At 36.3% G+C, this 65,177-nt stretch overlaps 1 protein-coding gene across 1 annotated transcript; it reads left to right on the forward strand.

Annotated features, from left to right (window-relative positions):
• The first annotated feature begins 4,817 nt into the window (after nucleotides 1–4,817).
• Nucleotides 4,818–56,455, forward strand: LOC131431558 (uncharacterized). The gene is made up of 2 exons (XM_058597345.1): nucleotides 4,818–5,096; nucleotides 55,795–56,455. Coding segments are annotated over exons 1-2 (300 nt in total). The 5' UTR covers nucleotides 4,818–5,094; the 3' UTR covers nucleotides 56,093–56,455.
• Nucleotides 56,456–65,177: the final 8,722 nt, after the last annotated feature.

Consider the following 65,177-nt stretch of genomic DNA (forward strand, 5'->3'; position numbering starts at 1 on the left):
GAATTTCATCTGGATCCGACTTCCGGTTCGGGAGCTATGGGGTAAAATGTACAAAATGAACTAAAAACGTGCAATCGTTTTTCTCAGAGACCGTTAATCCAATTTTTTATACTTAAATTCAAATGAAAGGTCTCACGGTGCCATACAGAATTCCTGAAATTAATCCAGATACGACTTCCGGTGTAAGAAGACTCGGATACTGCGTGCGTCCCCCTCCATTTGATCGATTCACCTTGCTCGCTAAGCTTCTCTTTTTTTTGTGTCTGCCGAATCACATTCAAAAACCGTTTTCAAATGTTTGCCGTCCGTTATCCTGATGACATGCCCAGCCGGTCGAAGCTGTCCAATTTCAGCTGTACGTATGATAGGTGGATTTCCAAGCAGCTGTTGAAAACCGTGGTTTATACGCCGTTGATTAATTTCTTGTGGTGACGTATTACTTTTCTTGTATCTTTATCCGCAGTCATGAACGAATTCATGAACCACCACCACAGACTAACAGACAGGACACTCAAATTAGATTCTTCAATCATTTTAACGGTCATTTCGAATATTCCTTTATTTGGGACAGTACTCACATGTGTCATGATGGCGCCACGTTACCCTATCAAAAACATCCTATCTGTCATCTAGACTGTGTTTATTTTTTTCATTTATCAACAGAGTTGCCATTCATACAGAATTACCTGTAATGTATTGATTTGTATACGTCCATGCGAATTTCATGCAGGATACAGATTTAATACATATTGCCAAAACTATATACATAAATGTGCCTACTTCTCATCCTCCAACGCAATACAAAATCGAACCCGTTTTGTTACAATATTTACTTGCTTCTGGTCTGCCGCCACTTAATTTCGGGTGAAAATTACCAACACAATAAAAAATAATCTAGATGAGAAACGTTGAGAAAAATAAATGGTTACCTTCTAACATCGCGAAAAAGTTAAATATATTATCAACGTAATCCAATAATTTATTGTGACGATTCATTTTCAAATATTTTGATGAAATCAGGCATCCCTGCAAGCAGCTGATCGGTGTTGACAAACGAGGGGAAACCAACTAGTAAAAAAACTTTTACGTAACACAAGGGGTGTACAGATAGTAAATAGTTCGCGCAGTACAATATAGGTGGAACTAGTGCATCACGAAAAATTATTTATATAAGAATTTACTCATACTGTCATGTCTGTTAGTCTGTGCCACCACGATATCATCGCCACGCACCATTATTCGAGTTGGAAGGTGCTATATTTTAAAGCCTTTCCCTTTCATACATTTTGTTTCGACGGATATATTGTCAGTCCGATCCCAGTTTGATTCATCCGTCTTTATGAGCTTAGGCCGTTTGATTTTAGCTGTCTTGTTGAGCAATTTCAGGCAACATGACTATTCATACCATGTGATACAGAACGTCGACGAACATTTTACCTTAAAACTGATAGTTTTTTAGATTTTGATGGTTTCGAATTTTCCTTGATTTTGCGCTTGGTATCTAGGAATACTTTTTTCTGCAAAAAAACTATAATTTAGTTGTCCTTTAGAAGTTTTACTAAATATAGTTATTAATTGATTTGAATAAAATAAATGTAAAATGACCTATCAGTTCATAAATAAAAATTTTAAACCGTATATTAAAACCTAAATATTTGTCAATTCATTAGTTCTGATTCATGTTTCTCTCACCGATCCTTCCTCATGAAAATTCTTTCTTAAGCCCTGAGTTTAAGTTGTAGACGCATGGTATTTAGTTCTAAAGGCATGTGATATATGATTTTAGAGCTAAATACCATGCGTCTCCATCGGATGATGACAATTTGATGGGGACGCATGGTTTTCCGAATGATTCATTTTTTCAAAGTCTGATATTATATCCGTCCACATTTTTTTTTAAAATCTGAAAAAATTACAGAGTAATGTACTCATAAATGATTTATTTTTGTTGTAAAATCTAGAGTGGTATCAAAATTGTAAGTGCGATTAAAAAAAAATCGAAAGTTTTCAACCTTTTTTTCACATGAAATACATTTTCGAAAATTTTGAAAAAAAAATCCGAAAGGTTTCCCATAACAGTTTGGCTGAAAAATTCGTATCGTTTAATAGAAACACACATTTTGTTTTGCCAAAATTCGTTTTTATTATTCAACATAATTGCCATCAGAGGCGATACAGCGATTATAGCGATCTTCCAATTTTTCGATACCATTTTTGTAGTACGATTTGTCCTTCACCTCAAAATAGGCCTCAGTTTCAGCGATTACCTCTTCATTGCTTCTAAATTTTTTACCAGCGAGCATTCTCTTGAGGTCTGAGAACAGGAAAAAGGCACTGGGGGCCAAATCTGGAGAATACGGTGGATGAGGGAGCAATTCGAAGGCCAATTCGTTCAATTTCAGCATGGTTTCCATCGACTTACGACACGGTGCATTGTCTTGATGAAACAAAACTTTTTTCTTCTTCAAATGAGGCCGTTTTTTTTTAAATTTCGTCCTTCAAACGCTCTAATAACGCTATATAATAGTCACTGTTGATGGTTTTTCCCTTTTCAAGGTAGTCGATGAAAATTTTACCACTCGAATCCCAAAACACAGACGCCACAACCTTACCGGCCGATTGTTGAGTCTTTCCACGCTTTGGGTTCGGTTCATCGCGTGCAGTCCACTCAGCTGACTGTCGATTGGACTCCGGAGTGAAGTGATGGAGCCATGTTTCGTCCATTGTTATATATCGACGAAAAAAATCGGTTTTATTTCGATATAACAGCTCCAAACACTGCTCAGAATCATCAATTCGTTGTTGTTTTTGATCGATTGTGAGCTCACGCGGCACCCATTTTGCACAAAGCTTTCTCATATCAATATATTCGTGAATAATATGTCCAACACGTTCCTTTGATATCTTTAGGGTGTCAGCTATCTCGATCAACTTCACTTTACGGTCATTGAAAATCATTTTTCACGTTTTCATCGGTAACAGCCTCTTTTGGACGTCCACTGCATTCATCGTTATGACCAGTACGAAATTTTGCAAACCACTTACGAATTGTTGCTTCGCCCGGTGCAGAGTCTGGATAACACTCATCAAGCCATTTTTTGGTATCGGCGGCACTTTTTTTCATCAAAAAGTAGTGTTTCATCAACACACGAAATTCATTTTTTCCATTTTTTTCACATTAACAAAAGTAGCTTCACTCAAAATGCAATATCTCACAAACTAATAATCAGACAGCTGTCAAGTTTATACACGTATCTTTTGAAGGTTGGTACTAACTGAAAATGGTATGGATTTAATTCTAGTGGCGCCCTCTCATAGAAACGATACGAACTTTTCAGCCGATCTGTTAATTCCTAAAATATTCCTGATTTTTTTCAATTTTTTTGCTAAAGCGGTTTTTGAAAAAATTAAATAAAATGAAAATCAGAAGAACCACCCTAACTCCACCAATATGGCAGTTAAAGGGTTAAAATATTGGGAAAATCATCTCCAATATAAACCCTTTCAAATAGCGTATATCAATTTTTTTCTGTTTGGCGGCAGTTTTTTTTCTATGCAAACCCGGCTACACCCTCTATCATTTCATTTGTAATTGGATTTATACAATTTAACAATCCTTCAATTCGGAAACATTTACTTTGAACCTGTAGGGCAACGACGTTTCAGTATTTCAATAGCATATTATTGAAAAATTGGTTTGAATTGACCTATGTTTTCACGAACTATTAACAGCTTGCAATGATGATTCCTCTAGCACAGCGGACCTTGCATTTCATTCAGTGGGGGCTCTAGTTCGATGTATGAAATTAGATTTTTAGAACTGATTTAATAGATTTTTTAGCGAAGGACGGTTATAGCATGATGATTTAGTCAATATTTTTCAGGCAGCTCACCTGGGTTCGATTCCCAACCCCGCACATAGGGTCAGAGAGTTTTTCTGGCTCGAAGAGGCGAATGACTGTAAGGTTAATGCCTCTGTAATCGAAACAACAAATAAGTCGAATTTTTAAATTAGCTAGTTTTCCTGTCCAATATTCTTCAAAACACTAAATCAATAACAAATTATGAGGTTAGTTTATGTGACAGTTTGAATATCATAAAAAAAACAAGTGTCCAAACTTTTGCGCCCTACCCTGTGCAACAACATTCGAGTTCAACCGCCAACATTGAATGACCCTAAGAAAGGTAATTGGAGAACCTTTGTTTGGATACAAATAAATAACCGAAAAGCAGAGTTATACCTACTCGAGTGCCATGGACACACATACGAGTGAGAAGAGTGAAATAAACCTCCTAACTATTATAGCTACGATACAACCCAGAGTAATGAGTCTCTTCACTCACCTTTTGCGCCAAAAATACCACAACGGCTTATGGACGGAGCGCAGCAGTGAGGCGTTAAAAGTTGGGAGGCCTCGCTCACGATTCTACTGGCAGATAGACAGGCAGCCAGACAAACAGACAGACAGACAGGTAATATACTTGTGGTTCAGGTGGCCGATGGCGCTGCAGAAGAAGCAAAAACCACTGCCAAGAAACGGGCGAAAACAAAAACAACACACTGGCGGACTTTGAAAGAAATACAAGGAAATGAGGTAAAAATCATGCTTCTACATTTGCTTACCACCGATGGGTAGTACGATCGGGTGCCAGTCCACCCCACTACGCCACCCACCGCAAGAAGCTGACAGCGACGGAGACGCGGTTCGTCGCTTGTCTGCAGCCCAAAAGCGAGCCGGTCGAATCTCGTGCACCCACTCCACGGGCAGTGTCTCTCCAGTTGCACAGTAGGCAAAGTAGACTCTAGTACCATAAACTCCTCTTGGGCTAGTCGCGGTTTATCAGTTTTCGATTCGCGCTTCGTTACGTTAGACACGCTTGCTTGGATCACGCGCGTGCGAGCAAGAATTCTTTTGCGTCGTCTGTATTTTTCTTTTTTTAATCTGCTTGAACTTTCGCGGGAAGACTCGCCGTTCCACAACCGACTGTGTTATGAAGTTAAACTGTTAAACTAAAGAATCGTTTAACGAACGGTTTCCACTTTAATTGATACCGTCAAGGGTGGAGTGTTTTTTTGTGTTGGTCGCAGGGAAGATGTAAGTAAAGCGCAATGAAAAATAATTAGTGCGTGACAAACTAGGGGACAAGTGAAAATTTGCAATCGGATATTTTGCCAGCCAATTGTGCAAATTAAGCCCGACAAAAAGATGGCTGGATGGATTGCAACAAGCGAGTAAAACGTAAAAATGTGACATTTTTATGCAATAGGGTAATGGTGGGACTGAACCAGTGCAATCGCGGCTAGAAATAAAAGTGAATCTGTGTATCTAATGATGTTGGAAGCGGTGTGCAGTGTGCCAGCTATCTCAAGGGTTTTTTTTCTTCTGCTGCAGCAACAAAAAAAAAGAAAGGAGGAAAATAACTAACAAATTCACATGGTATTTATTTTCCTGTTCTCACAGCCTCAGGACCACGCAATCAGTGGCGGTGTATCTCGTCGAAGTTTAGCGAAGATGATCATGAAACAATAAATCTGCGGAGCACGAGTGTTTGATTCAACGACCGGGTTTTACCCTTACTTTAGTAACTGGATCAACTGCATGTGGGAATTGACTTATGCATAACTTAATAACACATATTTCCTTCAGCACGATATCGTGAATGAGTTTTTACCGAATTTGGTTTCGGCGTTGTGCTGTCAGATATAGGCATTTGGATATTTTTTATATGGGATATAAAGTTTATTTTGTTTTAAATCCGATTCTTTTAAATGAAAAATGAGTGAGTATGTAAAATAGGCTACGTTTCAATGGAGCTAAACTGAGTGTAGTGAGTGAAGTTCCGCTTCGGTATATAAAGGGTGATTTTTTATAAGTTATATGATTTGATTTAAAAAAAAATTAAGGGTTGTGTGCACAACACGACCGATCACGATTACATTAAAAATGAAATAATTCTAAAGTACCCATAATAAATACAAAAATAAAGATGATGATGGATGCACTAAAAGTTTATTACAAATTACAAACTTGCTCTACTTTTAGTGTTTACATTTTTGGCGAATGATCAAAATAACAATTAGATTCTTTCAGAAACAATTGATTCTACTCTATTTCGATGCCTTCAACAAATTTATACATTTGAAAATTTTTGGAAAATATCCTTTAAATGAAAGTCAATTATGATGATTTCAAAGTTACTTAAAAGATCAATTTTGGATACGAACAACCTCAAGATATAAATCTGGACAAATGAAACGATTTTATATCATAATAATATTCAAGACAGAGAACGTACAAACTTAATCATTTCATAAACAAATATTAGAGAAGATTTTAAATATTTTAATCGAAAATGTGGATGTGAAAAATTTGAATAACCGTCAACCAATAAACTCAGTAATAGTGTAATTTTAATGATCCTTCGTTAAAAAGCGTCAATAATCTTCGGAAAGTGTCTGAAAATAGAATGGCAGCAATTCAAGGAAGAAAATATGTGACACAGTCCGCAGAACATATTTTGTTACTTTAATTGATTTTCACTTTTGCATATTAAGGAACCAATGCATACGCAACCAAATTCCTTAATTTTGTTCATATTGTAACTTGATTTTATTATTACATGAACGAACATTGTCATTGTTACAACGCATGTAGTGATAAGACACTTGTTGTTTTGATGTAAATGATAATTTAACTGAAACTGGCGGTAATCCGAGTTTAGTAAGGATTTAAATGATACATGTAAAATCGCAGATCAGCTTGTCTTGAGTTTACTTCTAATACTGTAGGTATTTTATTGCATCTGATAATTCTATATATGTGAGTCGATGCAACTTATTTGTACTAAGTTCCGAATCTTTTGAAGCGTTTTATTCCTGATGGGACAACAGCTTGTTCAAATCGATACTGCATAACGATTTTCATTGCATTATTTTGGTTACACTTAGTCTGGATCCCATCTATAAGATTCTTGGAAGCAAGAATCGACCAAAATATTATGCTTTATACGACTAAATCAATTTCTAACTATTCAATCAGGTTACACGATTATTGTTTGGTTTAATAATAGGGTCTGAGGGATTATTCTGAGAGATAGTTCTTTGTGTTTATCTATGATTATCATCATAACACAACTTGATACTGAATTTATTTGCGCGCCACCGTGCTGTTCGTATGTAAATGGAGATTTCAGTATGCAAACTACCCGTTGTCAAACTAAAACATTTTTAAACTTTTTCAAACAAGTTGAATGAGAAAAATCTATCAACAAATCACCGAGATACAAGCGCTTCAAATTAGGTTGGCCTGCTAGTTACCGGAGAATTAAGATAAGCCATGGGTAAACTAAGGCAGAAATGTATTCGGGCATATATTTATAGATTCCCTTTTGTGCTATAGTTCATATTGCGCCAATCGGACGAAAGTTTGACATCATTCACTGAGACTGTCATTGGCTCGTGAAAACATAGGTCAATATTTCAATGGTAATCAATTGAAATACTTAAATCACGTCACCGCATAAGTTCAAGTTAAACGTTTTCGAATCGATTGGTAGTTAAATTATATAAATTCATCAAATGACTGAGTTCTAAGCGTTCAAAATTATGACAGAAGAAGGTTACGCGGTTATTTTTGCATTTTTTTAACTGACACCCAGTCTCGTACAGTGAAGAGTTGGCAAAAGCGACAATCCAACGAGCGAACGCATATACAATCTAGTCATCACCTCACTAGACGAGCTACTTGTTTCATTCGCAGTCAAGCATCAACTGAAATCAAGAAATGGTTTGCAGCATATATTTATAGATTCCTCTTCGAACTACGCAGAATGATGCGGTGTTTTTATGCATGACGCAAAGCCTCCTATGCCGAACAAGAAAAAGACGTCAATTTGGTCAGCTGGGATTGGTGGATGAAAACATAGATCAATTCTAACCATTTTTTCAATAGTATGCTATTGAAATACTGAAACGACGTTGCCATATATGTTTAAGTTAAAAGTTTCCGAATCAATTGGTTGTTAAATTATATCAATCCATCAACAAATGACTGAGTTATTAACGTTCAAAACTATGACGAAAAAAGGTTACGCGGCTATTTTTGAAACTATTAATTGACACTCTGCCCCGTATAGCGAAGAGTAAGGCATTTTTAATGCCAAAAAATTTAGAATTCGAATCCTATCTGAAATTGAAAACTGAATCTGTCCATTTTCATGTTCGTTCATTGTATATAATGTTATTGGCAATCTGCAAGAAAAAGTGAACATAGAAAATATTTCATTAGCAGATAGTCATTGATATTCTCTTTTATGTAAGTTTCATCCTCTTTCTAATCAACACAAAATCAGGATGATGGTTTTACTTCAAGAAAAAACAGTACCGATCATTATTTGATTTTTAATTCACACTATCAAATCTCTGTATTTCTGGCCGTAAATCTGTAATCTGCATACACAGAATCTTGGTCTCAAATTTATCTGAAAAATCTATAAAATACAGTTTAACTCTGTATATGTGACAACCCTGGTCTTTAGATGTTACTAAAATTGGATTGTTTGATTTATCTCTTCAATTTCCCAAAATTCTTGTGAATTTTTATATGTTTTCTGATATGCAATATATATCTATTTATTCATTTTCGATTTATTGCCTGTTACTGTGAAAACCCGGGTTGGCGGTTCAATGCATAGGACACTGGTCTTACAAGCCAGTTGTCGTATGTTCGAGCCCCGACCTGGAAGGATTCTTAGTGTCAGTAGGATCCATAGTACTAGCCATGCAATGATTCTGTACACTAAGAATCGGCTGCGAAGTCTGTTGAAACAGAAAGGCCAAATTCCACAAAAGGAATGTAGTTCCAGGACTTTGCTTTTACTGTGAAAACCGACCGACCAAATTTTATGCACCATTTTAATTAGTTCGTCAAGATCACAAAATGTATCTGTGTGTGTATGTGACAAAGATGTGTACTCATTTTTCATCGAGATGGTAGAACCAATTTCCGCAAACTTATATTCAAATGAATGGCCCTATGATCCTATAGAAATTAATTAAATTTCTTCTATATTCGACTTCTGTTTCCTGAACTGCAAGGAGTAAATGTGCGAAAAGTTAAGAAAATACGCACTCACTTTTCTAAACTTCTGATCTTGTCTCAATGCTATTTGATGTCCATCGAAATTCACTAAGGCTATATCGGTTCCCAATTTCCGGTTCCCAAAGCACTAAAAGTAGAGGACATAAAATCCAGAATAGAACTCAGAGATGGCTGCACCATTTTTGACAATCATTAATTTAAATAAATGTTATTACGGTTTCATAAGATCTCAGGTAATTCAATCTGGGTCTGACATCCGGTTCCGGAATTTTAAGGGGGATAAATGTCATAAATATAAAACCGTCATTAAAAATACCGACGCAAGACAAGCTTTGATTTTAAAACTGGTCTTTGTACTCTTTTAATTCATATATTTAGAAAGTTGATGCTTAAATAAACTTTCTTATTTTCATTATAAGTCAAGTAAAAGTATGATGTATGATTTACGCTCGCATATTTTTTTACGAAAAACAGTGCAGTATATCGACTTTGAAAATACAGTACATTCTGCAGTACGCGTTTTATCTATTAACAGTGAATCAAACAGTGCCTGGTGAGTTGGAACAACATACCAACATCACCTGACTTAGTTCCAATCCACCAGCCACTATTGGACCTTCGCCTTTTACTTGGTATTAAGCCCTTAGTATTAAGCAATGTATCTGTTGGGATTTTTGTAATCTGTATATATATATATATATAATGATGAGGAGGTTTATGAGAAGGTGTCTGCTGGAGATAGAGATTATAAATTTCACCTCCAGCAGGCTTTTCCCTGCTCCAAAATAAAGTAATAAAAAACAAAAGCAAAAAATCATCAAATGATGTCATTCAGGGGTTATCCTAAGTTTGTGCTCTGGGCACATAACCGTAGATGTATTTTCATAATCTCATTAGTTTTTCTTTTTATTTCCGTTTTTAAAGTATTTTTTAATTCAATATAAGAAAATGCACGAAACAATCATCAAACTTTTTTTTGCACAAAAGTTCACAGTTGTTTAATATTGTTTGAGTATTTTGATTTAGTGTATTCTTTTTTTGTGGAGACAATTTAGCAGAATTGTTGTGACGCGCTCTGAACAAGAAAGAATAATAATAAAATCTAACGAAAAAAAAGAGAAAGAGACAAATCTATTTATTTTTGCATGTATTTATATTCACTACCTGTTGTCACTCTTCTTTCTGACGTTTTGTATTGCAGCAAATCAAAATTTGAAGTATTAAGGTGAAATTCAGTACCAGGGAAAGCGCGCCAAAGTGTGGCCCCTCGAGTTGAACGAATCTTCGCACAAAGCAGGTGATGTAAAACCGACTCATAGAAACCAGAAATATTTTTTGGTGATTGAGCGCAGTTGGCTTTCGATACATTTTTCTACTAATAATGTATAAGATAATATATCAATAATATACGTTATATTAGTTCTACACCAAAACTTGAGATAAGCTTTTCTATACATTCTACATACGTGTACGTATTTGGTTGATTCTGATATTTTTGGTATATTCAACTGACTATCAGATAGATGCTGATCGAAAGTTTGAATTTGAAATACACTTTTGTTTGGCATTTTTCATGCTTTTGAATCAACATTTCAAGTCAATCTAGTCTTTCTAAAACCCGAGTTAATGTGGGTGAAAAAGTAATATAGGTGATGAAAACGCAAATAAATTTTATGAGCGTCGTCTCTATAGAAAGAAATTACTGTTACAAATTTCTGATCAGAGCCCCGGAAAACCATAGTGCCTATGTACCATTCGGCTCAGCTCGATGAGATCGAAAAATGTCTGTGTGAACACTGTTCAGAGATTTTCCTCTTCGCTCAATTTTCTTGGATATGTCTTAACCAATTTTACCAAGCCTAGGCTCGTCTGAAAGCTACTATGGGTTAGGGGATGTAACTTTTTCCATTATCGTCTTATTATTGAAACGAGCCAGCTGGCCTCGCGTGCGTTTTGTTTAAAATATCATCCTTCAACAACGCTGAATTTCCACTGTTTGTGTTTTCTTAACGTCTTCCTATTTTTAACGATGGAAAACCATCTATTTAAACACACACACACACACGTTGCAGTAACTAACACTAACATAGAAGAAACATCAGAATTATTATTCTAATACTAAAAATAGCATCTTTATACTTTTTTCATATTTTAAATACACAACATTCTACTGTCGGTTTAGATTAATCTTGAAGTTTCACTACAACTTATAGTGAAACTCATACCCGCGAGATAAAAGTGTTTGACATTTCCGTAAATACAATGCAATCAACGATAGTGTGGAAAATGCTTTTTTTTATTTACATTTTTTTAATTTTTTGGACGCATTATGCTATCATTTCGAAAATAAACCCTATTTCCTACTATTTTGATTCATTGTTTATCATATGATTTTGCTCACGATATATACCAAAAATCCACACTGTACGAAACACCGCACACGAGGCGTAAAGAAAATGGCGAAAATTTTACAAATTCGCTCTGAATCAAATTGAAATTTTGATGATTTATTCTAAAATTTTATAGTTTTGAGTCTGAAAATACGATTTTTTGGAAAAAAAAATCGCTTCAAGTAAGGGAGAGTATTCGGTTACCGGCACCCTTCTCTTTTAAGCTTATAACTTCTGACTAAGTGCACATTATGCAGACATCTATACATCGATGAAAAGCTAAAGTCCCTAGCTAACAATTGAATAAGAAAATAAGTTGATTCAATCGATTGAAAAAACTTTATTATCAATTTAGTAAGCCATTTTGGCCATTTCAAAAGAGGTGTTCGGTTACCGGAACCCCAAGAAATTTCGCTAAAAACGGAAAAATATAAGTAAATATTGTCCCAGAAAGTATGGACGCATTTTGATTTCGCTGTAAATAATTCACAAGTGTTAGATATTCAAATTTTATTCGATATACTGATAATATTGGACTACAACAACAGAATATTATTCTCAACATTTGCTACTTAGCCATTGTAGACTAGCTGGCGCACCTTCTCGCGAACGTTCCTCATTAAATTCCGTACAGACTTCTTGGCGACAAGTTTTGACACTCTTTTCCAATCTTTTTCGAACTGTTGAATGCTTTCGGCTGCCGAGACATGTTTCCTACGATGTGCCTTCGTTAATGCCCAAAATTCCTCAATTGGTCGAAGTTGTGGGCAATTTGGTGGATTCATGTCTTTTGGGACGAAAGGGACATTTTTGGTAGTATACCATTCTACCGTTGATTTCGAGTAGTGGCAAGAAGCAAGATCTGGCCAGAAGACAACAGGATCCTTGTGGCTTCGAATCATGGGTAGAAGTCGTTTTTGTAAACATTCCTTGATGTATATTTCGCTGTTCATTGAAGCAGTGGTGATGAAGGGTTTCGAAATCTTACCGCAGCTACAAATTGCTTGCCAGACCATAGCTTTCTTACCAAATTTTTCGACTTCAGTCGATGTCTCGGACTGGTTTAATACTTGCCCTTCTAGCACCGTATACTATTGTGGTCCCGGCAAGGATTTGTAATCGAGTTTCACGTAGGTTTCGTCGTCCATGATTATGCAGTTCAAATTTCCAGCAAGAATCGTATTGTACCGCTTTCGAACGCTCGGCTTGATCGATGCTTCTGTTTTAGTTGTTTCTGCTTCTTATAGGTTCGAAGAATCAAACGTTCATTAGCACGAAGAACAGATGACACTAAATCTCGACGGTTCATGCAATTCCAAGCCTTTTGGCATCAAAAATTATTTTTCGATTTCGGAAATTTCATGTACCCCCCCCCCTATGGTGATTTTTCAGGATCTATGAAAATTCCACTAAGTGTTACAAATGTTACAAATAGGCAACGCAAATGTCAATCACTAGTTTGGAAAAATGATGTTGACTGTGTGACATAAACACTGAAGCATGCTTTTGTGAACTACTCGAATCAATCTGAATCAATTGGTGTCAAAATTAGTATCCGAAATTATATAATGAAAGTATGAAATATATTTTCATGAGACTGTTATGAAAGAAGAGAAAGGCATTATCACACCACTAGGTGGATTAAGAAGGGTTTTTACTTATATGACGGATATATTGAAGCCGTCAAGTTGTCCACGTGTTGCATATCACCCGAGATGCCAGGTAATACAATAAGTTGAGCTAGCAAAAACGAAAAGATCGCGCCAATTTTCAAAAGTCTATAATTTCTGACGAATGTCTGCAAACAATCGAAGCTTCAAAAGTCTGTAAAAAGTCTTTAGTCGGAAAAAGGTTTACATGTTAACTAAGAAATTTGATAATTTACGGACAAATTTGCAGACTTGGCATCTCTGCATATCACTGACAATTTTCCGCGATTTGTCGAAAAAATGGGATGCCCGTAACCGAAATCGGTAGACATTTTGAAAATTGCAAAAAACTTTGGTTGGGAAAATTTAGCAACCGGTATTAAGTCACGAAATAGATCGATTTTACCTCATAAATATTTAATCCACTTACCTTTTCGATTGATGCGTTTCAATTTATGATATTTAAAAAAAAAGTCATAAAAATTTTTGTGTTGATTTAAGCGCAGCAAAAAGTGCAAGCATCTGTTTGCTTTGGTATTCGGCACAAAAAGAACGTACTGCTATTCTTCTTCTTCACTTCTGGTGGCGTCACCTCACTTGAGATGACACCGATTTATGGCACAGCGATTTAGTTACATTGCCAGTTAGTTTTCGTTTATAGTCCAATGGACTTTCTTTTCACTGGACTACAAGTGAAACCCTCGCTATGTGACAAAGTGGAGTCACAGAAGTACGGATGAAAATCCTTTCTTTCTCGCGAAATACTCGAATTTTCACCGCACTAACACGATACACGTGTTCACTCGTTGAGGGCAGAGCTGCTAAATGTCACTATAAACGAGAAACTTTGCACGACGAAGATAAGAAAGTTTATGTCACTACACTGCTGCCAACTAGGCTCTACCAATCATCATATATTAAGTGTCTGAGAGCCGATCTGTCATAACTTAAATTCTCTTGATATTTCACTCACCAGGACGCTCATTGATTGCCGATGCGATTGATATTATCTTCATTTCTCCTTGATTACGATGTGACTAAATATTAGGCAAGCAGCATAAACATTGAATTAATTCATGTACACCAATAAACTCCGAAATCCGATGACTTTTTACTGTTCTTTGAACTTTATCAATTTATGTTTATGTTAGTACTCTCATGGAATTTTTTTACTTCAACGGGGAATAGGAGAATGAGAGAGAGAGAACAAAATGCGTCACCTGTCTTTGAGTATACTTCTACTTGATCATTGAACTATCGAGTATCTCATTTGACAGACATTTTGACCGTACCGATTAAAGTTGACGATGATTTTAGTCAGTCTGTCAAGATCATTTGACATGACTGACAATTTGCAGCTCTGGTTGAGGGTTTCACGGGAAGTCCGTACTGCTATTAGGTTTTGCACGATGACGACACAAATGAACTGCCGATGAATCAAGTTCATCTTTGACAGTTGCCGTGTACTTGTTTTGTTTTGCGACTGCAAGTTAAAAATTGAAAAAAATGACGAAAAAGTGCCTGTTAAAAACGTATTCCACAGTGAAAATAACTAAATAGATTGCCCTGTATGTGTTTCCAGCATCAAGGAGCGATATATGTATGAATCTGTTGAGTGTGAGGCGTCTTACAATTTTTACATTCGAACGATGAACTTCTGATGAACTTTTAAACTGTAAACAAGTACACGTCGACTGTCAAAAAAAGTTCATTCTGTTCATTTTTGTGAGGTTATGTCATGCTCGTGCAAAACCTAATTACACACACATGACATTTGTCGGAATGACATTATCTGCTTTCTTTCAAAAGTTACGGTGGGGTGCCGGCAACCAAACATCTTCCCCTACTGTTTTTCGATTTATAAGTCATCCTCGTATAAGAGAACATGGTCCAATAATAGTTTTCGAGAACCAATTACGGCTTCACGAAGCAAAAATAAAAATGCCAAGCATACTTAGTTATTGTAAATTTAATTACGAAAAGTGTTTTTTGCATTTCGAAAATCGATCCAGTTTTTCGAACTATTTATGAAATTCGCAACGCGCGCATGTCACTGAATTTCACCTTAAAGATTTCAAAATCTGTTTTAATTTTGTCGCGAATACAACTCACTTTACTACGGGACTTCTTTTCAAAATTTGCCCTGTACAAGAATGAATAAAACTTAATCGCGAATGTCTCTTGTTGTATTTAACGCAGCAAATTAATTTTTTTTTCCATATCATAGGATATATGCTCAGCTATTTATGATAAAAATTGCAGTATTATGAGACAAACAAATCAAAATTAAAGTTTTCTAAAATATTTGGTATGAACGAATATCAATTACAACCTCATGAATCGAGCGTATGTTGCAAAACCGACACAAAGAAATACGGAATATTTTCAGTGGTTGCATGAAGTGCGCTTATGACATTGTTTTATTCGCTAGTAAAACAGACACTAACGCATTACGCATATGAACCATAAGTAGTTTGAATTTACAAATATTAAGGAAGAGGCATTTGTGCATGTTGTTTAAGACAGTCAATTTAGTCATTCAATTTATCACCAAAATGCTCTTATAAAGATTGTTCCAGAAAGTATGGACGCAACCAAAAACCGCTGCCATTTAGCAATGGTTCAGAATCTGTCAATTATTATGGCTGCGTCCTGTTGTTTACACTCTTCTCTAACCACTTATGCAGTTGTTTGTTCGTTAATTATTAAGTGACAAACCGTGCGAAATGCAATCAGGAAATCCGGTGAGGATAACACCTTTGAGAATAAACCGAAAACGGGTCGACAAAAAGGTCCTGCTAACCCTCATTTGGATAAACGTATACTGAAGGCGTTCGAGCAAGAGAAGGAGGTTTCAGTTTGGGATGTGGCCAAAAAAGTGGGCACTGCATAATCATGGACGACGAAACCTACGTGAAACTCGATTACAAATCCTTGCCGGGACCACAATATCATACGGTGCGAGAAGGGCAAGTGTTAAACCAGTCCGAGACATCGATTGAAGTCGAAAAATTTGGTAAGAAAGCTATGGTCTGTCAAGCAATTTGTAGCTGCGGTAAGATTTCGAAACCCTTCTTCACCACTGCTGCAATGAACAGCGAAATATACATCAAGGAATGTTTACAAAAACGACTGCTACCCATGATTCGAAGCCACAAGGATCCTGTTGTCTTCTGGCCAGATCTTGGACCTGAAAGTTTTTCTGACCCGACGATGCGAATGATCTCAAGGTTAAAACCTCTATAATAGAAACAAAGAAAGAATCATTGTATTATTGTATCATTTTATAAAAGACATGAAAAGTATTCAAACAAGATCGTTTCTCATATGGAACTACAACTGGCTTGAAAGATGTTTGCTAAAAATATCTAGTTTGTGAAGTGCATATTGTATCAGTATAAATGAATAATATTTTACCATGTTCATGTGGAATGAATTTTTGAAGGAATTTTAGATACTTTTTGTGCACGCTTGGCGAGTATATATAAATAATATATATTTTAGAATTCTTCAATTCGGCTTACGGATATTCTTTCAATTCGCTATACAATTTGCATTTTCGAGATGGGTTTGAGAAGTAAGTTATTGAAATTAATGTCATATTAATTCCCAACATAAATTTAGAAATCATAGATGGCTGAAACGTGGATAATTGTACCGTTACTATTTTTCCAGTGACGCATTGAAAGTTTGCAAAACTCACACAATCAATTAAGTAGTACATGCGATTATCGATATTCGAAAGTGCGGAAAAAGTATGTCAGTTTTATTCGCATTTGCGTCCTCCAGTTATGTCTGTGACATTATTCACCCGCCTTTTTGTACAATACTGTAAAATACAGTACGGATACAAGCGTTATGTATACGCCTTAAAATTCCGTTTTACGTGGTCTTTGAGACGTGATTGTTAAGGTAGAACTTTTAATTGAATTTTTTTGTTTGCCACAGATTCCGAATATGTTTTGTCGTTTCATAATTAGTGAGTTTAGTATGATGAAAACTTTATTTTTAGAGTACGTTAGAAGTCTCAGTAAACTAAATCGGTTTCCAGAGTAGGCCAAATCTGAAAAAAAATTATTGTGGATTATTATACAACGAACTCTATAAGGTCTGGAAAGGTTAAATTCATACAATCCTTAGAAAACTATGGAAACAATCTCTCTTCGATTCGCATGAATATCATAGTTTCAATTAGCATACCACCTCTGCCCTCCGTCATAGTCATTAGGACTTTTTCTTTCCGTACCAGTCCTACCAGATGCCGATTACCAGTTTGGAAAACAAATCGCAGAATCGCACACCCGTTAGCCGCGTGCGGGCAATTATGCAACCGAAAAAAAAATTGATGAAGCTCACCCGGTTCTTCGCGGTCCATGTGCCAGCTACTTTACTTGTACTCCGGTTCGCCACGTCGCACAGTGGTCCAAAACTGGAAAAAGGCGGTCAAAAGTTTGTACTGACTTTCACTGATTTTTAAGAGCTAACGTGTCTTCGAAGAAGTTTTACACAATTATATTACGCTTCTTTTAAAAGTTTTGTTATGGGTAATTTCGAAAAAAAAATTTTTTTTTCTATCTTATTTTGAAGAAAAAAACATCTGAAGTATTTTAACTGAAGATATAAATAATGTAAAAAACATATTTTTTGAGATATACTCACTTTATTTTAAAAACAGTTTTTTTGGTTTCATCTACTTAGAATCTACCTTTATTACCAAAGTATCTACTACAAAGTGCGCAGACAAGTTAGTTCGCGTGCATATGAAAGAAAAACGGTGCATAAAAAACGGCGCTCAAAACAAACCTTCAGTTCAATTTAAATGAGCTGATGAGCTGATACATTGAATCGATTCCCTTTAGTGAGCTGATCGGTTCGGAGCTGCTCATCGGTAAGGTTTGTACTTTTGCAATACTTTTTGATATTTTGATTGGAAAACATTTTTCCATTTTTTTAATATGTGTTGAACTTTTGATAATTTTTCGGATTTTCAATATTTAAAACCCACTTTGAAAAGGCCTACAAAAATTGCATCGAGTTCCACTTAGATTTTTTATAATATTGTTAATTGTCAAAAAGTAAACAAAAGAAAAATCCCAACAATTTGCTCAAGTTGCGCGTGCAAGCATAAGCATATTTATGCGTGTTTATGCGCACTTTGTAGTAGATACTTAGGTAATAGATGTAGTTTCTACGTAGATAAACCCAAAAAAATGGTTTTTAAAACAAAGTGAACATATCTCAAAAAATGATTTTTTTACACTATTTATATCTTCAGCAAAAATACTTCAAATGCTTTTTTCCTCAAAATGAGATAGAAAAAAATTTTTTTTTGTGAAAAAAAATTATTTTTGTTCGAAATTGGTGCTACCCCCTTAACAAAAATTAAGGTGCCATTTTCAAAAGAAGCGTAATATAATCTTGTAAAACTTTTTCGAAGACACGTTAGCTCTTAAAAATCAGTTAAAGTCAGTACAGACTTTTGACCGTCTTTTTCCAGTTTTGGACCACTGTGCGTAGCGGTTTATATGGCGCTACGTTTCGTTAGGCATTTGGCGGACGCGCGCGAGCGGGTGATTAAACGCCACCAACCATCGTGCCACTGTTGTTGAGCACTGCAGGCAAGGTCTCCGCTGCACCGAAGCTGGATTTTGTAAGAATACTTGACAAATGACACACGATGTCTCTTTGGCGGCGGTGTTGGTTGGTGCATATTAAAAAAAAAAACAAATTCACCGATATTTACTGTATCGATGGACTGTAATAATAATTCACCCAAAAACTATCGGTAAATTTCACACAATTGGTAAATGTTTGGTGATATTAAACCGAATCAATATTACACCTGAACAATAGCACTTTGAGACGAGGCTTTCGTCTGTAGAAGTCGCGGAAAGTGAACAAAAATTATAAATGGACGTTTTAAGACCGGTGTTGAGTAGGAAACGAAAAAAAAACAGCTGCAATCGTAGTAGGCTGTTCGATATTCACTATTCAATCAAACGGAAACCTGATCGATCCATGTGTGATATGGCAAAATGGACACCGCCACTGCTAGTGAATCGAATCTCCCGTTTACAGTTATGCTACGTGGTCTGCTGGGGCACTTATGATTCATGATACCTCTGAGCAATGCGGAACGATTATGATTGATTTTTCGATTGATTTATAATGGCACTCATTACTGATTGCTCAGCCGGGTAGGATAAGTATCATGGATGGAACGATGGAATTATAATCTTCAGTGGTATTTAGTGTGCAGACATTCTCAGCAGGTTTAACTGCGTGAACGTTGAGTCAAATCGATTGTATAGTTTCTCGAAAAAACACGTTGAACTTTTTATTTTCATTGATTGGATAGCAACTACTGAAAACCTAGCATTATTTGTTAAATTCCGTTTACCGAAACTAGAGATGTGAGACTTCCATCACTGCCTACTTGGGAGCACGTCCGAAAGCATTATAATTTTAAAACATCCGCCAAGTAGGCCCTAAAAGAAGGGAAAAAATGTATGATTAAAGAGCTTTGAAATTTAATGAATCGTTTAGGTTTTCTTATTATGCTTTTGGAGATGGTTGATCTTTTTTGTTTTCCATCAGTTCCTTATCTCACCTCTTTATTACTTTCTCGAAATCAGTAAGTCGTTACCGGGGCCCTGAAGCGTAGACATACGTTGGCAATATGAGTTGAAAGGTTTCGCCCAGCTTTGGATTTCTTGCTGCTCGTATCCCGTAACAAGTAATTTACTGCACATCAATCATCTTCTCAGTAGGAGGCGGGTAGCTACTTGTTTATTTAACCCCCGAACGTTGCTACTGAGTATTCCTGTGGTACTTTAGAGCGATTCCATATAGTCCGTTATCTTTCGGTATTTATTGGTTGGATGCCATTTCATTCAAAAATTAACAGTGGTCGCAGTAGATTCAATATTATACGTTTCAGTTCACACACGAAAGAAATCCTTGCATCACAAAATGGCAACAAAAATATTATTATTGATTTAACTAACATATCTATTGGTTTTATCATAACTATTTAGGTAAACAAGTGAAGATAGCAAAACGCAAAACAAAAATCCTGTTCATTTCTTTAGAAACATTCCGAGCTGAAAATTTCAAATGACAATTGAACGTCATTTATGTCAGTTACTCAATGATTGAAAACTTTCTTCAACAGAATTGTATACTAAGACCAGTGAGGTTAATTTCAATCGAATATTTTTTTATGAAAATGAAATTTATGGCCGTTGACTGTACATCCCTTCTCATTCATTTTACTTTTGTTGCCGAAGCTCCCAGAATTCATCGTCAATTGAATAACCGTTCCTAGTCACTTGAAGTTCTTCTTGCTCAGTTTGTAGTGCAGTAGTAGTCTACCTGTTTCATTGTATTCCTTGTCTTCACTGTGGGTAGTGAGCAAGTGCAAATGAATAGGCTCATAAACATCAACTCAATAACACAAAACTCTCTCCGACCAGCAAGTTAAAATCGATAATTTCGACTGTTTGAAATGTATTGAGATGTGTTTCGAACGTTTAAAAATGAGAACTGAGAGAAGTAACAATTAATTTATGTTTATTTTGTAATTGATATTTCAATTTATCATGACTGGTTTACCATGGGATGATGCCCATTCGGTGCGACTGCGAAGGATATGTGTTATAATGTGAAACTTACTGCAGTAGAGTGCTCGTCATTGTGTGCACACATTCGATTTCAATTTAATTGAATGAAGTTTTACAGCACTGGCTATGACACACCTTGAGTTATATACCTTAATGAACCGGAAAAATGACATAGTGGAGATTGTATATAATTTTGTACCCTATAAATCTCATTTGTTCAGGAAAAACGTGTTTTTATCCACCTAGTGGTGTAATGATGCCTTTCTCATATCAATCATACCATCATATATAATACTGTGGTATTCTTCAAAATAAATTTCTTCGATTCCTAAAAAGAATAACTGAAATCGATTTGTTTGACCGTTTACTGATAAAAATTATTAAATGGAGAAAATTTGAGGACGATTTAGAAAACTTTTTACGGTTTTTCGCCCTTTTCAGTGAAGGTATACAATTTTTAACACACTTTACCTTATATTTCCGGATCCGGAAGTCGGATCCAGATGATATTCAGGAATTACGTATGGGTCCACAGGACCTTTTATTTGAACCTAAGTTTATGAAAATCGGTAGCGCCATCTATGAGAAAAGCTAGAAAACATATATTCATTTTTTTGCACATTTTACCCCCTAACTCCGGTACCGGAAGTCGGAATCAAATAATATTCAGGAATTTTGTATGGGACCACAAGACCTTTCATTCGAATTTAAGTTTGTGAAAATCGGTTCAGCCATCTCCGAGAAAAGTTCGTGCAAAAATAACGTTACACACACACATACACACAGACATTTTGCGTACTCGACGAACTGAGTCGAATGGTATATTACACTCGGCCCTCCGGGCCTCGGTTCAAAAGTCCGTTTTCTCAGTGATTGCATAACCTTTCTATATGAGAAAGGCAAAAACCATTAAAAGTTTTTTTGATTTCTTGTGTTAATATAAAGAAATCTCTACGAATCTCCCAACGATTTTATGAAGTCTATCACGTGTTTCAACGGGCGTTTTCAGACCTTAGAAATGATGTATTTAAGTCTATTGCGTTTAAAATCTCTAAATGTGAGCGTTTGTCGTAAAACTGAAACTGAAAAATTTAAATAATCAGAAAATATTCTGAGAGTATATTTATTGATTACCATTTGTTAAATCGGACACAAAGTTCGGAAGTTTTGCAATTTTTTCGTAAACTGAAAATTTGCCCTATGGCGTGTATCGAAAAGAAGCTATCCACAAATTTTTCTTTCAAATTATGATAAAAAACGATATTTAATTCAAACTATTGATATTTTTCTCAACGAAATTTATACCCTTTTCCGCAAGCCAATTGAGAGACACTAAAACCGGCCAAAACAGTGGAGGTGTACTATGCTTCTTATATAAAAGCAGCAATCTCTTCTGGAGACAATCAGATCGATAGATTTCTGCATTTATAGTTCCGGTAGTGTAAAAAATGGTTGACTTCAAACCACAGGAACCAGTATCTTCCGACCGAGTTTTTCTACTTGAGTCGACCTGTCCGTATCGCTCACATCCTCCCCAACGACGACAGTATTGTGGACCTGGAATCGTCCATCGAAACGCATGCATCCGGACACCGCAAAAGACGCGAATACAATTTCCGGTCCCTTGTTGATGCTCGCTTCTTCTGTTCTACACTTTGTTTCGAGATTTTCTGCTTTTTGAAGGTGAAGGTGATTTCGCCTCTTGATACGCTGGACCATTCCGACACTCGTTCCTGCTTTTTTGGCCAAACCACGTATTGACACTGATTTGTTCTTCATGATTAGAGACACCACTTTCTGGTCCAGTTTCGGGTTGGAAAAACCGGGTTTTCTGCCTCTTTCTGGTAGCTAATGTTATAATGTTCCTCAAACTAATGAATAATGTTCCTCAAACTTATTGATAATGGTTTTAACACTGGCATGATGAATTCCAAACCGCTTCGCCAATTTTCGCATAGTAATACCCTTCTCACTTACCATGTGTCCAAAACCTTAATTTTCACTTCCTTTTCAATACGCGACATTTTGAAAACGCAGAATTTCAACCGCTCAAACAAGTAAACAAACGAAAGCTGACAGCCAAACACCCAGCATGCTGTGATCTGAGCATAAAAAACCATCACAAATCCATGCGTACAACACAAATGTATGTGGATAGCTTATTTTCGATACACTCTTTAGCATGTGTCCCAGAGTGCTAATAAAAAAGGGTTGTCTCTAATTTTGCAGAGCTATACTAAGGAAGACCGGGCGAAAATGGCCCCCTTTGGTCTTGCGCAAAAAATAGTTCGTAAAATAATTTTCTCTCTCGAAATGTTATAAACTGTTCGAAAATTATTCCTATTGTTTCGTACATGAAAAATATCGTTTCAGGAAGTATTTCAGTCATATGAAATTGCTGTCCATTGAGCGCATAATTTGTGTGAGCCCTTTGGGAGCATTCAATGCAAAATTTTTAGCGTTGATTGTTAGATAATTTCTCCTAGTAAACATTTGTCTAAATCATTCGCTGGTTCGGAATCTTTTATGCTGCCGGTCAGGGCTTGTATCGTGAATCCTCAAGCGAACGAAGCAACGAAAAAACATCCACTAACACTTTGCTTGACATTGCTGAATGAGAGATCTATAGTAGAGAGAAACTGGATGCGTGAGAGTATATGTTACTGAGCAGACCAGAGCTCTTGCGTGGTAAATTACCTGTGCTCTCATTCTCAGTTAACACATGAACTTAGCAATCCATGGAAATGCAATGAAATGAAGGGTTCGCTCTCGTCAGGACTGTACGAGAATGAAGAACTTTGCTTCACGGCGTACTACAAGACGCGAAGCAAGATCATACAGGCTATATTTACTGTGTTTTTTTTAGTGTAGGTTTACAGAAATCATGTTTGAACCAGAGCTAATAAAAGTCATTTTCATTGACTGAAAAATAAACGAAAATGACAAGAAATTATTGTCACTCTCAGTTTCGCTTGCAAACTATGAGAACGAAATCCATGTCCAGTCAATGACATAAACGGGACAGTAGTTTCAAAATTGTGTTTTTTCTTTCATTTGCCCTTTCAGTCATTTGCAGTTTTCAGTGAAAATCCTATAGTATTCAGTGTCGATATTCAACCAAAGCTGTGAGAATTGAAAACGACAGAAAAAGGTTTCACAATAAGTTTTAACTGTTGGTGCTCGAATTGGAGTAGTTTTGGTTTCCAAAGAAGTTATGGGATGTAATTATTTCGATTTGCCATATTTTAGTCACTTTTTATAGCCAAGCGTCACATATTTTCAATACACCGATGCAAGAATGAAAATTTCAATTCTGCTGTTGCTACCTGAAGACGTTAGTTTGGTTTTGTCTTGTCATAGAGGAAAGAGTGACGTTGGCAATTATGCTCTCTCATTTTTTCGATGAGAAACTAAAATGCTTCGTCTCTCTTCGTTTGTACTGGTGTCGGTCATTTGCGAATGAGACAGTAAAACATTGAAAATGAGACTGCTGAAATGGTTTCTTTCATTGAGAATGTGTGACAATTTTAAGCTCTGGTTTGAACATAACGTTTGTACTCCAAGACTTAATTTGATCACATTTCAAAAATGTTTCAAACATTGTATAGCAAAAATTTTGCATTTGAGCTCATTTTTAAAACGATCAAGTTGTTTCTTGGGTTTCTTACACTGAATCCTAGAAACACTAAAAGAAATGTTCTTTAAATTCAACCATTAACCTCATGAAGCAACTATGCTACTAACAACACTCGCTTGTGTTCTCAAATGGTTACCTGGGATGAGTATTTACTCACTCCTAGTGACCTAACTCTCACATGCAGTTTTCCTGTCAAAACAATCAATGGGAGCTATACTCTTCGTGAGGAATGGTTGTCTGGTTGTCTGGAGCGACAACTTGATGAACACATAGTTTATTATACGGACGGTTCTCTGTTGAATGGTCGTGCTGGTGCTGGTGTTTACCGTCGTGAAATGAGGCTAGAGCAGTCTCATTCACTTGGTAAATACTGCACTGTGTTCCAATCAGAAATCTACGTGATTCTGTGTGGAATACATTCGGCGCTTCAGTAGAGAATGTGTGGTAAACGAATTTATTTTTATTCCGACAGACAGGCAGCTTTAAAGGCACTCAGTTCGAATGATTCACGGTCGAATCTAGTGATCACATGTCGAATTCAAATTGAAGACCTCAGCATTTCAAATGCTGATAATGTTCTTATGGATACCCGGTCATTCTGGTATTAATGGAAATGGATTGGCTACAGGAATGAATTGACTAGAGCTGGTGCAACAAATGATTTCGTTGGTTCTGAACCAGCTTTACCACTTTCAACTAGTTGGATGAAGCACAAAATTCGTTCTTGGGCAGCTTGCAAACTTGCCCTCAGACAAAAACATTTCTACTAGATTTGAATCTGAAAATGTCAAAATGTCTACTGCATTTTTCCAAGCATCATTGCAGTATTCTGGTCAGAGCTCTGACTGGACATTGCCAATTCAACTATCACATGGCTACTATTCAGCGTGCTGAGTATTATTATTTGTGTGAATGCGATTACGGTACTTCATATCATTCGATATGTAACTGTTCCGCATTGATGCAACTACGTATCTGGGTTTTTGGTTCTCCATACATGGTTGAGTCTGTGTATGCGGAGCTAAAATTAAAGGATATTCTATCGTTTCTCACCCAATGTGGTAGGGAGCTACAGTTAGAGGGGTTCATCGTTCTTCATGGACTGAATGAATCCTTTCTGTATTGACCTTAATAGGTTTTAGCAGACTGTTTGGCATCTCTTATGAGGTGCCGAATTTACTTCTGCTCGTACATACTGCGAATCGTTTTGCATTCTTTCGGAAATGCATATTTGTGTCGCTTTTATAAATCTCTAAATCCTCTCGGAGTTGGAGGTTTTATTAGCATTTTGGCACCTGTTTCTTTATGTTTTGTGCTGAATCTTCAAAAATCACTTCACACAGTTCACAATTCCCTTACATGTTCCTTTAATTCTTCCCTTCCCATCAGGCAAAATGATGAGAAGCTACGGCAAGGTACAAATCTCCAAATAACTAGGAGAACGTGCCACTTGAGCCAATTTGTTCTGGTTATTCGAACAGTATTTCAGTTCAGGTCTACATCGATGTGTATTGGATCCAGAAGTAGCTGCCGGGCTGCCAGCCTTACAAAAAACTGCCCTGCCGCAGTGAGTCCGATGATTTTTGAAGATTCATATCGTTCCATACAAGGTTATACTGATGATTGAAGGATTTTTTAGATCCGGATTACTTTGAAATTTGCAGCTAAAAATTTGATATGATTTGCATTTTTGGAGGGCTTTTAGTATTTTTTAAACTTAAAAAATCGTTGACAGGAAGTCAGATATAACACTGAAACAGCGTTGTTTCTTTAATAAGTCGTAACAAGGATGGATTTTATCGTATCAAAGAACGCTCTCTACCAACTCTTCACACGATTCAATCAGTGTCATCAAAGAGAGACGGATATCATCTCAGCAACAAAAAACCGGCATGGTTCATTTAACATAGAATGGACACCAGTGCGAGATCGAATTTCTCTCGATGACCTGTCTGAGCATCACGGGTTAGCACGCTGCTGTGGGGATTCTCTCTGAAGCAACAAACGGTCGCTTATTCTCGTTTCGCAATTCGATTCTATATGGACAGTGGATAATTGTGATGGAATCATTTTACTATTGTCGCTTATTCTAACTATGTGCGTATTACCTTTGTATAAGTTGTGTCTTTGAAAATGTATGTGAATACTGCAAACAAGGGGTTTGAAATATTGCAACCTAGTATGGGAATCATCAAGTCGAAACATCGATTCGATTTTATGCGATAATTGTCAACTTGCGATTCTCTCTTGGTAAATTGCCATTATGATTATAGATTTTTCACATGCCATTATGATGCCATTATGATTATAGATTTGCCATTATGATTATAGATTTTTCACAAAATGCCATTATGATTATAGATTATGCCATTATGATTATAGATTTTTCACAAAAGAGAAAATAATACTCAGTATCAACACTAGACCAATATTTTAAGAAGATAGAATTGGAAATATTATGGTGAACAGCATTGAAACTTTGTTAGGAAAACAAAATTGTGAATGCATTTTTAGAGTGGCCTGATAAAAAGCTAAATTTTCATTTTACTACATCTCTCTAATGATTTTCAGAGACTTCGTAAGAATTTTTTTCGTTTAATGAAAATATTATGGTGATTAATGCTGAAAGATTTAAATACAAGATTCATTCAGAATATTGTCAGTTGAGTTATTGTGTTACAGTTTTTGAGTTATCCTATCTAAATAATGTAATAATTTGCAATATCCTTTGTTTACATCTGGCTGTTCCCCACTTTTTAGAGTGTATTGAAATTTTCGATCTATGTTTGAATTATGTAAAGCTGTAAAGGAAATTGTCAAAGGTTCTGTTCCAACGGAAAATTAAATCCCATAATTTGGGAGCCATAAGTGTTCATTAATAAGCAAAATACTCATCGACTGAAACATTGAATCAGCTCACTTTGACCAAACTAGGCGTATCTCCCATGCATCGTTGAGTTTCCGGTTATTAGGTCTTTAGTTAGTTATATACACTCTAAACAAAGTGTAAATAATAAGGCATATTTGGCCATTACCTCTTATTTACATGTCTTGTAAATTTCATTATCAATTTTCGGTGTGTGTACAAATACAAAATGGTTTAGTTGAAATTAGTGATACTTTTATGCACTTGTCGACAGCTCTTTTTTTTTACTTCCTCACCCATCGGCTATGGCCACCCGAGTAAAAATGAGTACCGTGAGAGCCTACGTTATTTATGTTGATTTTTGCAGCCTACAGCAATTCACACCCAATAGAGGATGCGTAATGATCTCACAGCATGGGGGTCTAGGGTAGGACGCTACTGTGGCAGTGGGCAAAATTAACTCGGTAAGTTACGAACTACCTTTACGCATAAAATTGAGAGTACGTACGTTGCATTGCGTCCGCTCGGAAAAGACAGACATCGTACATGGAAAAAGAAAGATGTAATTACTAATTTACATAATCCTGAGCTGTGACCTCTGGCGATTCAGTAGGTTCACGTGTGTCTGACACTGACAACGACCGAAGAAGGAAATTGTATACGTTCGTTCACATCCATCATTTTAATCCTCCTAGGGCTCGAACATACAATAACTGCGGTGTGTGAAACCATCGTCTTAATCTTTGAGTCGCCAGTATAAGTGAATTAAGGGTAACTAGTCTGATAAAGTAATAAAATCAATTCAAAAAAAATAGGAATTTCAGTATGCCGTTACTCTTGCTTATTACGTAAATCATGAAGACGTAATTCGCCAAAAGTTTGGGTTAAATTTGTAACAAACATAACCAGCCTATGATGTAAAAAAAATGTAAAATATTTTTTTCACATACTTGAAAGTGTACCAAAAATATGTTACATCAACTAAAACCCGTCATCATTCAGTAAAAACCATTCAAGCGAAGAGGTTGTGTTTCGATTGTACTGGCTCGTGAGTTAACGGCTGCTACCGAGACAATTCTAAGCTTCAGGTAGTTAAACTGCCCATAGCAAACGCAATATTCGGGGCGTTTCCCGACTGGAAAGCTAGCAACGAAGGCCATCCCGTTCATACGCACAGAGGTGTAGAAACACAGAGGTGCGAGAGCATAGAAGTGACGAGTCACAGAGGTGCCATCGCATAAAGGTGCGAAGACGAAGGGGTGCAAAGGCACAAAGGTGCTAAAGCAACCCAGTGCTGATCTACCAGGTACGAGAATTTGTACGCTGCGTAGGATCGAAAGAGACGACATATATCGCCAGCTGCTATACTGCAAGCATCACATTTGATCGCCACCAAGAGCAAAAGCACTGTACCTGGGGTCAGGTACAGGCAGCACACCAAGTTCAGTGGTGACCACAACGACGGCAGAGCAACTGAGATAGCAGAAAACGACAGAAGACTGCCAATTGGAAACAGCAAAAGACTGCTAATTGGAAATCGTTGGAAGAGCTTCACGTTGTTCTTCACGATAAAGGAACAGAGACATCAGCTACAAGGTAGATTTAATTTAATTTATTTTTTATTTCTTATATCTGAAATTTTACTAAACATAAGTTTTCATTTTGGTATTATTAATTTACAAAAAAAAATTAATGTAATGGATGATCTCATGGAAGATCATCCGAATCCGATTCAGGATACTAGTCAGAGCATAAATACTCCGAGGGCTAAACATTATCCACAGGGTACCACTGGGCCATGGATAGTCTATCTTCGAAAAAAAGAAAAGATTTTAAATTTGATGCAAATTACCAAGGATTTGACATCACATTTCTCTGAAGTTAAAGAAATCTGTAAGGTTAATAGAGATAAAATTCGAGTAGTTGTTAACGACTTGAAACAGGCAAACGATATTGTAACCTGTAAATTATTTGCTGTTGAATATCGAGTTTACATTCCATCGAAGGAGGTGGAAATTGACGGTGTTGTGACTGAAGCAAGTCTGACGGCCGATGATTTACTTAAAAATGGAGTTGGTCGTTTTAAAAACTCCATGCTTGAGGGAGTTAAGATACTCGAGTGCAAGCAATTGTACTCAGCATCTCTTGTCGATGGAAAAAAGTCGTATCGTCCCTCAGATTCGTTTCGTGTAACATTTGCCGGATCTGCGTTGCCTAGCCATGTCTATACCGATAAAATTCGTCTTCCTGTTCGGCTTTTCGTACCGCATGTTATGAATTGCACGAACTGTAAAAAATTCGGACATACAGCTACTTACTGTAGTAATAAGTCCAAATGTATCAAATGTCAAGGGCCTCATAAGGATAATCTTTGCGATAAAGATGTTGAAAAATGTGTTTATTGTGGGGAAAGTCCTCATGATGATCTTTCAGTGTGCGCTGCATTTAAGCTGCGTAAAGACAAAATGAAGCTTTCTTTAAAAGCACGGTCTAAGCGCACATATGCAGAAATGCTTAAAACGGTCATACATGTCTCCCCTTTGGAAACCGAAAACGGTTTTTCAAATCTTGCGGAGCCAGAGGAATCTGACTCCGACGGAAATAGTGAAGATACCTCGTTTGTCACTCCTCAAGGGTCTGTTAAGAGGAGATTAACAAACCACAAAATACCTAAAAAGACACCTAAAATTACATCTTCAAAAAAAGATCCCCGTGTTAAAGCTAAAAAGCCAAATTTAAAACCAAAAACTGTGCCTCCTGGTTTGTCAAATTCACAAACCAATCAAGGAACTAGCTCAAGAAAAGACAATAATCCAGTGGGCTCCATTTCACATTCACCAACAGGATTACTGAAATTTTCGGAAATTGTAGAATGGATTTTCGCTGCATTCAATATTTCTGAACCTCTAAAGACCATCATAACAGCATTCCTTCCAAGAGCTAGAACTTTTTTGAAACAGTTATCAGCTCAATGGCCAGCTCTTTCAGGTTTTGTATCATTTGATGGATAATTTATCATTCGCCGCAAATGATTCAATCACTGTCCTGCAGTGGAATTGTCGAAGCATCATGCCAAAACTTGATTCATTTAAAGTTTTGTTGCATAGTCAAAAATGTGATGTATTTGCTTTGTGCGAAACATGGCTTACTTCAAACATAGCCCTAAATTTTAATGACTTTAACATTATACGTCTCGATAGAGACTCCCCGTATGGTGGAGTGCTTTTAGGAATTAAGAAATGTTATTCCTTTTATAGATTAAACATTCCTTCGACTTCTAGTATAGAAGTTGTTGCTTGTCAAATAAACATTAAAGGAAAGGACATTTGCATTGCTTCGGTATATATTCCTCCAAGAGCTCAAGTTGGACAACGACAGCTTAATGAAATTGTCGAAGCCCTTCCTGCTCCACGTTTGATTTTAGGAGATTTCAATTCGCACGGAATGATGTGGGGTTCCGTTTACAATGATAGCAGATCATCTCTAATATATAATATTTGCGACAATTTTAGCATGACGGTACTAAATATGGGTAGCATGACACGGATCCCAAGACCTCCTGCACGTCCAAGTGCATTAGATTTATCTCTTTGTTCGACTTCAATTCGACTAGATTGCACATGGAAAGTATTTCCTGATTTACACGGTAGCGATCATTTACCAATCATCATCTCAATTAGCAGCAACAAAGGCATTGCTAATTCAGTTAATATTCCATATGATTTGACAAAAAATATTGACTGGATTAAATACCAAAGTAATATTTCAAGTGCCTTAACTTCAATGGAAGAGCTCCCACCACTTGAAGAATATGACTTCCTCGTTTGTTCGATTCTGGAGGCCGCAGAACAAGCCCAAACCAAACGATTTCTTGGTCCATCGTCTAACAGAAGGCCTCCAAACCCTTGGTGGGACAAAGAGTGCTCAGATGCTAAGCACGCGAAACAAAATGCCTTCAAGACGTTTTTAAAACGAGGAGGAGGAACTCCTCAGAATTTTGAAAAATTCTTGACTTTAGAAACCAAGTACAAGAGCATACTTCGGGCCAAGAAATGTAGCTATTGGAGACATTTTGTCGAAGGTTTGTCAAGAGAAACCTCAATGAGCACTCTTTGGAATACGGCCAGACGAATGAGGAATCGTAACGTAGGAAATGAGAGTGAGGAATACTCGAACCGATGGATATTTGATTTTGCGAGGAAAGTTTGTCCAGATTCTGTTCCTACGCATAGCATTATTAGGGAATCTTTTTCAAATAATGGTTCCATTGATAACCCCTTTTCAATGATGGAATTTTCCATAGCACTCATGTCTTGTAACAATAACGCTCCTGGGTTGGACAGAATAAAATTCAACTTGGTGAAGAATCTGCCCGACCTCGCAAAAAGACGTTTGTTGGAATTGTTCAACAAACTTCTTGAGCAAAATATTGTTCCACCTGACTGGAGGCAAGTGAAAGTTATCGCCATTCAAAAGCCGAGGAAACCAGCTTCCAATCACAACTCATATAGACCCATTGCGATGTTGTCCTGCATCAGAAAATTGTTCGAAAAAATTATTCTACGACGTCTCGACACTTGGGTCGAGACGAACGGTTTGTTGTCAGATACTCAGTTTGGCTTCCGTAGAAATAAAGGGACGAATGATTGCCTTGCATTACTTTCATCTGACATCCAAATTGCCTTCGCTCAAAATCAACAAATGGCATCTGTATTTTTAGACATCAGAGAAACGCATGCATTTTTCACAGAGAAACGCATGCATTTTTCACATGGCGATTTGGCAACATTCAGAATTAGCTACATGGGTCTCCCGCAAGGCTCATGCCTCAGTCCGCTCCTTTATAATTTTTACGTGAATGACATTGACAGCTGTCTAGTATCCCCATGTACACTAAGACAATTGGCAGATGATGGCGTAGTTTCAGTTACTGGACCCAAAGCTATTGATCTGCAAAAACCATTGCAAGATACCTTAGATAACTTGTCCGTTTGGGCTGTCCATCTGGGTATCGAATTCTCTGCGGAGAAAACAGAGCTGGTCGTCTTTTCAAAAAAGCATGATCCCGCGCAGCTTCAGCTTCATATGATGGGAAGAATGATCCAACAGGTTTTGACTTTCAAATACCTTGGAGTGTGGTTTGATTCCAAATGCACGTGGGGTGGACACATTAGGTTTCTGATAACAAAATGCCAACAAAGAGTAAATTTTCTTCGAACAGTAACCGGATCTTGGTGGGGTGCTCATCCGGAAGATCTAATAAAATTGTATCAGACAACGATACTTTCAGTGATGGAATATGGATGCGTTTGCTTTCGTTCCGCTGCAAACTCTCATATTATCAAATAAGAGCGAATTCAGTATCGTTGTTTGCGAATTGCTTTAGACTGCATGCATTCGACACATACAATGAGTCTTGAAGTTCTGGCGGGAGTTCTTCCATTGAAAGATCGTTTTTGGGAGCTTTCATCGCGACTACTAATAAGATGTGAGGTACTGAATCCCCTGGTTATTAATAACTTCGAAAGGCTAGTTGAGCTTCAATCTCAAACAAGATTCATGACAGTATATTTCAACCATATGTCACAGGAAATTAACCCTTCAATATATATTCCTATCCGTGTCAGCCGCCTAAATGTCCCTGACTCAACTTTATTTTTCGACACATCCATGCAGCGCGAAGTGCGTGGAATCCCGGAACACCTACGCTCGTTGGAAATCCCAAAAATATTTACAAGTAAGTTCAGGCATATCGACCCTGAGAAAATGTTTTACACGGACGGATCGCGAATTGAAGAAGCGACAGGGTTTGGTATGTTCAACAATAATGTTTCGGCCTCATTTAGGCTTCAAGAACCTGCATCTGTTTATATAGCAGAGCTAGCAGCAGTTCATTATAGTTTGAGTGTAATCGTCACATTATCTCCAAACCATTATTTTCTTTTCACAGATAGTCTGAGTGCAATTGAAGCCATTCGCTCAAAGGCTGCTGGCAAAAATGAACCTTTTTTCTTGGGCAAAATAAAACAGTGCCTGAACGGCATATTGAATAATAATTATCAAATCACAATAGTTTGGGTCCCGGCTCATTGCTCCATTCCTGGCAATGAAAGAGCCGATATTTTAGCCAAACGTGGTGCTATTGAGGGTGAAATTTATGAGAGACCAATTGCTTTCAACGAATTCTATAGCTCGTCTCGCCAAAGAACACTTGCCAGCTGGCAAGCTTCTTGGGATAAAGATGATCTGGGTCGGTGGATGCACTCAATTATTCCTAAAATATCGACAAAGGCATGGTTCAGGGGACTGGATGTGAGTAGAGATTTCATTCGTGTGATGTCCAGACTCATGTCCAATCACTACACGTTAGATGCACATCTCCTTCGAATTGGACTTTCCGAGACTAATCATTGTGCTTGTGGCGAAGGTTACCGCGATATTGACCATGTTGTTTGGACATGCGTGGAGTATCGTGATGTCAGATCTCAACTAATAAATTCCTTGCGTACCCAAGGTAGACTATCCAATGTCCCAGTTCGCGACATTCTTGCTTGTCGTGACGTTCCTTACATGAAACTTCTTTATTATTTCATTAAGTCCATTGGAGTTCCAATTTAAATTTTATTTTATGTTAGATTGTTTTCTCTTCCATGAGTTCAACCAATAGCCAGCTATCTTATATTAAATAAAAGTGATGAACTGATACAAACAAACCTGAAATAGTTATAAGATCATGTACAAAATAAATGTATTTCATTTAATGTAATTTATAATAGCAACTCGCTTGATAAAAACAGTGTTTAGATTAACTAATGAATACCAACATACTAATATGATATTCGAAATGTATTAGGTTTAAAGTACTATGTATTGTAGATGCCACGGCGAAGAAAAAACTTATGTATATTGCCTATGAAATAAACGTATTTATGAAAAAAAAAAAAACTAAAACACGTCAGTTTTGATTCTCGAATCTGTCGGGCACAGAATACTAAAATTTACACGTTTTTTTTCTAAGTATGTAGTATACTTCGTTTGCTTGGTATTGAAACACACAATTTACATTTGCCAATAATTGAAACTCCTACATAGCTTTCTAAGCTTTGTGGAATTCGAATTGCCACGGTTTTAGCACATCCATATTTTTTTTAAATTAACATCTCATGGAAATCCACAAATGACGCATAGAGCCACAGTTCGTCAAATGACTGAAATTTACAAGAATGACATACACACTTAAAAAAAACCCTGTGATTTTACATCTTATTAGATACACATAAATGGAGCGTCGCAGTTCACTCAAATTTACGTGGAAGAACATTTAATATTGTGTCTAAAACTCCATGACATGAAATTCATTGAAATAAAAAATAGAATACTGATAGCAACCGTCGCGACTTGAACCGAAAATCATTGGATCGCAAGTACGTCTGCTAATCGACTGAGCCACAGAAGTATGCATCTGCTTGGCTGGTAAAAGGTGCATTTAAATTCATACAGTCGCACCTGATAGCAGAATGCAAGTTACAGTCGAAACCAGTAAAATTCAAGCTAATCTAACATTAAGTCATCACAAATAAAATTTTCCGTCATTTGACAAATTAGGTCTTTATGAATTATATCGTATGAGGGATTAAGTCACCTGTAAAATTCAAATTTTTTTGGAGTGTATGATAGTGGCAAACAACATTCCAGCATGTACTAAAACGGCCATTAGTCATCCTCTACTACACCATCCAGCACGTACCTTTATTTTAGAACACTCATCCAGTACCACACCATCAATTATTCTGAGTAAGTTTTTTCTCTTGAAACCGTTTTGAACGAGATACTCTGAACCCATTTGGAAGCCCAGAGTAAATAAATCTGATCGCAGGTAATTTCTACTAAAAACCATCAATGAAAATAAGAAATTCTATTGGACGGCAATGTATTCTTTGTTAATTCTTGCCGAATGGCATTTTCAAACGATTCATTGCCTTCTAAATATTACAATCGGTATCTACACGACACTTACCCAAAATTTAAGCTGACATATCTTATCAAAAGAATTCAATGACAATGTGGCGATTGGAAGGGCCATCGAATATGAATCTAAACTTGATTAGTAATTTGCGGACGAAATGTCTTAAGAATTACATTTCGCTATTGAAGATTAAAGCAAGATGTTTAATAGGATCTTAAAACCTTTCATTTGAATCTTAGATAGGCTTAGCCATCTACGAGAAAAATGAATAACACTATTTTAATATACTTCCAGCATATATTGCTGTAAGTAATTTAAATCAATATAATTATTGAATTGCTTTCAACTCGAAAAAGCTGCCATACTCTGGTTTACATGTGTCATATTCGAACAATTATGTTGCCAAAAACGAACCGTGCTAAAATCGGTCCGAAGCAAAATTTCACGAAAAAGTATGCTGTACACAGTCTTTTTGGTACTTCGAAACAATTGTATAAAAATCATGTTCCACATTGCTCCTAAACATTACTTTGTCATTCAGCGCTCAAAACTCTTACTACCGGAATAAGGCAAAAAGTCACTTACACAAAAATATCGATATCTCCGTTAAAAATGGATGGATTTTCACAATGTATCGCTTGTTGGATAGCTATTACATTGCGGAATCTAAGTCTAAATACAAAATCCGTTTTCAAGGTCAATTGTAACAGATATTGTCAAAAAACCGAAAATTTTGACATAAAACTTTGTATAACTCAAATAGTAAACATCCTATCTCAAAACCATTCAATAGCGTTCAGGGTGACGGGGAGACCTTTGATTTGCGACTAGTTTGATCAAAATCGGTCCAGCCATCTCTGAGATCTCGACCTCTTTGTTGACAACACACATACAGACACGGACATTTGCTCAGTTCGTCGAGCTGTATCGAATGGTATATAACCTCAATTTACGCGAACTTAGTTTACGTTTTTTATGCGTTTTATTTGAAATAACGCGATTTTCTGTTTAATTCAATGATGAAAGAAATATTCATTTACACGTATACAAAACAATCCAACATGATTAAGTGAATTGAATTTTATGGAATGAACATTACGGAATTGTTTCGTTCATAGTATCTAGTTTAGATAGGGCGCACCCAAGCATTCTCTGGAAAAAAGGAATCAGAATATGAATGCGTGACTGATGACTTCTGCATAACTTTTGAGTGCAGTATGTTCTCGTAGCATTATTGTAAGTTATCCAAAAACTACCAGGAGTTCTACCAAAAACTACCAGCAGATCTACCATCATAACAAACTGCGATAACGATCTTATTGATCACGGTCTATACTCGTGATTCCACTTACAATTAAGAGATTGTATTGTAGATGCTTTGGGTCACCTTAAACTATCTGGAGCTCAGGCTTTAAGATCTACCAGCCGTAGGAACTGCGTTAATGAACTCTTTGTCCTCGGCCCATCCTCGCGATACCAAATGCAATTAATAGACTTGTTGTGCATTAAAAAACTCTTTACGCTCCATACTCGCGATTCCCTAAAGTCCTATTCCTGAAATAGATTAGAATAGACAAGTAAGTAATATGTAGCTCCATGACTAGGAGCAGCTTTGAAAAAGTTATTCATATACTGCTGATTACTCGTGTAGATCTTAAGATCTGTTTTCACTGAGGTTCTTGGATAACTGTGAACATTCCTGGATCAGATCAAAATTGACCAGTAGGTAGTATGTATCTCAATGACTGTCAACAGAATTGAAAAAATATTCATAAGCTGCCGATTGCTCGTAGAGATCTTACGACCTGTTTTTATTGAAATTCTCGGACTACTGAGAACATACGTGGAACAGTTACCAATAGAAAAGTAAGCAGTGTGTAGCTCAAAAAATATGAACAGCAAACAAAGAATAGATATTAGCCGTTGCAGTTCTTGCTGTGGTACAGCGTAGTCTCTGAGGACAATATTCCAAGTAGTTTTTGGATCTTTGAATATCTCTCACTGATTTCCGTACTATCAGAATATATTCAGGTGGTTCTAGATACTTTTGCGTATGAACGTAGCTAGATTTTATGTGTTATTTCCACTACAATCGAATGGAACTAAAAAACCTTTTTCGCGAAAAAATTGAAATAACGCGATGTTTTATTTAATTTACGCACTCCCGACTTTTCACGTAAATTGAGGGTCCAGTACAGTATATTTGGGGCTGTCAGTGTGTCCGCTTATCCCTATGAATAAGGCCTTCCTTTGAACCGCCTATATTTGTTTCCTTTGTTAAAATTTCTCACACTTAATTGAATTGCTAGTACATCATGTCCAAAGTTCTATATTTAAACGCGTTTGTCAAGCGGGCTACTACTCTGAACGATGACAAATATCTCAGCACATGCGGGTATTTCTTTCGTTTTCATTTACCCTAATTTAACATATTCATTTCGATATGATGTTTACTAAGCACGACGAGTACTAAAACAGGTGAAAAAACACCATCGATCATCATGTTGAACGCAATGGAGTAATTAAAACTTCATGTGTTTTGCTCGCTTCCTACCCCTGCAATAGTGATTACCGATCGTCTTGTTTGATCGTGGTTGTCAATACGGTCGACGGTTTGGATGCTCCGTTGTTGTTTAGTACATAAAAACAAACCATGAACTTTTCAGTAGGTCATGATTGTCACAATCAGTGATTGGATCCTTGAACGATTATTCTAAGTCATGCTCGACTGTTTCCAAACTATACGCCTGGAAAAGAGTGGTTTTTTGGAAGCTTATTCTGGCTGCAAACCATTTTTTATTTTGGTTAATTAGTTAATTTTCTATCAAATAAAATCAACTTTTCGGTGATCCATCTAAAAAAATTAAAACATAAAACCATAAGACCTTTTATTTGACCCTAAGATTGGGAATATCGGTTCTGCAATCTGAGAGAAGTAAGTAAGATCCATTTTTGAGCAACTGACTATTATCTCCTATCGTTAATCAAAATCCGGGAACCAGAATAGCCAGAATCGGTTTGCTTAGCTGACTACTGATAATGACTATCGATTTGTATAGTTTTCAGTCCAGTTTAGATTTTTTTTACAGTTTTTGTTTCGCCGCTTTAAGTGACGGTGTACAATATTCACTTCACTCTATAACTCTGGAATTGGAAAACGGATCCGGATAAATTACCGAGGAAACCTAGTGATTTCCGAGGAAACCTAATGAAATTATTTGACACATACATACACATCCAAACACACACATAGACAGATATTACTCAGATCTATTTTTCAAGAGATTGCAGAACCTTTCTATATGAGAAATCCAGAAATATTCCTAAATTGACATTCTTACTCAAAGCATCATATCGCCAGGATCAAAAAAAGGATCTGAATTACAATCGGGATATTCTTATAGCTTCTTAAGACTTTTCAGTTGATTCTAAGTTAGTGTAAATTGGTTAAACCATCTTCGAGAGAAGGGTTTGACAATATTTTCATTTTCAAAACTTATCTCTCAGTAATTCCGCAACCGAAAATCGGATCCGAATAAGATTCAGCAATAGTGAAGTTCATGAAAATCGGCCAAGCCATCCCTGAGAAAGGTGAGTGACATTTTTTTTGTGTATATCCGGATGAAAATCAAGACCGTGTGTGACCTTTCATTTGGATCTAATTTTGCAAAAATCGGGTCAAACTTTTCCGAGAAAATTGAGTGACAGTATTCGTCACACTCATTTCAGCCCTCCAAGCTTTGGTTGAAAAGTCGGGTTTCACGGTGTATTATCTATTTATTCATTTATTTCGTAGAGCAGACTACATAAGGAGTGTATCGAAAATAAGCTATCCACATACATTTGTGTTGTACGCATGCATTTGTGATGGTTTTTTATGCTCAGATCACAGCGTGCTGTGCGTTTGGCTGTCAGCTTTCGTTTGTTTACTTGTTTGTGCGGTTGAAATTCTGCGTTTTTAAAATGTCACGTAGTGAAAATTAAGGCTCTGGACACATGACTAAGTGAGCAGGGTAAAACTATGCGAAAATTGGCGAAGCGGTTTGGAATTCATCATGCCAGTGTTAAAATCATCATTAATAAGTTTGGGGAACACTATTCTTTGGATGAGCTACCAGGAAGAGGCAGAAAACCCGGCTCTTCCAACCCGAAACTGGACCAGAAAGTGGTATCTCTAATCATGAAGAACAAATCAAGGTCAATACGTGATTTGGCTAAAAAAGCAGAAACGAGTGCCGGAATGATCCAACGTATCAAGAGGCGAAATCACCTGAAGACCTACAAGAAGCAGAAAATATCGAAACAAAGTGTAGAACAGAAGAAGCGAGCAGCAACAAGGGCCCGGAAACTGTATTCGTGTCTTTTGCAGTGTCCGGATGCATTGCAGTGTCCCATCGAACGTTACTGGGCGTTAATCGTGAAGAGGGTCTTCAAGAGGACTGGTAAGGCAGCTGGGAACATGCAGGAGCTTGGGCTCAAGCGTCTAAAAAAATGCGATGCAACACTTGTCCGGAAATTGATGAAAAGCGTTCGATCAAAAGTTCGAAAATTCGTGAAAGAATAACTCAAATTTCATCCGGTTTTCTTTATGCTCAAGTTTAACCTCGTACAATAAAGGATCAATTTTTAGTTTGAATAAAATATCGTTTTTTATCATAATTTGAAAGAAAAATTTGTGGATAGCTTATTTTCGATACACTCCTTATAAATGGTTTACAATGTTCACTTACATACTACGCACTTTTTCTACGGCAAAACAGAGATTTCATATCATTATTGGACATAGAAAGGTCAAGATTTTCGCATTATTGAATGCAGTCATTCACTGGACTATTCTGTTATTCTGTTGTGTGTTCCTAAAATTAATTTCCTTGTTCGTAATTGACGGCTAGGTATATATAAATTAAATTGTGATAATAATGAGAGTGATGGAATGCGTTAAGGAAAAATGTTGCTAATAAAATAAAGCATTTCAAAGTCACAGTGTTTGAATATTGATGAGCATAAACGTGCTTCATATGATGGAAGAGGAAATGAGGTCCTGTTTAGTTTACGAAGTGCATATATACTATATCAACGGCACTAAAATTATAACAATTTTAAAATAAAGTACCGTTCGGGTTTCTTTGGGAATTGGATCAAAGATACAGTACGAGATTTTCTGCGACAGTTTTTAAGAACTCAAAGCTTTCGCATCTTTAAAAATAAATAATTTGCTATCATTAATGACAACGCTGAAATTTCACATTCAGTAATAGCCGTTCAACCGAGAAGGTTGTGTATAGAAGCGTACAGTTTAATAACGCTGGTTGGTTTACACGCGTTAAATACGACAACGGTTGAACTACAGGTAGAGACCTGTTGGCAGCAGCCGTTAAAACGTATAGTCGTGCTGCATAAGAGAGCCCTAGTGCTGGGCCAAGCTGGTGAAGGAAACAACAAAGGGCGTTTCCCAAACTCTACCCAGGCCGCAATATACAGCCACAAGTGCTGAGCAGGAGAGTGCAAAGGCACATCGAAGAGGAAGAGTGCAAAGGCACATAGAAGCAGGAGAGTGCAAAGGCACACCGGTGCGAAGGCACTTCGGTGCAGAAGCATATCGGTGCGGAGCACTAGGAAGAAGGAGACAAGACAACTCGGTCTTTCCACTGCCATACAACACGCAGGTATACACCGGTGACCTGCGCTGGTTACAGCTGGCGAAGACAAAAGTAAATCGGAAATCGAGTGGTGCTGGATGTCAGGTAGCAGTAGCATCACATCCAACAAACAGCATCCAACAAGAACATCTAGAGCAACGAGGATCTACACGGCAGTGCAACGGAGATAGACAACAATTTCAAGGTAGAAGTTTTTTCTTTTCCTTTTGATTGAGTACTGTGTAGTGTTGGTTTCAAATTTTATTTTAAAGTTTGGTTAAAAATTTTTATGTAATGGATGAATCCATGGACGTAAATCCTAGCATGAATCCGATACCCCCACGAACGAAAAAATATCAGGAGAGCTCTTCTGGGCCTTGGATAGTCTTTTTTAGACGTATATCAAAGCCATTAAACATTTACCAAATTTCTAAAGGTTTGACATCACGATTCTCTTCAATCAAAGAGATCATAAAAGTAAATAACGATAAAATTCGTGTTGTGGTAAATAATTTGAAACACGCGAATGATATTGTCTCTTCGGAACATTTCAATAAAGAGTATAAAGTTTACATACCCTCCAAAGATGTCGAAATTGACGGTGTTGTTACCGAAGCGAGTCTTTCGGTAGATGATTTACTCAAGCATGGTGTTGGTCGTTTCAAGAACTCTATGCTTGAGAGTGTGAAAATACTGGAGTGCAAACAACTGTACTCAGTAGTTCATGAAGAGGGAAAGAAAGTTTATCGCCCATCAGACTCGTTTCGAGTGACATTTGCCGGGTCTGCGTTGCCGTCCCATGTCTATGTCGATAAAATTCGCCTCCCTGTTCGGCTTTTTGTTCCAAATGTAATGAATTGTACGAACTGCAAAAAATTCGGCTACACAGCTACTTACTGTAGTAATAAACCAAAATGTATTAAGTGTGAAGGGCCTCATAAAGATAATGATTGCAACAAGGAAATTGAAAAATGTATTTATTGTGGGAATAGTCCTCATGATGATATTTCAGTATGCACTGCATTTAAAGTGCACAAAGACAAAATTAAGCTTTCTTTAAAAGCACGGTCTAAGCGCACATATGCAGAAATGCTTAAAACGGTCATTGATGTCCCCCCTTTGGAAACCGAAAACGGGTTTTCAAATCTAGAGGAACCAGAGGACTCTGACTCTGACGAAAATAGTGAAGGTAATTCGTTTATCACTACCCAAGGGTCAGTTAAGAGAAAGAAGTATTCCTCCAAATTACCAAAAAAGACACCTAAAATTTCATCTTCAAAAAAAGATCCCCGTGTTAAACAAAAAAAGTCAAAACCAAAGACTGTGCCTCCTGGTTTGTCAAATTCACAAACCAATCCAGGATCTAGTACAGAAAAAGATAATAATCCAGTGGGCTCCATTTCACAGCCACCAACAGGATTACTGAAGTTTTCGGAAATTGTTGAATGGATTTTCTCAGCATTCAATATATCTGAACCCTTAAAGACCCTCATAATGGCATTCCTTCCAATAGCTAGAAATTTTTTGAAGCAGTTATCAGCTCAATGGCCAATTGTCTCAGGTTTTGTATCTTTTGATGGATAATTTATCACCCGCCGCAAATGATACAATCACTGTCCTGCAGTGGAATTGTCGAAGCATCATGCCAAAACTTGATTCATTTAAAATATTATTGCATAGTCAAAAATGTGATGTATTTGCTTTATGCGAAACATGGCTTACTTCAAACATAGCTTTAAATTTTAATGATTTTAACATTATACGTCTCGATAGAGACTCTCCGTATGGTGGAGTGCTTTTGGGAATTAAGAAATGCTGTTCCTTTTATAGATTAAACATCCCTTCAACTTCTAGTATAGAAGTTGTTGCTTGCCAAATAAACATTAAAGGCAAAGATATTTGCATAGCTTCGGTTTATATTCCTCCAAAAGCACAAGTTGGACAGCGACAGCTTAATGAAATGGTTGAAGCCCTTCCTGCTCCACGATTGATTCTGGGGGATTTAAATTCGCACGGTATTATGTGGGGTTCCGTTTACAATGATAGCAGATCATCTTTAATACAAAACATTTGTGACAATTTTAGCATGACGGTATTAAATATGGGTAGCATGACACGGATCCCAAGACCTCCGGCACGCCCAAGTGCATTAGATCTATCTCTTTGCTCAACATCAATTCGACTAGATTGCACCTGGAAAATACTGCCTGATTTACACGGTAGCGATCATTTACCAATCATCATCTCAATTAGCAGTAGCAATTGCATTGCTACTTCCGCTAGTATTCCATATGATTTGACAAAAAATATCGACTGGATTAAATACCAAAGTAGTATCTCTAGTATTTTGAATTCAATGGAAGAGCTCCCTCCACTTGAAGAATATGACTTCCTCATTTGTTCGATTCTGGAGGCAGCAGAACAATCCCAAACTAAACGCTTTCCTGGGCCAACGACTAACAGAAGGCCTCCCAACCCCTGGTGGGACAAAGAGTGCTCAGAGGCTAAACTCGCAAAACAAAATGCTTGCAAGACGTTTCTAAAACGGGGAGGAGGAACTCCTCAGAATTTTGAAAAACTTATGGTTTTAGAAACCAAGTACAAGAGCATACTTCGAGCCAAAAAATGTAGCTATTGGAGACATTTTGTCGATGGTTTGTCAAGAGATACCTCAATGAGCACTCTTTGGAACACGGCCAGACGAATGAGGAATCGTACCGTGGGCAATGAGAGTGATGAATACTCGAACCGATGGATATTTGACTTTGCTAGGAAAGTTTGCCCAGATTCTGTTCCTACGCAGAGCATTATACGGGAATCTCCTCCAAATAATGGTTTTATTAATAACCCATTTTCAATGATGGAATTTTCTATAGCACTCTTGTCTTGTAACAATAACGCTCCAGGGTTGGACAGAATTAAATTCAACTTGGTGAAGAATCTGCCCAACCTCGCAAAAAGACGTTTGTTGGAATTGTTCAACAAGTTTCTTGAGCAAAATATTGTTCCACCTGACTGGAGACAAGTGAAAGTTATCGCCATTCAAAAACCGGGGAAACCAGCTTCCAATCACAACTCATATAGACCCATTGCGATGTTGTCCTGCATCAGAAAATTGTTCGAAAAAATTATTCTACGACGTCTCGACACTTGGGTCGAGACGAACGGTTTGTTGTCAGATACTCAGTTTGGCTTCCGTAGAAATAAAGGGACGAATGATTGCCTTGCATCACTTTCGTCTGACATCCAAATTGCCTTCGCTCAAAAGCAACAAATGGCATCTGTATTTTTAGACATTAAAGGAGCATTTGATTCAGTTTCCATTGATGTTCTTTCAGACAAGCTTCACCAAAATGGACTCCCAGCGGTTATAAATAATTATTTGCACAACCTTTTGTCAGAGAAACACATGCATTTTTCACATGGCGATTTGGCAACACTCAGAAATAGTTACATGGGTCTCCCGCAAGGCTCATGCCTCAGTCCGCTCCTCTATAATTTTTACGTAAATGACATTGACAGCTGTCTAGTAACCCCATGTACACTAAGACAATTGGCAGATGATGGCGTGGTTTCAGTTACTGGACCCAAAGCTATTGATCTGCATAAACCATTGCAAGATACCTTAGATAACTTGTCCGATTGGGCTGTTCATCTTGGTATCGAATTCTCTGCGGAGAAAACAGAGTTAGTCGTCTTTTCAAGAAAGCATGATCCCGCGCAGCTTCAGCTCCATATGATAAGAAAAATGATCCAACAGGTTTTAACTTTTAAATACCTCGGGGTGTGGTTCGATTCCAAATGCACGTGGGGAGGACACATTAGGTTTCTGATAACAAAATGCCAACAAAGAGTAAATTTTCTTCGAACAATAACAGGATCTTGGTGGGGTGCTCATCCGCAAGATCTAATAAAATTGTATCAAACAACGATACTTTCAGTGATGGAATATGGATGCGTTTGCTTTCGTTCCGCTGCAAACTCTCATATTATCAAACTGGAGCGAATTCAGTATCGTTGTTTGCGAATTGCTTTAGACTGCATACATTCGACACATACAATGAGTCTTGAAGTTCTGGCGGGAGTTCTTCCATTAAAAGATCGATTTTGGGAGCTTTCATCACGCCTGCTAATAAGATGTGAGGTGCTGAATCCCATGGTAATTAATAATTTCGAACGACTAGTCGAGCTTCGATCTCAAACAAAATTCATGACAGTATATTTTAACCATATGTCACAGGAAATCAACCCTTCAAGATATATTCCTATCCGTGTCAGCCTCCTAAATGTCCCTGACTCAACTTTATTTTTCGATACATCCATGCAGCGCGAAGTGCGTGGAATCCCGGATGATCTACGTTCGACGGAAATCCCAAAAATATTTTCAAGTAAGTTCAGGCATATTGACTCTGAGAAAATGTTTTACACGGACGGATCGCGAATTGAAGAAGCGACAGGGTTTGGTATGTTCAACAATAATGTTTCGGCCTCATTTAGGCTTCAAGAACCTGCATCTGTTTATATAGCAGAGCTAGCAGCAGTTCAATATAGTTTGAGTGTAATCGTCACATTAATTCCAAACCATTATTTCCTCTTCACAGATAGTCTGAGTGCAATTGAAGCCATTCGCTCAAACATGACTGGCAAGACTGAACCGTTTTTCCTGGGCAAAATAAAACAGTGCCTGAACGACATATTGAACAATAATTATCTAATCACTATAGTCTGGGTCCCGGCTCATTGCTCCATTCCTGGCAATGAAAGAGCCGATATTTTAGCCAAACGTGGTGCTATTGAGGGTGAAATTTATGAGAGACCAATTGCTTTCAACGAATTCTATAGCTCGTCTCGCCAAAGAACACTTGCCAGCTGGCAAGCTTCTTGGGATAAAGATGATCTGGGTCGGTGGATGCACTCAATTATTCCGAAAATATCGACAAAGGCATGGTTCAGGGGACTGGATGTGAGTAGGGATTTCATTCGTGTGATGTCCAGACTCATGTCCAATCACTACACGTTAGATGCACATCTCCTTCGAATTGGGCTCTCCGAGACTAATCATTGTGCTTGTGGCGAAGGTTATCGAGATATTGATCATGTCGTTTGGACATGCGTGGAGTATCGTGATGTCAGATCTCAACTAATAAATTCTTTGCGTACCCAAGGTAGACTATCCAATATCCCAGTTCGAGACATTCTTGCTTGTCGTGACCTTTCATACATGAAACTTATTTATCATTTCATAAAGAAAACTGGAGTTTCAATTTAATAAAGGCCCCTTTCAAGACTTAGTTCTGATCCCAGCTGCGTCCATGAGTTCAACCAATAGCTAAATTAGAATAAAAATAATGTAATGATACAAACAAACTCGAAACAGTTTATGAAATTATTAACAAAATGTCTGAAAATAACAGCTTATTTTATAATTTATAGAAGTTAATCGTTTGGTTCAAATAATATTTCCGAGTAGATTTCATAATTAATGACGAGTTACCTAAGATGATATTTAAGTAATAAGAGAATATGTTTTAATAAATGCAAAACGTTGTGACTATGTTAGAATTAAATTAGGATAAGAATATTATGTAAAAGTGATGCTACGGCGAAGAAAAACTTATGTAAACTGCCTTAAGAAATAAACGTATTTATGAAAAAAAAAAAACGCTGAAATTTGTTTATTATCACTCACGGTACACTCCCAACTGAAGAGCAGCCGTTTTAAAGTACCGGAAGAACTCCACACTGAAGCACATTTTTTTTCCTAATAACTATTTATTGGAATATGAGTTAAAATTAAATTATTAAGATTTAAATTGGGGTTTCAGCCACAACCCTATTATATACATGATTTGGTTATTACCATGAAGACATTATTTGCTTCCGCAATTCTGAGATTTTTGTGTAGGGAAAATTCTAAAACTACTTGTATTGTGTAATGGGGAAAAGGAACTTATATACTAACTTACTAACTAATACAGAGAGCGAATCGAATCAATTGAAGATTGCATCGATTTTTGTCGGAATTTGCTTATAATATTATGTGACATTACATCTAATGGTTCTATATTTGTGAGTCTGTGTAACTCATTTGTACTAAACCAGGGAGGACGCTTCAAAATCATTTTCAGAATTTTATTCTGAATTCTTTGATGCGTTTTCTTCCTGGTGGAACAACAACTTGACCAAATTGGTATTGCATAAAGCATGGCTGGTCTGAAAATTTGTTTATAAATTAACAATTTGATTTTTAGACAGAGCTTAGAATTTCTGTATATAAGAGGATATAAACATTTAATATATTTATTACACTTTGCCTGGATTCCTTCGATGTGATCCTTGAAAGTGAGTTTTTTGTCATACGTTAAACCTAAGTATTTAGCTTGATCAGAGCATATCAATTCCAAACCATTCAATTCGAGAATGTGATTATTGTTTGGTTTAAGAAAAGAAGCTCTTGGCTTGTGAGGAAAGATAATTAATTGCGTTTTTGCTGCATTTGGTTTAATTTTCCATTTTGACAGATAATCACTGAAAATATTTAAACTTCTTTGTAGGCGACTGCAGATCACTCTTAGCTTTTTTACCTGTGTCTAACAGATTTGTGTCGTCACAGAATAGCGATTTCTGACAACCAACGGGTAGATTTGGAACATCAGAAGTGAAAATATTATACAAGATTGGAGCTACGCTCGAACCCTGCGGAACACCGGCTCGTACGGGTAGCAATTCAGATTTACAATTCCGATAGCTAACCTGAAGAGTACGATCAATTAAATAATTTTGAATCATTTTGATCAAATAAATAGGAAACTGGAAATCAGACATTTTTGCTATTAAACCTTTGTGCCAAACACTGTCGAATGCTTTTTCTATGTCTAGAAGAGCAACTCCAGTGGATAACCCAGAAGATTTATTTGCTTTTAACATGTTCGTTACTCTGATAAGTTGATGAGTAGTTGAATGTTCATGACGAAATCCAAACTGCTCTGGTAAAAAAATTGATTTCTTATTTATATGAGACATCATTCTGAACAAGATATTTTTTTCAAAAAGTTTACTGATAGAAGAAAGTAAGCTAACTGGTCGATAATTTGATGTTTCTGCTGGATTTTTATCAGGTTTGAGGATAGGAATTACTTTAGCGTTTTTCCATCTTTTTGGGAAGTAAGCTAATGAAAAACACTTGTTGAAAATTTTAACCAAGAGTCTCAAGGCAACACCGGGAAGATTTTTAATAAGAATAGTAAAAATTCCATCATTACCAGGAGCCTTCATGCTTTTAAGTTTCTTATAATTGACTTAATTTCATCAAAATTCGTCTCTATAATGTCATCTTGTAATAACACTTGAGTTGAAATATGATCATATTTCAGTGAGACTTCATTTTCGATAGGACTCACAACGTTCAAATTAAAATTGTGGACACTCTCGAACTGCTGAGCAAGTTTTTGAGCTTTTTAGCCATTTGTAAAAAGTATTTGATTTTCTTCCTTGAGAGCAGGAATTAGTTTCTGAGGTTTCTTAAGAACCGTAGAAAATTTCCAGAAAGGTGTACAATATGGTTTAATTTGTTCAACTTCTTTAGCGAAATTTTCATTTCGCAAACGAGTAAATCTATGTTTAATTTCTTTTTGTATATCCTTAACTATGTTTTTCATAGCAGGATCACGAGAACGTTGATATTGTCGTCGACGACCATTCTTCAACCGAATAAGCAGTTGAAGACTGTCATCGATGATAGGAGAAATTAATTCAGTTTGAGCTTTGGGAACTGAAAGATTCCTAGCTTCGATAATGTAATGATTCAAATTATCAATTGCTGTGTCGATATCCGCAGAATTTTCTAAAATAATTTTATGTTCCATATGATTTTCTATGTGAGATCTGCCAACCAATTAGCTCTATGATAGTTGAATATAGAATTAATTGGATTAATTATAGCTTCGTTGGAAAGTCTGAATGTTACAGGAAGATGATCTGAGTCGAAGTCAGCATGTGTAATCGGTTCACTACAAATGTGACTTTGATCTGTCAGAACCAGATCAATTGTAGACGGGTTTTTCACGGAAGAGAAACAAGTCGGGTTACTGGGATGAAGAACTGTAAAGTAACCAGCTGAGAGTTGATTATGTAGTATTTTACCATTACTGTTATTTTGCTTACAATTCTACTGGACATGCTTAGCATTTAAGTCCCCTATTACGAAAAATTCCGATCGATATCTTGTGAGTTTCTGCAAATCGCCTTTAAAGAAATTTTATTGTTCGCCGGTGCATTGGAATGGCAAATATGCTCCAGCGATAAAATAAATTCCATGAATGCTTTCAATTTCGATTCTCAAGCTTTCAATAACTGTAGTATTGAAACAAGGTAAAATTCGATGTTTAATTTGCCGTTGGACAAAAGTGGCTACTCCACCACCCATTCCAGTAAACCTGTCAAATCGATGAACCACATAATGTGGGTTGCTTTTCAATTTGACATTTGGTGTAAGAAAAGTTTCTGTCACAATGGCAATATAAATTTTGTGATCTTCAAGAAAATTATAAAATTCATCTTCACTCGATTTTAATGATCGAGCATTCCAATAACCGCAATTATTTAAATTTTTCTTCGGCACCGTCATGTCTTATCATTTGTCGTTGGTGTCATATTCCGACGCAGAACTTCTTTTTCAAGTGGCATCGCAGTCGCGATTCACAAGTGTAATGCATGGCCTACTGATGCTGGAATTTTTTCTATGTTGAGACTCGAGCATAGGGTAACATATTAATAGTCGCCGATTTTTTATTAATAGGGAACAACTTACTATTTCAAATGAAACGATTGATTTTCAACTTTTGTTCTCGGTAAATCTAAAATTTGAAAATTTATAGGAATTCACTGATATTCGGAAAAACGTCAGTGCCAGTATGGGTGCGAACCATTTTCAAATCGAATCAATGGCTTTGTTTAGGAGATCAGATAAATCCGCAAAATTGAGAAGAACTGACATTAGATGAAGATCGCGTTTTTATACAGATATGAGAGTTGAAAAATTACCAAACTTGCTTAAAATGCTATGACTCTTTATCTATGCTCTTATGCACATTCGTGACGTTATGGAGTACTAAGAGGTACCCACGTAAACGCATTCAGTCATTGCATAACCGACGCACCATGTTGACCCGATGAAATATTATTTGCAGTAAGCTATGTCTATGCCTGTATCTTTCTTGCATACATTTTTTCCCTAATTGCTATATCTTCAGAAGTTTGGAAGGAGCGCTCCCGTCGTGCCAGTGAAAAAAAAAATCATACAAGATTACATCGTCGCCGCGACGTTGCTCGCTCCAGTAGTCAGCCAGTTAGTCAGTCAGTCAGTCAGTCAGTTAGTCAGTCAGTGAGAAACTGGCTAACATTCTCCAGAGATAAAGCGCACAATTTCACCATGTCTTGGAAAAATCGTCTCCGCATCGAATGCCTGAAGGTTCGAAACTGGTTTGAAGCACAAGTGTGTATGCTATGATAAAATTACAATTCGCGGTTAAGCACTGAACCGGTGATTAGATTAGTAGTTAATTCGTAAAACTGGGATAATGTTCACCAATGAAAGATAAGTATCTCACGGTGTCGCCAATTTATCAACATGGACCAAGTCTGCATTTGAACGACTAACTTTTGCATGGGGATGTAAGGAGGAGGAATCGAAGAAAAACATGTTTTCGCTTAATTTGGACATGGCATGCTGGTATTGAGGTACAATTTATCTTCTAGCGACTAGGAAGACATTCTTTTATAATTTATGGAACGTGTTTTGGTATTTCCGTGTATGTCGAAGTGAATGTTGACCCGGTAGGTTAATTTTCAAAAGAAAGACAAATAGCCCAAAGTGAACTCACTATCTATGATTAACCAATCTATATTTCACGTTAATCTAAAATTATTCATCGATAATTATCACACGTGTCATAAAAGTAAATGACTATCATAAATTGGTATGTAATCAGCTGAAAACAACCTATAATTGATTATGAAAATGATATACGATCAAATATAATAAAAGTATTGATCAGATGCTCTCGGCTACAATTTTCCACAATTAATCATATCGATTCATGTTCGCCGCCGAGCTGATTAATGTTTCAATTGAATGGGTTCCCATCTCTCTGCTTCGCCGGTTCTTGGACTACTTGGACCTGTTTCCTCTGCGAGAGGGGATCGCCATACCAACTGGCCAATAACCATAAACTGAACTATCTGATCATGGCCTACTCGCTGCTACTGCGGTTCGCTGTGAATTTTCCCATCGTGGTAAAAATGCGGCAACTTGCATAGCTTTGCCGCTCTATCTCGATTTGCGCTTCCGCTAGATGCTAGCTGGAGGTGTAAGTTGCTGTCTTTACGACACCTCGTTTATTGTGGATCTCATTTTCAAGCTCTGCTCGTTCACCAGATTTGAAGTCATAAACGAATCTGGTTTCGGAGTATATCCGTTGCGAAATTTCTGTTCATAAATAATAACCAGTAATGGAACGGAAAATTATACGGTTTCGAAAGGCGCTCATACTCGCCGTTCCAGGCTTATTAAAAATCCAAGGGAAAAATCTATGAATGCTATAGATCACTTCTTCGAAATGAAGAAATAATTGCACCTATCGTTTTGATTTGATGAATGTTCATATTTTTGCACAATTACTCGAAGAGAATCGACGAACAAATTATTTTGAAGTAAAACAACCCATTTAATGGCGATTTTGATTACTATTAAAGCATCCGCTGACAATTCATTTGACCGATTCAATCAGTGGTTAGCTTCATCTTCATACGGTGCAAGCTAATGAACATAAATGACTCGTTTGAAATCACTGCTGAAGCAGTTGTGCCTACTGGCTCCCTTCATCGAGAAACTTGTAAACAGGGTGGCTCGGCACTGTTTTTGTTTTTGTTTTTGTTTTTGTTTTTGTTTTTGTTTTTGTTTTTGTTTTTGTTTTTGTTTTTGTTTTTGTTTTTGTTTTTGTTTTTGTTTTTGTTTTTGTTTTTGTTTTTGTTTTTGTTTTTGTTTTTGTTTTTGTTTTTGTTTTTGTTTTTGTTTTTGTTTTTGTTTTTGTTTTTGTTTTTGTTTTTGTTTTTGTTTTTGTTTTTGTTTTTGTTTTTGTTTTTGTTTTTGTTTTTGTTTTTGTTTTTGTTTTTGTTTTTGTTTTTGTTTTTGTTTTTGTTTTTGTTTTTGTTTTTGTTTTTGTTTTTGTTTTTGTTTTTGTTTTTGTTTTTGTTTTTGTTTTTGTTTTTGTTTTTGTTTTTGTTTTTGTTTTTGTTTTTGTTTTTGTTTTTGTTTTTGTTTTTGTTTTTGTTTTTGTTTTTGTTTTTGTTTTTGTTTTTGTTTTTGTTTTTGTTTTTGTTTTTGTTTTTGTTTTTGTTTTTGTTTTTGTTTTTGTTTTTGTTTTTGTTTTTGTTTTTGTTTTTGTTTTTGTTTTTGTTTTTGTTTTTGTTTTTGTTTTTGTTTTTGTTTTTGTTTTTGTTTTTGTTTTTGTTTTTGTTTTTGTTTTTGTTTTTGTTTTTGTTTTTGTTTTTGTTTTTGTTTTTGTTTTTGTTTTTGTTTTTGTTTTTGTTTTTGTTTTTGTTTTTGTTTTTGTTTTTGTTTTTGTTTTTGTTTTTGTTTTTGTTTTTGTTTTTGTTTTTGTTTTTGTTTTTGTTTTTGTTTTTGTTTTTGTTTTTGTTTTTGTTTTTGTTTTTGTTTTTGTTTTTGTTTTTGTTTTTGTTTTTGTTTTTGTTTTTGTTTTTGTTTTTGTTTTTGTTTTTGTTTTTGTTTTTGTTTTTGTTTTTGTTTTTGTTTTTGTTTTTGTTTTTGTTTTTGTTTTTGTTTTTGTTTTTGTTTTTGTTTTTGTTTTTGTTTTTGTTTTTGTTTTTGTTTTTGTTTTTGTTTTTGTTTTTGTTTTTGTTTTTGTTTTTGTTAATTCGAAAATGGCTTATTGAGTAAGTTTGTTATCCAAAAGAAGTTCTAGAAAATCAACTAACTTACAAAATCACAAACACTGAACCGGAAATAAAACGTTAAAATTTCAAATAAGCGTATCACATTTTTTTTCAATATATATTCTTGTTTTGTTTTTGTTTTTGTTTTTTTTTTGTTATTTCGAAAATGGCTTATTGAATAAGTTTGGTACCCAAAAAAAGTTCTAGAAAATCAACTTACTTACAAAATAACAAACACCGAACCGGAAATAAAACGTTAAAACTTCAAATAAGCACAGCACATTTTTTTCAATACATATTCTTTAATTTTTATGTAAGGGATTACTGTACGTTCTGGGACTATTTACAATCTTAGGAAAACAGCCATTGTTGCAAAATATCAGTTTTCTTCGCAGTTGTTGGATGGAAGTTCATTTTATAAATTAACTGCTAATCTTTTTTTCGTTAAAATTGTTGTTAGTAGAATCTTGAACTGATTAGTGCCGTTTGAAAAATAAAGAAGATACAACTAAAAACCAAATGAAAACTGCAATTTTGAAATGTTTTTGATCGTGAATCTCTTTATTTTTAGTGTATCAACATATTTTTTGATCCTCGTCATCGCAGATATGACCAACAATTTGTGAAAGAGTTTTTAGTAGTATGAAATAGTCACAAATAACTCGAAATTAAAAATATTAACAAATATTACAGCTATGGAATATATCAAACAAGAAACTTGTTGCACATCATACCAACAAATTGCACTTTTTTAATCGCACAATCGTTGCAAAAAGAGTGAAGAAATACAATGCTAAAACAATGTTTGCTACTTAGGTTTTGATGAATCTGATGCTTTTGGTGCAAAATAGAGGAAATTCAATTAATTCTTCAGAGACGAACCAGCCACCGGCTGAAAGTCTCTTTAATAAAGAAAACTAAACTAAACTAATTAATTCTTAATGATATGCTGTAGCACTGAAAAGTGCTTTGAATTGTCTCGACCAATAGAATCTGCATCTAGATCCGAGATGGTTCTTGGCATGTACTCTGATGACTTCAGCTGGCAGGCTTCTGGTGTGGTTTCGCTGTGCGCTCGGCCCGATGTTACTCTCGTGTGTGTCTTGCTTCTATAACCGTTGCTCACAAAACGATAGAAAAAGCTATAATATTCAGCTTTTATATTGCTGGAGCAGCACATATTTTGTTCTCTTCCTCGGAACGCGTTCTTATTGGCTGGTGCTGAATTGGATAGAATCGGACAGGCTTTTCAATAGTGTACTATTAAAACACTTCAATGTTGTTGCAATACAAGTTCAAACAAATCCTTCCACAGATCATTTAGCTATGAGTTTTCATAATACGAGAAAGGCAAACGAGCAGCGTCATGAGTTTTCCTTTTTGATACTCGTTGATACCAAACATTTTAGAAAAGTTTAATTTTGAATTATTTGAAATTATGTCACACAACTGAAAATTTTATCATAAAATTGTGATCATATTTCAGATGGCATGTTGCAAAAATTATGTTGATTCGTTAGATACAACAAGAGATATTCACGATCAAAAACTTATCACTCTCTCAGAGGGTACATTTTGAAAAGGCGTAGTAAAGTAAGTCGTATTCACGACAAAAATTCAGTTCAAGAACACAGGCTCAGTGATGAGTTCAACAATCTACATCCTGAATTCCATTTTATTTATCAGATTAACTCATTTCTAAAGTGGTCTATGATTATATTTATTTGGGTATGGAAGGTTTTAATTTCAAAATTCCGTTCCTTGAGCAATTCTAATCAGGTATATAGTATTCTATGCTACGTAATTTGAAATAACAAACTTTGACAAATAAAATTACAGAAACGTAAAAATCAAAAGCCTTCAACCACAAGGTGCGTGAGCATAATCTACAGTCAAATACCATTCCTCATTCAATGTTAAGCATTTTCCGAACATTCAACTCGGACGATGTACTGTCCTCAAACACTTCTTAGGTCTTGTGACGATGTACTGTCCTCAAACACTTCTTAGGTCTTGTGCCGATTGATGCAACTCGCGCTTGAAGCACCCTGTATCTTGGCGGTACTGCGTTTGATAGTTTCCAAAACGCACAATCATTGGCTAAGTGTGCCACTTAGGGAGCCATAAAGACGGGGTTTCGATCAATCTTCCAGGTGTAGATGACTGGTTGAGTAATATATTTCACGAGTTGAAGTTGTGTGCTTCCGATCCGCAATAGATCCGCATTGAATTGCACTCTGGCACTAGCGACGACGACGATGACGACATCCATAATGATAATTCAAAGGCGGTATTTGAATGAAATCAAATATTTTGATCACGATTGCAAACGTCGTGTGCTGGACTGGACTAGGCCACGTTGTCTATTCAAATTACTAGCGATGTGATTAAAACTCGTTACCTTGAAGATGCGCCTCGCTTTGCTGTGATGGCTGATGAGGGACAATGCGCTATCCGTTGGTACGTGATTGGTATTGACCCAAATTTAATTGTTTGCTGATTAGGAGAGAAATTGTGATTAAACTAGGAGTGACTTAGATATTAAAAGATATATTGATTCATCTGCTTAAATATGATGATCATGACTCCTGCAAGTATTTTTATAAATGTTGTAATGTTTTGTAGCATGAGAATTGACAGTATTATCTGTCATATTTGGACGTGGTGAGGTTAAAAAATAGCGACAAAAGTTCTGTGATTTCTCTAGCAAATTTAATAATTTGTTACTGTGTATGATGAATTGATTGGAAGTACTCAACGTTGTTATTTCATGAACATGATTACGAGATAAATCAATTTCTAGTCTCCAGACATTAAATGACGCAAGCTTTATATTCATAGCTTCCTATGAAGGACAGTAAATCAACACGCGGATTTTTAAACTTCTTAACTTGTCAAGAGATTCTTAAACGTATTATTTTCAAAATTACTAACATCGTCAGAATACTCATACTATTAATTTCCCTTTCCAGGTGGCTGAAAATCCTCTGTTTGCTACAGCCCTTCCTGTTCGCTACGTGCATCTCCTGGTTCGCCCATCCGGCCGTACTGGAAAATGATGCCAACGAGGCCCTGCTGCCGGATTATCAGCGCAATCCGTTCTATCGGACGCCACGGGTGGCCAACGCGTTGGCCCGCTTCAGTTGGTTTGGTCCCGGCGAGGAACTGGTCCGGGAGCGACATGCCGAGAAAATTTCCCGAGCCGACATCTACACCGTTCTGACACATGCCGGTTTTGTCCCGCGGAGGTTCAACGGGTTCTATCGTTAGCTGCCGGAGTCCGCAGTTCGGTGACGAAGCCAAACCTGCCAATCTTTCACACATTGCCAAAAAATAAGTTTTTTTTTATTCAAATATATGTAAATAGACCTTGTCATATTAGCTTCGGAATGATGGTGAGTGAGCTCTTCGGAGAGAAGTTAGGAGTTGAAATAAGTTGTACAATCCAAGGCCGACCAATTTTTTAATCACGACCGTGGATGATGGAGGCCAATTTAGTTACAGATTTATGATTTTTCACGCCGTTTTTCAGTATTTTAGCACGCTAGCACCTCATCTTCGCGATAGGACGAACCGTTAAAAAAAATGTTATTTCTAACGATCATTGTTATGTAAATTGTATAGGAAAATAAACCTCAATGAGATTTCAATAACGTGCAAATTGAAAGAAAATCGGTGTCCCATAAAACGAAACAATGCAGGTGGTATATAAGCGATGAAAATGTAAAGAAATGCACCATAATTTGATTTGATGGAGGCGCTTTGAGTAAAAGCAAAAGGGGTAATTAAAAGCTTTGTGGCTTCTGCTACACCGTTTCTGTATGCCCAAGAAAGATGTATCTTTCAGCTTGTATTGTGATAATTTATAACTGATAATTGGTGTTTTCATGCTGCAATCGTTTACTGAATGATTTAAATTGTGTGAACTAAAATTGTTTCGGGAGACGGTATTTAACTGATGATTTTGAAAGGGTTTCAGTTAAACGTTTCATGAAATACTACAAGGTGAAGCTGAGAAGAAAAAAAAAAACGTTCAAATATCAACAGATATAAACAAAGGCACTTGTCTAATTACATGTTGTTTCTTGCTTCCCATAAGATAAAATATACAGGGGCAGTAGGTACTTTTGGTGGGCTGCATTTCGAAATTATCAATGTAGTTTAGTTTCGTTAATTAGCTCTGCTATGATTTTGTGAAATCGTAACATTCATCTTATAAAGCAGCTACGATTTATTCTTAGTACACGCACTAATTATCAGACGGTGACGCGACATTCGCCAATATCGAAAGGCTGGCATGTGAAAGGGCTACCCTGAGAATTTAGTAATATTTGAAATACGAATGGTCTAACAGACAGGACAGTATGAGTAAGCTCTTATGAAAATAAATTTTCGTGATTCACTAGTTCCACCTTTATTATACTGCGCGAACTATTTACTATTGGTACACCCCTTGTGTTACATAAAAGTTTTTTCACTAGTTGGTTCCCCCTCGTCTGTCAACATCGATCAGCTGCTTGCAGGGATGCCTGATTTCATCATAATATTTGAAATGTTTCGTCACAATAAATTATTGGATTACGTTGATAATATATTTAACTTTTTAAGCGATGTTGGAAGGTAACCATTTATTTTTCTCAACATTGTTCATCTAGGCTATTCTTGATTGTGTTGGCAATTTTAACTCGAAATTATGTGGCGGCAGACCAGAAGCAAGTAAATATTGTAACAAAACGAGTTCGATTTTGTAGTGCGTTGGAGGATGAGAAGTAAGCACTACTCTGTATATAGTTTTTGCAATATGTATTAAATTTGTATCCAGCATGAAATTGGCATGGAGGTATACAAATCAATACATTACTTGTAATTCTGTATGAATGGCAACTATGTTGGTGAATGAAAAAAAAACACAGTCTAGATGATAGACAGGATGTTTTTGATAGGGTAACATGGCGCCATCATGACATATGCGAGTACTGTCCCAACTAAATAAATATTCGAAATGACCGTTAAAATGATTGAAGAATCCAATTTGAGTGTCCTATCTGTTAGTCTGTAGTTTTAGTTCTCATGACATTATTTTAATTATCATCGTTTTAAACGGCAAATTGAGATTTTAATCACTCATTACCCTGTAATATCGAAACTGCAAATCGTATCGAATTTCAATATTAACGTGTGACAATCGATTGAACATTCCATGAGATATCGAAGTAAGTTCCCATTTAGAGTTTTTCGTCATTATTTATGGTGCTTGCAGAGCCGGTATTCAGGAACGAGCATAACCCAAAATGATTCGTATGGCCATAAATTAAAACCGATACCTTAACCGGAATTCTAAAATCGGTGTATCCGAAATCAGTTAAATTCACCTGAGGAGTGTGTGGACATCTTTGAGAAATTGTAGTGCGAATTGAATTCTTGGGTAACTTCCGAATCGAAAACTGAAATCCGCTAGAACAGAAATAAGTTTATTTGGTTATCGACTATCCAAATCTGCCAACCCGATAAACATAATTAATTTATGTGAAATGGACATTTTAACACTAATCACCATGTATCACCTAAACCGGAAGTCGGATCTGACTAAAAAGTAAGATGTTTTATAGGATTTTAAGACCTCTCATTTGAATCATAGATGGTTCTTAGATTTCATTTGAATCTGAGATCGATCTTAGATTCAGCCATCTACGAAAAAAATGAGTTGCATTGTTTTAATTTCGTTTCACATATCATCCTGTGGTTCCGCAACCAGAAGTCGGATCCGAACGTAATTCAGGAACCTTGTTTGGTAGTATACTGCTTTTCATATGAATCTGAGTTTGTGAAATCGGTTTAGCCATTTCCGAGAAAATTGAGTGAAATTATTTGTCACACACGAATTTTCTTATAAATTATTTGTCACACACGAATTTTCTTATCTCGACGAACTTAGTTGAATGGGAGGGTATATGGGAGCTATGTTCATCCAGCATTTATTACGGTAAGTAGTTTACATCAAAAAAATTATGGAATTACTTTCAACTTGAAATTGCCATCATCTGGTTTACATATCATACTCGAACGATTATGTTGCCAAAAGCGAACCGTGCTAAAATTGGTCCGAGGCAAAATGCCACGAAAAACGATGCTGTACACAGTCTCTTTGGTACTTAGAAACAATTATATGTAACAGTTTAAAAAATCAGGTTTTATTTGGCTCCGTAACAGCGCTTTATTATCAAACGCGTGAAACTCCTACTACTGGAATAAGGCGAAAAGTCGTTTTCACAAAAATATCGACCACTTCGCTAAAAATGGACGGATTTTAACAATCTGAGGAGTGTATCGATAAGTAGTTAGCAACATTCAAACAGCTATTACTCTGAAATGGCTTATTTTTTTTGCAGCGTGTTTTGTTTGATCAAAATCGGTCCAGCCATCTCTGAAATCTCGACCTCTTTGTTGACAACACACACACACGGACATTTGCTCAGTTCGTCGAGCTGAATCGATTGGTATATGAAACTCGACCCTTTTTCTAAAGTTTGAGCGAATTCTATACCTAAAAAAAGACAAGGTCGTGTAGGTGAGGTATGGTTTCATTATCTTAGGTATGTATGTAGGTAGCCACCATGCTAGCTGAAGTCTTGCTCTGCATGGTTCCACTCGACAGTAACTTCAAAATTCGTTACCAATCCAAATTCAACATACCACTGTGTGATGGAGCCAAAAAGGGGTGGGCGGTCTCGTAAGCCGAGTGACCTACGTGAAAATCCGCGGGAACCAAAGAATCTCCTTCCAACGGTATGATCCAATAGATTGTGTTATCGGACCCGTCCGAAACGCGCCCATCTCATCACACATCTTGGTCATCTTTACACTTCAGCGGAAGATAGAAAACTCACTGGGTACTGAAGGTAAATACGGCTGTCAAAAGTGAGAAAAAGAAAACCAGAATGGCACCACGTTGCACGCTAGTTTTTCTACAATTCGGGTCTAGTTTATTTAAAAGTTCAATTTCTCTGAAATATATACCTAAAAATATTGCGTAAGTACTCGAACTAACAAGGCTATATTATATTGTTGTTGCTAATAATAATTTGAACTGCAGCTCAGGAATGATAACGGCAACGAAATATCTGATTTAACGAACGGATTATTATAAAACTAGCCGAGAAAGGCAGAGTTTAACTACCGATCTATTATGCCTACTGTACTGTACTGTACTGTTCGACCGGATATGAATAAGTTAAATGACTAAACGTAAGTGATTCTTATATAGTATATAACCTAACCTATAACTATTACTGTAGCAATTATATTATCTCTACGGTATTATTATTGATCGAAAATGTATCTACAGGAATATTATAATCTCCCTATTGCTACATCATTTGTTTTATCGCTGCTCTGTGGCTGGAGATTATACTCTCGGAAAATCATTTCGTTGTTCGACTGCGAGCAACAGATTGAGTAATGATTTTTTTCACTTGTCTAGTTTTCCACTAGATGGTTTGTTGAAGAAGGGCGCGTCAAATATTTTACAACTGTTGGAGAGAAATGCATCAGTATCGAAAGACTAACACTTTTCCTCCTTGACTCCGATTGGCACTCCACTTGATTGTCCAGTTGTAACTTATAATATAATATAATGTAATATAACACAATATAACATAATATAATATAATACAATGTACTACAATATAATTTACCATATTTTCATTTATTGCGTGGTGAAATGATTCGAAATGTCATGAGGAATTTGCAGGCATCCTAAATATTGTGAAAAAAATCGGAAACGCCCATTCAATGATTCAATCATAATATTGACAATGAGTGGGAAATCAACAATAATAATCATAGTAATTATAAATAATAACAATAAATATAATAATAATAATAACAATAATAATAATAATAATAATAATAATAATAATAAAAATAGCGTCAGACATCGACATATTTTGACTATCAACGATAGACTTTATTTTCCTTGAAAAAGGCCTACATCAAAGGCCGAAACGTCGGACAGTAAACAACATTCGTTTGTATTATAAGACTGAGACAGTCGTTTTACAGTTTTCCACGATTATCACCCCAGTCGAAATCAAGTATAATAATAATAATATTAATAACAATAATAATAATAATAATAATAATAATAATAATAATAATAATAATAATAATAATAATAATAATAATAATAATAATAATAATAATAATAATAATAATAATAATAATTATAATTATAATTATAATAGCAATAATATAAAAATATAACTTAATATAACAGTATAATAGAATTTACTATATTTCGGAAGTTCCCTACTCTGTGTAGTAAAATTATTGCTTCCTTCAAATGATTCCTTTATTCGCAGTCCCTTCAGAATGTTACATAAATTCATCAAACAATTATAATAGCTGAATAGCAAACCATTAACATAACATTAACATTAACATCTTATAAGTTAATGACTGGATGATGGAGTGGATTGCCAACCTGAGTTACGTGGGGGAAGCTATCGTAAAGACATCATACAACTCAGATCAACCGTTATAGCATAATAAAAGGAAGTCAAGTCATATTACGACCACTAGCAGCAGTGGTGCTAGATGCTAGATGCTAGATAAGGAATGAGCCATTGTTCGGATCTTGTATCGGTTTTCCCTTAATAACTTTTTCTACTAATGTCGGCTTGTTTAGCAGTCTTCAAAGGTTTTCTTTCTCGTTACATTTTCTACGAAAATAACCCATGCATTGCATTTTAAAGTTTTGTGCGGTAATCTCCAACCGATCATTTTATTAAAGTCAGTTTCCCCATATTAAATCCCATACAAATTTAAAACCTCGGACGCCAATATAGTTTCACCGATCGAGCTCCAAAAAAAAAAACCCATCCTAATACACATCCCGTCGTCTGGAACAACACTCCAGGTTTGTTGAGCTCCTGCTTTCTTCGGCGTGGCTTCGTCACTGGAGCACTGAGCAGGGCCGGTGAAAGAGGTGGGTACGGTGGGTAGTACTATCCCCCCGAAAATTCCAAAGGTAGGTAATTACCCACCTGAAATTTCAAACAAAACAATGGTAATATTAGTATTATTTATAACAATAAGAATATTTTTATTGCAACTCAAAATAATAAATAAAATCAAAACTATAGAATACTAGTACTCAAGGTAGAAAGGATGTGAAAATATACGTAAGGTGAGACTTGACAAGGTTCATTTGAGCAAGCAGAAGTCATTTTGTAACTTAACATTCTTCTTCTACTAGATGAGTTTAGCTTTGGTACAAACAGTGGTCAGGCTTTGAACATCTATATCTCAACCATTTTTACTAATTTTCGATATCGTTTCACATTACTGGTTGTAAATATTTCTATGCATTGATATATATTTTATAACATTCGTGATCGAAACTTCAATTAGTAACGAAACATGTCTAATTTTCTCTGTTTCCCAAACCATTGTCATAGATTCTTCTAACAGATACGACAGATTCGTATACACAACTTCACAGTTTTCAGAAGATTTCTACTCTTCAATAGGCGCGTTCCCGTTTACGAAAAACCCTCACACAAATCAGGATTCATCAAGCTAAACGGTCAAGGTAACGAAAATTCTCAAGGAAATAATTTCCAAAATTCGACGATATAATTAAGTTTATACGGAACAATTAGAACTGCTGCCTTAATATTCGAAACAAATATTGGCAGTGATTTTATAAACTAATTATGTAGTTCTACGTCAACAGCTCGAACATCTCCACAGTAGTTTTATGTTGTATTCGACCTTTAATGGCGCAATTTCGTTTCAAGACAAAATACCAAAGTTATATCGAAACAACATATTTTTAAAACATCAACCTCTCTCTCTTTTAAGGGACAAATAGCATTTCTACTTCCTCGTATACATTAATACTTGAAAATGGTGAATCGTTCCCCACGGTACAAAAAATTACCCACCTGGGCTCAACATGTTTCACCGGCCCTGGTACTGAGATTGGTTACCTTCAATATTTTTATTTCATTTTTGACGTGAATACGTCTTACTTGACTATGGGACGCCTTTTCAAAATTTACCCTTTAAAAGAGTGATAAGTTTTTGATCGTGAATATCTTTTGTTTTATTCACGTTTTATTTCACGTTGCCGGCGATATTATCACCCATTTGTGATAGAATTCTCAGCAGTGATGTCCGGGCTCAGCACACGAGCTGCTCTATACCTCCAGTGTGTGCCTATTAAACTCGTGTGCTGTGCATTTCAAACCAGACTCATGAGCGTGTGCTATTTGTGTAGTCCACCTACTAACAAGAGACAATACAAGAGCGGACACTGTGTGCTTATAAATTATATTATATGTATTATTAAATAAAAAAAACGGACACTCAACTCAGCACGTGAGCTAGCACATGAGTCAGCTCACGAGCTAGTACCCCATTCCAGCTCTTGAGCTAGCAGATGAGCCAGCATCGCGAGCTGGTTCTTCGAAGCAGACGACTCTCGATCTAGTAGCAACACGGCACACGAGCGTGTGCTTCAGACTTCGTGTGCCTGTTTTTGAAAAGGTACAGCACACGGACTGTATAAGAGCTGGCTCGTTTGCTGGGCCATCACTGATTCTCAGTAATATAAGGGAACCACAAATAACTCGAAAAAAAAGTTTTTTTTTTAATATTTGATAAGTGAAGAAGGTAAAAATTTAATGCTTCATTCATTCTAGCCTGCGTAGCTGTCTCGTTCAGTTCGGACCGGAATCCAGGTTTTTTTCATTTTCAGAATACAGAATCCAATCTAAAATTCAGTTCCTCGTCCGGAATCCAGGGCCAGAATAGAATTTCAGATATGTGCAACTTAAACCGTATTCAAGGTTTTGATTTTAAGCCTTGATTTTTGAACCGGAAATATGAAACTGAGATCAAGATCTTGGTTCTAGACCTGGACTCCGGAACTAAACTTCGGAAATAAATTCTGGATTTGCATCTGAATTTTATAACAGAATTCTGGGATTGAAATTTAGGCTTAGACATTCAGAATTCTGGAATTGAAATTGAGGTTCAGAATGCAGTTCCAAAACTCCTGTCAAGGTTCAGTATTCAGGACTGAGTTCTAAGCCTGAACTTCTGGAACTGCAGACCGAAATCCTTGACCTGAATTCAAATCCAAAGTTCCGTTTTATTTCCAGAATTCAGTTCTAAAATACATTCCAACAACCAGTTTTAGAATCCAGTTGGAGAATGCCGGTCTAGAATTAGGATCCAAAATTCAAGAAGTGTAACTGAATTTAGGGACAAGATTCTTAAGATTTTTGAACAGAATTTCGGATCTGGATTATAGAATTCAGTTCCGAAGCTGAATTTTGGATCAAAATTTGATTACCATAATTGACGCCATTTTCAAAGGTTGGATTTAATATCTGTTGTGTCTTCACGGGATATGTGGTTTAGTGTCTTATATCGCTAAGCTTTTCTTTCGCTGCGGGTCTGAAGCTCAAAAAAAGGCGAGTGGGAAATGTTAGAGACATAACTGGGGGACGTGAACACGAACAAAAACTCATTTTCTGAGTCTAGGTTCCCAATTTAATTCAAGAACTGAATACTAAACTTGAACTCTGATCCAGAATTAATTCAGTTCCAAAATCTAGTTCCAGAGCTGAAGTATCGAATTTAATTCCAGTAAACAAATTACCTAAATTCTGAAAATGAATCCTGAAACTGAATTCAGGAATTAAATTATGATTCAGAAGTCCGTTCCAAATTTCTGGATTTGGAGATCAGATCTAAAAATCCAAAATCCAAACTTAGAATTCATATCATGAATTTTGTTGCAAAATTCTAAATTTTGATCCAGAATTGTTACTGAGTCAGAATTCTACATACGAGTTCTGAACCTAAATTATGGTACTAAATAAAGTTCCAAGATCTAGCTCCAGAATCTGGAATTAGGATCCAATCCAAATGGGGCTTTACAAGCGAATGAACCCCAACATAACGTTTAACGCACAAGGAGAAATTATAGACCTTCGACAATGGTCTATACAAAGTAGTTGTACATCGGGATTGAGACAACCTCAAAACCGCCTTCCGAGTGCGAAAAAAAAGCAAGTGTGATGAGTCTTTCCCAGTGTTTCCAAAAGTTTGAAAAAACTAAATTTTTTAAGCTATTTATGGTTATCTTACACTGTTGGAAAGTCAATCATAAATTGTTGATCATATTTCTGATGGCATGGAGAGAAAATTATGTTGCTGTGTTAAGCACAACTTCACAATTAAGTTCTACCCATTCTTCCACAGGGCGAATTTTGAAAAGGCACCTCATAGTAAAGTAAGACGTATTCACGTCAAAAAATTTGAAAGGTTAATTGCAGGCTGT

The sequence above is a fragment of the Malaya genurostris genome, chromosome 2 (assembly GCF_030247185.1).
Source record: "Malaya genurostris strain Urasoe2022 chromosome 2, Malgen_1.1, whole genome shotgun sequence".
Lineage (NCBI taxonomy): Eukaryota > Metazoa > Arthropoda > Insecta > Diptera > Culicidae > Malaya > Malaya genurostris.